At 38.7% G+C, this 72,089-nt stretch overlaps 1 protein-coding gene and 3 pseudogenes across 1 annotated transcript in view; 2 read left to right on the top strand and 2 right to left on the bottom strand.

Annotated features, from left to right (window-relative positions):
* Nucleotides 1-11,727: 11,727 nt before the first annotated feature.
* On the bottom strand, nt 11,728-21,816 carry LOC120551590 (annotated as a pseudogene).
* Nucleotides 21,817-25,874: 4,058 nt separating this feature from the next.
* On the top strand, nt 25,875-29,427 carry LOC120550565 (annotated as a pseudogene).
* Nucleotides 29,428-46,905: 17,478 nt separating this feature from the next.
* Nucleotides 46,906-53,822, top strand: LOC120550563 (annotated as a pseudogene).
* Nucleotides 53,823-59,451: 5,629 nt separating this feature from the next.
* The window catches only part of LOC120551587 (stonustoxin subunit beta-like), a 17,188-nt gene continuing 4,550 nt past the window's right edge, over nt 59,452-72,089 (bottom strand). Inside the window, exon 3 of the mRNA XM_039789071.1 lies at nt 59,452-59,723. Coding sequence (XP_039645005.1) covers nt 59,452-59,723 — 272 coding nt within the window. The remainder of the gene's footprint in view (nt 59,724-72,089) is intronic.

The raw sequence follows: 72,089 nt of genomic DNA, 5'->3' as shown, positions 1-72,089 counted from the left end.
ACCTTTGCTGAATATCGCACTATCCACAAAATGCAGTTGATGTCAGGAGAATAAAGCCATACACCGGGGACCCCGGACGCCGACACCATGACAAGATTCATACGAACCAGCATCTCCTAAGCAGCAAGTCTGAAGGTGGTCAATGTAAAGTCAGTGACCTTGTGTAAAAGCATCCACAGAGCATGTAAATCGTGGTACGCTCATATGCGGAAACCGGCATGCACGCTGTGTAAGGGTTGGGAGAAAGGACTTAGCCTCAGAGGTTGGGGGATTAGTTGCTCGGCGGTTCGAACCGTGGCCTGCTTCGCTCTGGCCCGGTGTTCAATTTCTTTTCCCAACACACCTCTTTTTCCATGCTCCAACACCTCCCTATACCTCAGTAATAGCGTTTTCATTTAGTCAAGCGCAACCAGTGAGAAATCGTAAAGACGCTGCACATCACGCAAGCTATGCCTCTGAAGGGCGTGCATCTGGGAGTGCATCTCGCAGTTGTGGTGATACGTCGGCGGCCATACTGGGCTGAGGGGTGGGGTTACCCTCCTGACGTGGATGATGTATTTACATTTGTAAAGGTGTTAAAACGCCTGATAGACCAATGGTTAGCTTGTAAATGGAGGGCCATTGTTGTGGGTGTTAAATCGCTTCGCTGCAGGGCGTGGCTTTTGTAGGATTTAAAAGTCTTGGTTTGGCTGCTGGCTGCTCACTTTTTACCTTGTAGTTTTTAACTAGCTCGTTTTTTTCTCACCCTTCAACAAAACCAGCTGGGGATTTTCTTTTTAATTCTTTTGGTGAAAACAAGAGGAATCGTTTTTCATTAGCCATGTCTATCCACACATTTCTGGAACAACAATCAGGATCATCTGATGTTGAAGAATGGGAGACAAGCGGTGAGTAGGACCCACTCACATTTATGCTCTGTACACTAACCTCCAAAAGAGTCATGGGGGAGGTGGAGAGACTGGAACACTATTTTGGCTTTGGCATGGTAGGCTCCCTCTAAAGAGGCACTCAGACCCTCATCTACGGCGTCTAATACTGGAACAACATGTGGTTTGTGCCAGGCTCCCAGAAAGAACGTTCCGGTCCGGTAGATCTTTCCTACAAGCATGACTGAATCGTAGGCCATCTGATCTTAGAATATGTCGGGTGTCAGTGGATACAGATATTCACCGGACAGTAGTGCAGGATACGCGGATATTGGCTGTGTTTACACTAGTGTTGCTGTCGAACTATTCGGCAAAGCCAAAACAGCCTCGTACAATACTCTGTGAAAGACTGGAGCCCTTTTTCGTGGGAGGTTGTCCGTCTGTAGACCTTGAAAATCCTGGCTTTACCTGAGTTTAGTGTGTATGTTTGTCTAATGGGACAGTAGCATTGGAGCCAGTGTCTATCAGTAGGAAGCAGGACCGCTTTCTACTAGACCTTCAGAGGATTTTATTTTCCTTAGCGCATGCAGCGAAGGGGGAGAAGTTTAGTTGCAGCCTCGTGGGTCCTGAAGAATGGAAGTTAAAACCATACCCCTGTTTCTTGAGGAATACAACAAATGGTTTAAAATGCTTTCTTTATACAATGGTGTGACTGGGGGAGTTTAGAAGAAACAGTTTGATACCATTGACGATGTCATCAGGAAGAGCAGATAAGGAGTTCTTATGAAAACATGAGAAAAGATTGATATTTGGGGATGCTGACCAACAGTCTCCTGCCCCTCGCCACGGACCCTCTATAGACCTAAAATCGTGAGACACAAAGAACTAGCAAAAATGGTGGCTCTAATTTTTATGTGCTAATTATTTCCACAAAATAGTTAAACTGCCTTTTTTTTTTCGACTGTGATTGTAATGTGTGATTTTTTTCTTCCCAGAGGATCTGGAGTGGTCCCCTGAACGTCCAACACCCCGTATTTATTTGCAGCACTGATGGCAAACCCGTTCCTAAATCCCTTTTCATCATCGATTCACCGACACCTCCAACGCCGAACACTTTCTTAGTATTTGGTAGGATCGGTTGCTCAATTTGGGCCAAACGTTTTGGGTATCCTTTCTCAAGCTTTCTACAATTAGTTTGCTGGAATTTTGGCCCAGTCCTCTTGACAGAACTGGTGTAACTGGGTCAGGTTTGTAGGCCTTCTTGCTTTCGCACCGCCTTTTCAGTGCCGCCTACAAATGTTCTATGGGATTGAGATCAGGGCTTGTGATGGCCAATCCAATACCTTGACTTTGTTGTCCCTAAGCCCCCACTCCTTGTTAACTAATTTGGAGGTAGTGCTTGGGGTCAGTGTCCATTTGAAGACCCATTTCGCGTAAGCTCAATTAAGCTTCCTGGCGATGTCTTCAGATGTTGCTTCAATATATCCACAACATTTTCTTTTCTCATGAGGCCATCTATTTTGGTGAAGTGCACCAGTCCCTTCTGCAGCAAAGCACCCCGCATACTCTCCAGAGTTGGGATGGTGTTCGAGGATTCAAAGCTTCGCCCTTTTCTTCCAAATATACCCTTTATCATTATGGCACGGCGAACAGTTCAATCTTTGTTTCACACGTACCCCACAGGACATGTCTCCAGAACGAGATTTTTGTCTGGCTTTTTTGTGTGGTTTTGATTTTTGTCTGGCTTTTTTATGGTGGTTTTGAAGTAATGGCTTTCTTCTCCCAGAGTAACCTTTTATCTCATGGTGGTACAGGACTTGTTTTACTGTGGACACTGTCTTACCAGTTTCAGCTAGCATCTTCACAAGGTCTTTTGCTGTTGTCCTGGGATTGATTCACAACAAAAACCTTCCTCTCTGGGATCCAGAATCCGTCCCCTTCCTGAGCGTGTATGATGGTTGTACATTCCCATGTTTTTTATACTTGTGTGTATTATTGTCTGAACAGATGAACGTGGGACCTTCAGGCATCTGGGAAAATTGTACCTAGGATGAGCCACACTTGTAGAGCTCCACAATTATTTTCCTGATGTCTTGGTTGATTTCTCTTGATTTTCCCATGATGTCAAAGAAAGAGGTGTGGCCTTTATATGCATCCACAGGTGTGCACCAATTAACTCAAATGGAGATCTAAAACAGAAAAAAGTTTACTCTGATTTCATGTATGACAGTAAAGAAATAAAAGTTTACTGATAAGTTTTCTGAAGTGTATGTATTAAATATCTGGTTTCAGCTGTATAATCATATGTTTTGCTATGTTAGGTTTGTGTGATATGCAAAAGTGATGGTTTTAATCACTCACCTTTTCAAGCTTCATGCTCCACATATACGCTATCTATAAACCATTAAGCTAAGATGAATTTACAAATTTTGTTATTAAAAGTACTGTTTATGCATATTTTCATTCTACATGGATTAAATCTGTAAATTAAACATTTATTTAATTTATTTGTTGCAAAGTCCCCACTAACTGTACATGGAATTTGAGGTCCAACCAACCATAGTTAACTCAGTTTTTTACAAGTCCCCCATATAGGATGGGGAAGTCATTACTTATCAATTCAGATGTTTGAAGGTTTAAGCTAACAAAGCTATGCTGAGTATACTTGATTTTTTCATACGTCTAGCACCTTTAGAAAGGGTGGCCCCCACAAGTGATGGTTATATAAGTTGGTCCTAAATAAAACATATAAAACGTGTGTGTGTGAGTGTGTGTGTGTGTGTGGTGAGAACAGAGTTTGACCTTAGCTGACAACTGCAAGCTAGAGGCCCTTGCTCTGTTAAAGGTAGAAACTAGTCTACCTTAAGAGAGATTCTTCCAACATTGATAGATGTTGTAGATAGAAAAAAGACAATTAAAATAATCTAGCACTCGGGTTGAAATGCAGATAACATGAGACCAGGGTAGTATTACTTATTATTAAATACTTCCACATAGTACTACTTACTTTTTAACGTTGGTGTTTTACACAAAAAACAAAACAGGGCAGGGTGTGCAAAGTTGAATCTCATTTTACATTTTTATACATATTTTGTATATGCCAAGGAGAAATACAATATCATTTTTAAAAGCTGTATTAATACAAAAATGTCACAAGCAGTTTGTTTTTTTAACACTGGTAATGTTTGTAAATAATAAGTAAAATCCATAGTACGAAGCTCTGAGCTCAGGTTGAAATGTAGATAGCATAAGACCAGAGTAAAATGCAAAAGTAGTACTACTTACTTTTAACGTTGACGTTTTACAAAGAAAGAAATTTTGGGGCAACGTTGAATCTCATCTTACATTTGTTATTAACACTGATCACATAAGGTTTAAAAATGTTTAATGTTTGTATATTTATTATAATTAGCTAAACTACTTACTACTACTACTACTACTACTCTTTTAGGTGTTTACATCTTTCACCACATTAAACACATCCAATTTTTTAAGCGAATGTTAGTTATATTAAAATTATACAAAATAATTTTTGTATTCATGAATTCATATTCATGTTGATCATACCATATCTTTGTCTGTGAGACTTACATTTTGCGCATGTGTTAATTCTGTATTGGGAAATTACGACGAACTATCGGCTAACAGTCACCCTCAATTTTGTGAGTGATATATGGAAAAACAACACCATAAACATAACATAAAAAATAAAATAAATCGTTAAAAAGGGGAGAAACAAGAGGAAAGGCGGTGTGATACAAAAATAGAAATAAAATGTATACATTTCAAGTCACTGCTTTGATCCACTAACTGAGTCCAAGCTGCAATGTCCTTATGCTTTATTTAAGTAAAATGTCCACTTCTGCAATCTTTTGGCACCTTTTCTCAGACCTAGTTCAACCTTTCCATTTCCCCTTATTTCATGTATGACCTCAAACTATTGTTGCTGTTTAGGACAATCGGGGTTTATACCTGTTTCTGTCCCTCTGTACTGTTACAAGTGAAATATGGCCCAATTACAAGACACAGTACATAAGAAAGGAATCTTTATAGCCGAGTACATTACTCAAAACTAAATGTACATCCTCCCAAAATGACCTTTATTTTCAGAACTCCAAAAAACGTGGTGTGTGTGATGATGTTTTACTGCTAATCTTAGGTGTAATAAAGAAACGCACCAAATTCTTCCAGTTAAACACACTCAATTGTTGTGAACTTGATGGAAGTATGTTGGGGTTTAACACATATTGTACCATACATCTGATGGATTTTCCATTATTAGTTCCCTTTTATCACGTTGATTTCAAATATAATGTTGAGTTGCTCCTAACATTCGATAATTCTTTCATACAACATAGAAGTTACATTTGGTCTATAAGCATTTATCATTTATCTTATAACTGGATTACATTCTTGTGAGTTCTCCATTTTCAATTCTTTGTTGTAGTAATCTCTAAATTGTATATACCTAAATAACCCCGATTGTGAAGGGAACATTTTTCTTTTAATGTTTGGAAAGTCTGTCATTCCTTGTTGTCTATTATCGGACACACTGCCTTAATACCTTTACTGACCAATCCTTGAATAACTCCTGGCTTAAACAGGGTGTCAAAAGCTATCCATCTAAGCACTCGCTGGTCTTTCCTTAGTTTTAGCTGCCTCAAAGTAAACCAGAACTTCTTTTTCTCCTAACACTGACTGTATCGGATAACCTTCAACGTAACGCGCGATTTCCTTCCATCTAGCAAAATAGTTGTCATTACACCAAAGAAATAGGGGTGAACTGAGCTGCTTTAAGATTGGGGAGCCATTCCTACTTTTATTGTTTGGCCACTGAAGTGTTGCATATTTTATTCTAAGCTTCTTTCCATCCCAGGCTAAGAACCGATGACCACTACTGGCAAGGCCTGAATAGATATAGCAATCTAGGCAAAATGTTCCTTAATTACGCTTAATCTTACTACTAAAATCCAATGGGTGTGTAGACCACTTTTCAATATCTTTTTAATATTTTGGTTAATTAAATTATAGTTTACCTCATATAATTTGTTTTAACCATGTAAAGTAACCCGTAAGTACCTTTATTGATTCCATTATCCCCATTTTACATCATATCTACATCTTATTTCCTTTGAAGGAGTATAGTTGAATGACCAAAGTTGTGTCTTTGTAATATTTATTTTATAACCAGCATAATAACTAAACTCCTCTAGGATTTCCATCAGTATTGATAAGGAGGTCCAGGGTTCAATATTAAACGCAAATAGTGTGGGACTGAGACAACAACCTTGTCTAATGCCCCTCCAATGTGAAAAATGGATACAATGATCCATTGACTTTGTTGTTGATAAAGTGTTCTAATTATAGTTATTTATAACATAACATTATTTATCTCTTCCAGTGAAAAAATCTGCTAATGATACAATCATTTTGTTTCTTGCCAATAACAGGTGTAGATCCAGATCGTTAAGAAAAATTTCCATTGCTTCTACTTTAGTACTGGAGGTTTTGGTATATATTTTTGTAGTAGTATAGGAAAATGTCTTCTATTTCTACGCATGATATTTTAGTTGATTTATTTCTGGGGCCTCGCATCTTATGTATGGTACTATCCGGCTTCTTGTTTACGTAAAGCAAGTGCAATTTAGCGGCCTGATTCGTAATATGTCTGGTTGTAAAACAAGCTTTCTTCTCAACATCTTGTTCTAATAGATCATTAATCTGATTCTGTAATTGTTGTATGCACTAAAAAGTTGTGGATCACTGTTATTTTTATGTTGCTACTCCACATTAGATAGGTCTAATACAAGGTTATTATATTCCAAGACCCCTCCGTTTTATTTGACGTTGTTAAGGCAATCAATTGTCGCAAGTCACTGCCTTCAGTGAGTCCCAGATGGATCCACCTCTCCGTTGTCATTAATCTTCAAATATTCTCTTATATCTGATTTAATTTATTATACAGGTGATTTGTTATTTAATAAGCCTATATTAACCCCGTATTCCGCATCCTACCTTCTAGTTGAACTGTTAGATATAGTGCACTATGGTCACAGACATCAGCTACCTCAATTCTATTTTTCTTTGGACCAGTTGTATCCAGGTAGCTATTCAATACTATGTTAAAATCACCTACACATAAACAGACACCCTTCCAGTGCAGTTACATCCATTAGTTATTTGAAAAATAGTTTGTTACTATTAGGAGTTGCATAAACATTTACTAAGGTTACTGTATCCTCTTCAATCGTTCCTTAACGATATTGATATTTCTACCCCTCGCTTCTTTATTTCCTTAATGACTATGAACTTAAGTGTATTTGGCAATAAGAATAGCAATTCCTCTCCGCACTTTGCACCAATTAATTATAATAGGTATTTTTAAAACCAAACCGTTTCAATTTTCATGCTCTTGCTGAGAAAGATGAGTTTCTTGCAACAACAAAAAATATATATATATGTACGTTCTCTTTTTAATTTGCGCCTTTACCTTTAGACTTTTAAATTGGGTTTCCCAACCCAATCACATTTAAGGACAGTAACTTCACTTCATTAGACTGCATCACAGCTGGGCTGAAAATATCTCTCACACCATTATGTTCCCACAGGCTAAACATTGAAACCATAAGTAAAGATAACTGGAGCACCACAATATGCTTAGAACAAGCATTATAACAAACACAAAATAAAACTATAAAAAAGTTTTTAAGTGAAGGGGGAATGATACTTTGACTAACAGTCTCTGAACTTCAGTGCGCCCCGTGACAGAGCTGACCTCTCACTGCTCTCCGTGAGTCAGCACATAAAATACAATATAGTAGCCTAGATATCTAGACGCACTCTAGCGGCAGCCAGGGTCAGTTTTTCAAAGTCAATTTTTACACTAATCTTGATCGCTATACCAATGTGAGTACTGATGATAGCAAAAAAATAAATACTGAGCCAATTCAGTGGTAGCAACAACGGAGCTGCTGCAGCTAATGCCCAGAGCTTCCACTTAGCTGAAACAGCAGTTTTGGGGCATAAGATACCTTTGTGCCTCTTAACAGACACAAAAATGCAATTAAAATGCCTGTGCAACATGAACAGGGACCTTAAATGACAACAAGATGCGTTTTGCAACTTAGCCAAAAGTTTTTTAAATCAACTACCCATTAGCTGCTACCTGTTAACTTGGAGTTAAGCACTGGAAGTCATTCTTAAAAATGAAGATGTGTTCAGAGTTTTCGCCCACCGCTATACGGCAAAAGCTTAATCTATCACCTTAGCGCGTCTCGCCGGTTGTACGCGTATCCTATTGGTGCAGAGGAAATTTGAAAGACTTCCGTTTATCCCTTCCATCGGATTGAGCCCTGCCAAGAGTGAGCTCCCAGACCCAGGATCTTGATGTGGGTCTGGCTAACAATAGAGTACGTATGGGACAAGTATTTACCGGCCTGTATTGAAACAATACTGCTCCTCCCGGTTTCTGCGCTGAAATTTCTTGAGGCGTACTCCAGCTCGCCTGGCACTGTTCTCAAGGTCTCCACCTGTGTGCAACCCCACGTTCTGCCATGGTGAAGACGCCCATCAGATGTTTCCTACCAGCTTTCTCTGACCCTCCACATCCTATTGTGATTTCTGTCTGCTTCATGCTTTCTGGATAATCATCTCCTTAGTACTGTATTGCTGGAAATTAATATATTTTACAAAACCCAGGTATCGGTGCCAGGGCTTTGTGGGTGCGCTGTATCTGCAAATCCACCTCATCACTCGTTCGGTTCATAAAAGTTTTTTAACAAACGCTATCACTGACCCATCTTTGCCCTGCTCTCGAGACCGTAGTTCAATTTGTCCTCCAGCTTCTGTTGGTCCTTCATCATTTTGTGGAGAGTGGTGTTAGCTTCAGTACTCACGTATCCGTGTCATCGATCTCGGTCTCCATCTTGGTGATTTTCTCGTTTTGCTCCTTTATAGCATGCTGTATGCGCTAGCGGTTGGTTGACATCTTGCTTGAACTCGTGGAATTCTTCTCTCGTGTCATGTTCAATTTCTTCTTTAAACATTTTTAGATCTTGCTTTAGTTCCGATTTAAACTCGTCAATTTACTTATAGCTTCAAGACCCATGCACCCCGTTCTCCTGTTGTTGAGTCGCGCCATGTTGACCTTCTTCCCGTATGTTGTCCCTTAACATGTTCTACCCGGTGTAAATCTTTACCCGACGGTTTATCTTGCTCCCCTCTAACTTTGCCTCTTTGTATTCCCCTTCATAATCTTAACAGATTCAACTTTTTTTTGTTTTCTTTGAATTCAGTTTTATGAGGGTCGTAAATACTTAAGGAAGTACTGATCTTTTTAAATTGACATCTTTCACCACATTAAAAACTTTTTTTTTTTTTGTCAAATGTGCTAGTTACATTAAAATTATACAAAATAAGTTTTGTATTCACAAATTCATGTTGAACATACCATATCTTGCCTGTAAGATTCTACATTTTGGGCGACATTGTTTTAATTCTGAATTACAACGCAACGCTCTCTAAAACATAATGCATCCGGTGAAGTCATATAACTTCAAGTTAGAACTATTTACTTTTAACGCTGGCGGTTTTACAAAGAAACATATTTTGTTCAGGTTGCATTTTGTATAAATACAAAGCATACTTTTGTTTTTATTTTTGTTTGCATCTTTCACCACATTAAACACAAACAATCTTTTAAGTCAATGTGGTTACATTTAAATGATACAAATGTATTCACAAATTAAAATTCTTATGCATATGTGTGCGAACATTAGTGGCTCACATGCAGCGGCAACATTACGACAACATGTACTGACAACATGAACTGTGTCTGTTTGTGTGGCGGGTTTCATGTGTGCAATGGCACACAAGCACAGGAAAGTTGTAGGGAGTGTGTATGGATGAATATTATACTTTTTTTTCTATGGCGGTCCTTTTGAACGTAAACAAAAAATAAGTGTGACTAAGCTTGAATAAATCACTCAAAAATTCAAAGAAAGTAGTCACAATGAATGTTATGTGTTCAAATGCCATTTGTGGTTTTGTGTGATCTGTTGAAAATGTTTTTTTTTTACTACTTCTCACTGGTTCGCTTATTTGATTTGAAAAACGCAATTTCTGGTAGAGTGTTGCTGTGGGCTGGGAAAAAAAAAGAGGCGTGGGAAAAAGGGGTATGTTGGGAAAAGGGAGTGAACACCGATCCCCGGCCAGAACGAAGAAGGCACAGCCAGATGAGCTACGGAGCTGAGGAAGACGGCAGGAGCAGCCAGACATATGGACTAGAGCAAGCATGCACAGACATAAGATCAACATGTACTGACAACATGAACTGTGGCGGTTTGTGTGTGTGTGTGTGTGTGTGTGTGTGTGTGTGTGTGTGTGTGTGTGTGCGTGGAGTGTGTGGGAGTGTGTGGGAGTGTGTGTGAGGTGCGTGAGTGTGCGTGAGTGTGGGTAGAAATGCATTGACCTTTGGGCTTAGGCCCATTCACGCTTATTACAATCACTTACTTGGTCGGTTTAAGAGGAGCCTTACACATTTCTATTTTACAACCCTGCCTTTACACACGTTCTGCTCTCTGCTCCAAAGAGTGTAAAGATACTTGATTTACTTCTTGGTCATTGGCTCATTTCAAACGCATCAGTGTTACTCAAACTTACATTCATGCTGTGTGTAGAATGAAAAACCTATCTTTCTTGTTTCAAACGGGGAAGAAACCCTTTTTATGCCTAAAATTTAACGCTACACCCTCTCTTCTCTCACTTGATCATTTCAAACACATCCGGATATTTCATCTCTAACGCTCATTGGATCATTTAAATGAAACATTTTTCTACTTCCTGTGACGCCCTCATTGCAGCACTTAACACACGTCATTTCGAGACACGCCTTCCTTCTAGAAGCTTCCAGAACAGACCAGTCACACACACACTGGAAGGCATCAATCACTTTCTGACAGGTCGTGGACCTCTTGACCCCCAGGTCAAAAGGTCATCCATCAAAATCCCACATACCAAAGTGACAGAAACCTCCTCCTTATATCTCTGACTTGCCTACGGACGACCTTAGACTGTGTTGCTCCCCTCAAAAGTTGATGATAAAGCAAAAGGAAACTAGCAGCTTGGTATAACTCCCAAACTCGCAAATTAAAACAAATCTTGTGAAACCTCGAAAGTAAGTGGTGCTCCACCAAAATGGAAGAATCCCGTTTGGATTGGCAAGAAAGTCTCAAACCCTATAGGAAGCCCTCTGAAAAGCCAGATCAGACTATTACTCTTCACTAATAAAAGAAAATAAGAACACCCAAGGTTTCTTTTTAGCACTGTAGCCAGGGTTGACAGGGAGTCACAGCTCTTACTGGAGCCATCTATTCCTCTAGCACTGAGTAGTGATGACTTCATGAGCTTCTTTAATGATAAAAATATATAACAATTAGAGATAAAATTCATCACCTTTTTCCCCTTAACTTCTAACAGTTCACCTTTTAAATGCAGGACCGATAGAAAGAATGACTAGTCCCGACATATACTTAGACTGCTTTATATCCTATAGACCTCCAACAATTAATGTTAAATATATCCTCAGCTAAGCCATCTACCTGTCTCTTAGACCCCATCCCAACGAGACTACTCAAAGAAATGTTACCCGTGGTAAACACTTCACTACTAGATATGATCAATATGTCCTTATGGTTCAGCGAGGACGCTGCCTTTCTTCGTAAAACCACATGTCTTAGCCTGCTGCGCCTTTGGATTAGTTTTTAAGTTTTATACTGCAATACTAGATATGATTCATCCAAGTTCCCGCCTGTCCAGCTTCCAGATCCTCGGCGGGCCAGCAGCCCTTCAGTTCCCCGGCCGGCTAGCTGTCCCCTGAATCCCGGCTTGTAACCATCCCTGAGACATTGCCGGTCTCCGGCACCCATGAGACCGCCCCAGGAACCTCTGCCGCCCTCCGGTTCCCTGGGACCGCCCCTGGGGCCGTCCCCTGGGACTTTACCAGTCTCTGGTACCCCTTGACCTCTGAGCCTCTGCCGTTTTCCGGCACCCCTGAAGCACCGGGAGCCCCCATCTTTGCTGGCTCTCGGCGCCTCCTGAGACCACCCCTAAGACTTTGCCGGGTCTCAGGCGCTCCCCACATCTGTCTCTGTCACTGTGCCTGTCTCCGTCCCCTGTCACTGTGCCCATCCTTGTCCCTGTCACCGTGCCTCCCCCTTTGTCTCTGTTACCGCGTTTGCCTTCCTGTCACTGTGCCCGTCTCTGTCCCTTTCACTATCTGTATCTGTGCCTATTACCTTCCCTGCCCCTAAGCCCGGAGTCTGTCCTGTCTGAGTCTGTTCTGTCTGTGTTCGTTTTGTCCCAGTCCGCCCCGTCTGAGCCTGTCCCATCAGAGTCCGTCCTGTCTCGTCCGTTTTTGTCTCGCCGTCTCTGTCTGTGTTCTGAGCCTGTCCAGTCTGAGTCGTTCTGTCTGTGTCTTGTTTGTCTCAGCCCATCCCGCGCCGTGTCTGAGCCTGTCCCATCAGAGTCCGCCCTGTCCTCATCTGTTTTGTCTAAGTCTGTCTCGTCTGTGTCTGAGTCTGTTCTGTCCTCGTCTGTGTCCGGAGCCTGCCCTGTCTGATTCGTCTGTCCGCTTTTGTCTGAGTCGGTCCCCCTAGGGTTTGTCCTGTCCAGTGTCTGTTTTCCCTCGCAGTGGCCCCCTCACGGTTATTCCCCTTGAGTGGCTCCTCTCAGTTCTTCCTCCTAGTGACCTTCTGTTTTTCCCCAGGCCCTCCTCGGTGCCTCTGGTTTCCCTGTGCCCCCAGTGTGCTCTGTGTTCCCCGTGCCCCCGGGTTCTCTCTCTGGTTCCCCGTGCCCCAGGGCCCTCTGTTCCCTGTGCCCCAGGGCCCCTCTGTTTCCCTGAGCCCCGGCTTGACTTTTTTTTTCCTTGTTGGGCCCCTCCTCCGGGCCCCCCCTGGGGGCGGGGTTGCTTTTGGACGTCTGGGATCCGTTCCTTTGGAGGGGGTACTGTCGTTTTGTGGTTTCGTTTGTGTTCTGTTTCCTGTTTTTTTGACATCTGGTTTTCTGTCTTGTCTGTTTTACTTCCCGTGTGTTTCCCTCCCTTGTGATTGCCCTGATTTCTTTCACCTGTTGTATCACCTGTCCCTTGTTAGTCCCGTTACCTCTTGTATTTAGTCTCTGTGTCTTCCTTGTCTGTTTTCGGATTATTTTATTCTGTTGCTGGGTTTGCTGATGGAAACTGCTGTCGTGGATTCTGGTTTCTTTTGTTTGTTCCTGCCTCGCTACATTTCGGAGGACTGTGTGTAGACTCTTGTTCAATAAATCTCCTATTCACTGCATTTGGGTCCAAGCTTCCTGAAACCGTGACAATAGCTAGATTTCCATCATAAGACGCTCAGATGCTCATTAAAACGCACGCTCCAAATGACCCGCTGAACAACTGAGGAACTTGTAATACATCTAACAGACATAGTTAATACGTTGCCGCAATGTATAGATTTCCATCATAAAAGTAGGGGATTTTATTGTGTAACCTCTCAGTTGAAGCTTAAGAGGAAGTTATAGTAAACCTTTTTTATTTTGACGGGAAAAGGGAAGTGGAAAAAGTGGTGTATTTTCTGACCGTTGACTGTGTTGGGGAAAAATAATGTTAGACGTGCAGTGCGCTTTTGGGTTCTGGAAGTCTGTGTCTTTATTTTAGATCCAAACAGTGAGTCTAGACAATATAAGAAACGGTGTAATACAATAGTGACGCCTAGACGGCTCATTAAACGATACTTCCAAATGATGAACTTATAATACATCTAACCAACATAGTTAATGGCGTGCGATGTATAGATTTCCATCAAAATAAGATGTCCAGATGCTCATTAAACGACGCTCCAGAATAACCGCCGATCAATTGCAGATGAAGCTTATCTTTTGCGTCGTTGTACGGACTATGTGTGCTTACTGGCAGTTGTTTTAGATCAGCTCAAACCAAAGTGTCACCTGGTTGTTGACGTAGCTGATAGATACGTGACTGGAATCGGGTTTCATATAGAGCTTTGATAGCTCACTGTGTACTGGTGTTAATTATTATATTTATGCCACAAGATTGAAACCAGCTCGACCCAACATGAATGATTATATTGTTTTAGATATTTTTTTATTTTGTAGGTGGCTGTGATGTGGTGGATTACTTTAGACAAACATTTTCGTGACAGTAGATCTGGGAAACTAGTAATATGTTGGTGATTGTGTGACGAATCTGGTGGCAGAGGCGGACCACATCGGCAGCTGTTAGGTAAACACAGCATACGGAAACCAGTTAGTGTAGAAACCAGTAGGGCTATAACACCGGCACTTCTACATTTTACTCTTAAAGCGTCACCTGCACTTTTTCTTGCGTCGCTACGCTTCGCCATGTAGCGGTACTCTCATTGACTATATATATAATGGACCAATAGACCCCGTTGCTCTGGACGGAGACAAGTAAAGGCTATTAAAAGCCCTTTTCCGGTGATCACTTGCTTTACCGGCGAGCAGCTTCCAACTGAGAGAGAACCAACGTAAATGTGACCTGAGCAACCTGTCTGAAAGTGTGAAGTCTTCTGGTATTGTAGCTGCTGAGAGAAATCTCAATCATTCCCAATCTTACAGAGACGGAGAGGCAGGGTATATGTAAGGAGATAACATGGGCACAGGCTAATTATTGCAAACTAAAATGATAGTTAACATTAGTAATTAAACTTTAACAGCTAATGTAAGTCCAAACTGCCTGCAAGCTTCTCCTGTACTATACGGTAATTCCTCTACTATGTGACGGTAAGTCTGGTGGTTCTGACACAATCGTTAGCTTATTTTTACAAAAACGTCTGCTACGGAGCCATAACGTGAGGTACAAGGTAATGGAGCCTTTTATACATTGTTGTGTTTCTTTAGAAATAAACAACGGACAAATGGAGTCTTTAAACGCTTCAGATGTAAAGTTATTCGCTGTCAAGTGACGTAAAAAAATGGCGGTCAGCCAAATGCTAACAGGAGGTGATGGCCAGGTAGCAACAAAATGGCCGCCATAGATGGCTCCCGAAGTTGGGTACTATACCACTGACAGAGAAAGAGTCAGTGTCAGAGAGATTGACCCCTAACGTTACATAAACTATACTTCCCAGATGGCACTGTGTTTTACCTCGGATCTTGACAAATCATGTAAAAGGCAAGCGTCAGCCCCATGTTCGGCCCACCTTATAAGAAGTTTGCTTAGCCATGGACATTAGTTCGGAAAAGCTGTTGATGCCTGCAGCCTGATTCTAACAGATTTTTCACTGCTGAAAATCTAGAAACTAAAAAAGTATGTCAAGTTTGTTGGCGCCACGCACACATTGTGCAACACTTCAACTTATTCCATCAACTCTGCTGCTGTGTTGCTGTCTTGCAGCTGCTTCCTCTCTGTATTTATCCTCTGCCCCCTTTCCACCATTGACATATATATAATGGACCAATAGACCCCGTTGACGTGAGCAACCTGTCTGAAAGTGTGAAGTCTTCTGGTAGCTGTGCCGAGAGAAATCTCAATCATTCCCAATCTTACAGAGACGGAGGTAGGTATATGTAAGGAGATAACATAGAGCGCAGGCTAATTATTGCTAACTAACATGCTAGTTAACATTAGTCATTAAACTAAACAGCTAATGTAAGATTCGAAACCGCCCCAAGAGCTTCTCCTGTACTATACGGTAATTCCTCTACTGTGTGACAGTAAGTCCGTGGTTATGACCAAATCGTTATATTTTGTTACAAAAGCGTCCTCGGAGCCAACGTAACGGGTACAAGGTAATGGAGCCTTTATATATACTCGTGTTTTCTTGTTAGACAACAAAAACAACGGACTAATCCAGGTGCTTTAAACGCTTCAGATGTAAAAGTTATTCACTGTCAAGTGACGTAAGTGACTGGCGGTCAGTGGGATACTAACAGGATGTATACCTTTGTAGCAACAAAATGGCCATCGGAGTTTGAGTTCTGAAGTGAAGCTTACCCGTTGCTTTCCACACACACGCATGCCAATGACACCCCGCGCTTTTATGTACTGAGCTCTCTTTAAAGGAGATGCAGCCCATTTTATTCACAGCTGTCAAGAGAATCACACACACACACACCCACACACACACACACACCTTGTTTAAATACAATACAATAATATGTTGTTAATACAATAATAAATAGTTGTTAATAAATAAATCCACAACATTTTCTCTGTAGAAACCTCAAATGTCATAAGGGATTTGCCAATGCAAGAGAGTACCGGCCTTTTCCTTCTTTGAAGCACTGGCGCTAAAGATCATTTTCCCAGCCTGGAAAATTTAGCCTTTTTGGGGTGTTCGTGCATTAAATCCAAATTCTTACATCCAATTTTTTCCCCCTTGATGTCCATAATTTATCCGTCTTCGGGTCATTTCTGCTGCTAGCTCTGGTGTACGTCTAGCAACAATCTCCCACTATAACTCCTGGCGAGATTTTGTTAATCTTTTTTAACCAATGGGAAGGCAGGTTCGTCCACAAAAAGAGTATATAGTGGGAAAGATAGATCACTCCAGTCTATTTCCAATTCTAAAGACAATAATGGCATCACTGTTTTCAGATTTGGCATATATTTTGGGCCTTTTTGAAGAAATGTAAATAATGTGTCCTTTAGTTAGCTATTGTTCATTATGTTTATTTTTGTGCTGGATGACTACATATATAGGAGAACTGTTTTTAGACAACACAAATGCTTGTGTAGCATGCTGTGTGTGAGATATCAATAAATTGAAATTAATTATTTTGATTTATTGGCATAAGTAATTTGTAATGAGGGCAAAAGTGTCTGGACTTTTTTTTTTTAAATGTATATATTTTGTCAACTTTAGCTTTATATGTTTTTTTACTTCACAGTTTACTCCCAAGACATTTGAGAACTGGGTTAGACAGGAGATTGGCTTACTTTTTATTGCTCTGTGTATGATATCAATATACATCTGTTGTGATTCATGTTCTGTTTTATTTATTTATTTGTCCTGAAAAAATTATGTTCATAGATTGACTGTTATATATAGGTATACAACAAGGGTTTTTAGAAATAAACCAGATGGACAATGAATTGTAAAAAATTACCTTAGGTTTGGTAGGGTTTAATGAGAATCAGTGCTAGCATTCGGCCAATTCCAGTTCAATAAGCTGCTTGCATAATGGCATACAACTGAAGAGATGGTTTCCCTAACTTTTGAATGACATTCAAATTATAGCAATTGATGACAACAGCCATCCTGTTAAAGTCAATGTCAAGAGCAGCTAGCAAATATTACTTTAATCCATGTTCTCATGACACTGTGAAGAGAGAATGTTATATAAAGTCCTCTGAGGATTTATGTTTATCATTGTAGGATTATTTGCATTAAATATGCCAATGTATCATGAACAATAAAGGTTATAATATTTGGTACAGTCAACTTTTTAATAAAAGAAACAAAGTAGCATACAGGTGGTGAAGTCAGTTCTCCCTTTATTGAATATTCTACTAAGAAAGAGAGTAAACATATCCAACAGATGTTACAGGAAGCTGACATTTCTTCAGCTCTGTAAACAGCAACGGGTTTACAACTAAATGGTGTTAACAGTGACTCCCCGTTACTTTTAAATTTTTTTGTGTTTGTGTTGAAAAAGCAAGTTGTACATCAATATTGGCTGTTTTGTTATTTATCAGCAAGTGGATTCAAAGTTACAATGAAAAGAATTATCTGGGATGTACCAATGAAAGTTTAAACTGCTAACCCTAACCCTTGTGGAGCACAGACTAGTTTAAGAAGAAAGCTGTGCCTCGAATCAATATCAACTGATTAACAGGGAAAATACATTTCTTTAACACAAAGTTACGGGAAGGTACAGACTTATCAAAAAATCTAAATGATTCCTCTTGTATTCTGAAAAGATACATATTAAAAAAATACAGCACTAAGAAGAAAATGATACAAAATGCTAGATTAAACAATATGCCCTTTTATATCCCACCACAAACATGTTCATCATTTTTTTTTTACATCAGTTATGAGTTATAATTCAACATACTAATGTTGACAAACACAATTATGTATCAATATAAAGCTCTTTCTTTTTAAGTGATCAGGAATTCTAATAAAAAGTTCAAATAAAAAAGATCTGTGATATGACAAGCAATAATTGTGAAGCACTAACCAGTTTGAGAAGAAGGCTGTGCATCAAATTATCATCAACTTATTAACAGGAAAATACATTTCTTCAACTCTATAAACATCAGCAAAAGTACTCAACATCTAACATAACTCTCTCTTCAATACAGTAGTCCAGTGATTGGTGCTTTTCACACCACTGTCGCGCGGCCGACTAGTGTGCCGTGAGAGATCATACTGTGTGCCGTAAGAAATTATCCAATTTTACTTAATTATTCCAACAATTGTTTGTATTGAGTAACTGCAAATAATTTGCCATTGTAGCGCATCTGTGACTGCAATATGACTGGCAGAGAAATTAAATACTATTCTGAATCAGTAGGTGGCAGTGGCGGCAATGCCTTGTTGATTTAAGCGACAAAGATTACTACCACCTTGTGGTGACAGGATGTAAAACAGTGGGGCCGGAATCATCGATGTAAGCCTGCAAAGTGATGGATACATTTTTAAAAGTGAAAAATGCAGATTCTGATCTTATTAGGTTCGGTGGTGTGCCGCAGGATTTTTAATGTAAAAATTAGCCGGTCACGGAAAAGGTTGAAAAACACCGCAGTAGTCAATAACTGAACCCAAAGTCGAGGTTGAGGTACAGACGTGTCCTTAACAGAAAGAATTTTGTATTATAAGAACAATGATTTAAAAACTACTTCTAACGAAGAAATGGAACAAAATGCTAAATAAAACAATTTTACATGAGCTACTGAGGTTTATATTTCAACACACACGCGTATTGACAAAGCATTTTCAATTTTTGATATAAGCCCTGTATCTTAAATATCAAGTAGTAAGCGCAAGAACGTTTAATGTGATTATACATGTGTTAAGTAAAAGCCAGTTTTAAATAAAGGCTGTGCATCAAATCAACATAAACTGATAAAGTTACACACACACACACACACACACACACACACACACACTCTCTCTCTCTCTCTCTCTCTCTCTCTCTCTCTCTCTCTCTCTCTCTCTAATGATTTCATTATCAATTGTGCTGGTCCCTCTGGGTTTGAATATGTTGTTTAAATTTGTAAAGCATGTTCAAGATAAAATGTGATGTCCAGTTGTTCTTTAAACTTTAAATGTAAACTTGAAATTCCTATTGACCAAGAAATTCAGAAATATTTGTCATTACTCCTATTCAAGTGGACACAGGGACGCATCAGTGTTTTTCATGTGGACATAGATACCTGGATAGACAGGCTCAGTGAATGTGGTGTGAAAGGTGTAGAGGTGCCTCAGTGTGTTAGAGGAGACTCTGTAGAAGGACAGAGTGCCAGCCAGGGCCGGATTGGGACTCGTTTTCAGCCCTGGATTTTCAAGCCTTAGACCGGCCCACTTTACTTCACGAATGACTATATTAACAAAATTTAAACAAAACCTTAGTATATAAGTCTGCAATAACGCCCTGTCCTCTACATCCTTGTAATTCGGTGTATTTTGTAAAATATCACTATTTCCAAGTGTTGTCTAACAATGTAGATTTATTAGAAAAGTTAACATCTTAACAACAACCCAATGATGTTGAACAATATCAGAATTTGTTTCTGTGCAAATAAGTAATCACAGATTAAATAAAGAACAAGATACATTGTATTGCACTTTCTAATGACACCATAATCTATTTTTTCCTTTGAATATTTCATACAACTTTCATAATGGGTCACAAGTAATATTTGGGCATAAAAGTGATTATATTGTAGCTAATCTGATCATGTTTGCTTGTTCACACACTGTGATACAACAGCTAACAGTAGATGTGCCATCCACACTGACAGCAGCTATCCCTAATGCCACTACTGCGCTATGCTTCTGACACTAAATCACATTTTATAAATTGTCATAATTCTCAGCACAAATCTCTCCTTTTTACAAAGCTTTCTGATCAAGTCAGTGTCATTATGGTAGTGCCGAATCATCTGGCATCATTAATTATCCCAGGGCATTTTTCATATAGAGCAGGTCAACGCCCACACTCTTATTAATTCTTATAATACTCAGTCAATGAGCAACCCTACCTGCCCAAACTGGACTTCTGGGCTCATATAGCTGCTGCTTGGTAACCTTACTGGCTCTTCATTGTCACTGTTAGCAGCAAACTGGACTAGTAGGCCTACTAGCTGCTGCTGCGGAGCTACAAGAACAAGTTTGATTCATAAAAATATAAACGCTGGTTTTGCAGGCACTTCTCCTAACTAACTTAGCTTACCAGTCTCAACGTCTTCATTTGGCGTTTTGCTAAAATAGAAAAAGTTAATCTGGCCGCGTCACTTTCTAGAGCTCTACTTTTTAAATTGCCGCTTTTTCAGTGCCGTTTTGCGCTTTCTATTACCCGTTTAAAACAGCTTCTTTTTGCTCGCGGTGGCATCCTCCAACAGGAACCAGTGACTTGTGTACGATGGTGGTTTGTTGTTTTGTTTTTTTAGCAAGGTGCTGCCGTCGGAGGACTCCGAACATAAATAGGTCACCAGGCACTCTGCGAGTGGGCTGCATGAATGAAGAGAACGGTGGGCTGCAAGAAAAAATAAATACTGTACATACAAAAAGTGGGCTGCGAGTGCACGCAGCATAGGGACAGCATCCATAATATTCAACTATGATTTCAACCCAGTGCCATACCTGAACACCGGCCCTCACAACCAAACAACCAGACCGGCCCACCGGGAATTCTCCCAGTGCTCCCGATTAGCCAATCCGGGCCTGGTGCCAGCTGGCTTGTCCAGATACACCCCAACTCTGCTACAGAAATCAGAGGAAGGAGGACTGCTCCACAACTGCTTACCATTTGTCATTGCATTAAATCTGCCCTCGTCGCATTGGAATTTCCACGATGCAGCATTAGTTCCTAAACAGCCAACGGAGTCTTTTTTTTCTTTCAATATGCCTGTATGCAACACCAATACCAATATAAGGTTTGCTGTCTCTCCACTTTACCTCTCAGTAATGTTGCCCAGATAAGCTCGCTTTGCACAACACCTGGTATGCGTTTATAAACCTCTCTGGGTGATTAGGATATGACTGCTGTGCTCCATGTGTTGCCTTCTTGTTTCCCTCAGACAGAGTAGGTCGTGCGGTGCAGTGTTTGGGTCCAGGTTGAGATCACAGGCATCTGATGGAGAGACCAAAAGCAAATGTGTTACCAGTTATTCTGATGGTCAAACAGGTTTCTGGAGGAGAGTTATTAGTACAGCATGTTTTTGAAATCAAAAAAGCATGGAAACAGACTTACACCAGATCTCTTCTGTCTGTGATGTTCTCCACAGGAGGGAGGACAGGCTTTGAAAAATCTTCACTGACCAGACAGCCATCCTTGTAATGGTAGATGGTTGCTCCTGTGTGTTTCTTGTTTGCAATGGCTGCTATGAGGAAACGGATTTGACTGTTGTTCTTCTGTGCGTTGGCAATGTCATGGAAAGCTTCGGCTTTTTCTTTCATTTTCTTGACAACATCAGATGTGTAGTACCATGGAACTTCATTGGTACTTCCTAATTTAGGGTAGTCCAAGTCGTCAGCCATCACATCAAGGTCGGTATCACCTCTTTCCACTGAAGTGAAAACAAAGCACAGAGCATCTTCTACACCTGGAGCAAGAACCTGTCTGTCCAGCTCTGCCTGATTTGGGACGATCTTTATTCCCTCCATGGTATCTACACAGGATCTGATGACGTTGATTTCTCTCTCTTTACGATCCAGCCACTTGGTTAGTTTTTCCTGACTGAATGGTGACTTGTCTCTGTCTTTTTTTTTTGGTCTGGGTATTATTATTATTATTATTATTATTATTATTATTATTATTATCATCATTATTATTATTTTAAATGAAAATTAAAAGCCAATGTTAAATTGTTAAATTGTTAATTGTTAAATACTGTTGAAGGGAGTAAGAAGTGAGGAGAGGAATGGAGGCACGGGCAAATCTAGGATCCAACCTTTAGGGGGGCTCAGCCCCCAAGGACAATGTGACACGGATATAGTGTATGCAAAAGTGTTAACCCCCCCCAGCTAAATAAGTAATTTCATTAGCCAATAATATCTGACCTCAACCAACTCCGATTGGCCTAAACTATGTTTCTGTTAACCCTTTCCTTGACTGGGTTACAGTTGCCTAGCATTGGCTAAAGCGACAAAGGATATTAAACCTGTTACTAGCCTTTTAAACCTGTAAGTGTTTGTCCTCTGTCACTAACAAACAACTTTGCAACTCTAACTTTAACCCCTAAAATTGACTTGAGCCCCCCCCTAAAAAGAGTCTAAAATCACCCATGAATGGAGGAGAGGAATCAAGTCTGTGTCTTTCTCTTAGTCCTCTTTGTCATCCTGTCTGTCGACATCAGGAAGGAAAGTTAACTCCCGTTTGTTATAACGCCTCAGGAAACAATCATAAAGTAACAACAACAGAAAAACTCAGAAACAAATAAAAATAAAAGTAAAATATATATATATATATATATATATATATATATATATATATAAAAAAAATTTTTTAAAAAAAACCACCCAAAATAATTAGCTTATTTGTTCCTGCCCCTATTTGCAAAATCATCTAATACAATATAAATAGATATGCACACACAGCATACACTTGTTCAGGTCTTACATACTCTGTTTGATGTCACTTTTCAGTCCATTCCATAGTAGGGTCACCCCACAAACTGAACCACATGCATTTAACAGTAGTTCGCACAAGAGGTTGTTTGAACATACAGTGTCCTCTTAGATGATATCCCCCATCTCTTTCATTAAACATTGTGCGTATGTTACAAGGTAAAGTATTTTCTTTAACTTTAAACATAAATTGTGCAGTTTTGAATGTAACAATGTCCATAAATTTCAGCAAATGCGAATTAAAAACAGATGATCAGTGTGCTCATAATACCGGTGTGATTTATTATCCTAATTGCACTTTTTTGTAATGCGCAAATATTAAGTAGGTTGCTTTTGTAGGGTAATTCCCCAAACTTCCACACAGTAAAACATATACGGTAAAATAAGTGTGCAGTAAAGAGTATGTACTTATTTTTATTCAATATCTAGTTAGGTTTGCTCAATAAAGTGTGCAAAAAAGTGTGTGCTGTCTTCCAACTCTTTGCATTAGAGCGGGCTGAGCTTTGACACCTGACCACACACACACACACACACACACACACACACACACACACACACACACACACACAGAACTATTGTAAAACGTTTTAAAATTCTCCTCTTTATCTCTGAAATCTAAAAGGCCAATACAGGAAGTTTGATTGTTGTGTTGTTATGCAATGCATTCATATTGTTGTATAATATTACCATACCTTTTCAATCCAGTAGTTCCTTTATTACAGTTTTTTCCAACTGCTTACACACGTTTTCAAAACTATGTCTCCTTTTTTCAAAACTCAATACACACAATTCCCAAAACTGCACACACAAAATGCAAAATGCCTCACATCTCCTTCAAAATGAAACGCTGCATTCAAAATACCATAAACACATCTCAAAATTAAGCATTTGCATCAAATGGCAAACACTTTTTTCATAATAGTAAATATATGGATATACCATGTACACACTGTTGTTCTAAATCTAAAGCTCTTTTGTCTTTCATAGGTTTATAGCTACATTTACAATGTTCTAGAGAGAAAGTAATCTGCTGAAAGTGGTTGAAAAGTGCTCTGTAAAAAACAATGTAATGTTACAGTAGAACAGAAAATATGTATTGGGCACAACATTAAGTTTGTAAGAGTAGCCCAGTGTTGTATACAGTAGCATGAAACAAGAAAAAAAAGTATAAACATATGTAAACCAAAGGTATCATTTTTAGAATAAAGAATATGTGTGTGTGTGTGTGTGTGTGTGTGTGTGTGTGTGTGTGTGTGTGTGTGTGTGTGTGTGTGTGTGTGTGTGTGTGTGGTCTTTGTCCATGCCTGTGTGTCGGGCGGAGGGGTGTGTGTGTGTGTGGGGGGGACAGAATTGTATGCACTTTGTGCAAAACAAAGTGATTTGTAATGCTGAAATAGTAATTAGATAGTTGCATACAGTATGGGCGCACGCCTTACAGTTTTTCCAACTGCTTACACACAAAATCTTTTCATGTCAACACGATTTTTGAAACCTCTCACTCAAGGTGCAAAACTACACAGCAAATCTCCAAAACCATAAGCTATTTCTCAGCCTTTCACTCAGTTTTCAATTGCATAAAACACTTTTTTCAAAACATTAAACACAATTCTCTACATAAGACACAAAAATCTAACAAGAAGTGACTTGCTATCCATTTCTAAACACAACCAATCAAAATGCTACACTTATTTACCAGGGCACACACACACACTCCTCACATGTGCAAACACATTATGTCATAACTGAACACTAACCAATCATTGCTTTAGTATAGGCCTATACATAGGTCAAAGGTCAGATTACCTGTTTGGAACAATGGATGCCAACAATAGACAGAGAGCAAGAGGAGGAGGAGGGAGAGACAGGGGATAACAACGAGGAGGAGGAAGATGGAAGAAGAGTAAGAAGGAGAGCCATCTCTGATGAGATCAGGGAGAGAAGCCCATCTTGAGTAGCTTTACGTAAGGTGGCGTCCATACTGCATGCAACTATCTAATGACTATTTCAGCATTACAAATCAATCAAAGTGCATACAATTCTGCCCCCGCACACACAAGCACGCACAAACACTTCCAACACACACACACACACACAAACACACACACACACATATTCTTTATTCTAAAAATGATACCTTTGGTTTACATATGTTTATACTTTTTTTTTCTTGTTTCATGCTACTGTATACAACACTGGGCTACTCTTACAGACGTAATGTTGTGCCCAATACATATTTTCTGTTTTACTGTAACATTACATTGTTTTTTACAGTGGACTTTTCAACCACTTTCAGCAGATTACTTTCTCTCTAGAACATTGTAGATATAAGCCTATGAAAGACAAAAGAGCTTTAGATTTAGAACAATGTGTGTTCATGGTATTTTGAATGCAGCGTTTCATTTTGAAGGAGATGTGAGGCATTTTGCATTTTGTGTGTGCAGTTTTGGGAATTGTGTGTAGAGTTTTGAGAAAAGGAGACATAGTTTTGAAAACGTGTGTAAGCAGTTGGAAAAAACTGTAAAGCTACTCAAGATGGGCTTCTCTCCCTGATCTCATCAGAGATGGCTCTCCTTCTTCCTCTTCTTCCCTCCTCCTCCTCCTCCTCATTGTCCCCTTTCTCTCCCTCCTCCTCCTCTTGCTCTCTGTCTATTGTTGGCATCCATTGTTCAAAACTGGTAATCTGACCTTTGACCTATGTATAGGCCTATACTAAAGCAATGATTGGTTAGTGTTAAGTTATGACATAATGTGTTTGCAAATGTGAGAAGTGTGTGTGTGCCCTGGTAAATAAGTGTAGCATTTTGATTGGTTGTGTTTTGAAATGGATAGCAAGTCACTTCCTGTTAGATTTTTGTGTCTTAGGTAGAGAATTGTGTGTAATGTTTTGATAAAAGTGTTTTATGCAATTGAAAGCTGAGTGAAAGGCTGAGAAATAGCTTATGGTTTTGGAGATTTGCTGAGTAGTTTTGCACTTTGAGTGAGGTTTCAAAAATCTTGTGACACGAAAAGATTTTGTGTGTAAGCAATTGAAAAAAAATGTAAGTAGATTCATGTCAAAGAATGAATCAAGCAATGAATAGAGACGCTGTTTAGAGAACTGCTGACAGAAGAATAAGCTGCAACATGTAGAAATCTAAATGATTATTATTATTTTTCTGTGACTTTACATTAAAACGATTTTCCTGCTCTATCAGATGACGGATGGTTTATAATTTCTATAGGTTTGACATTGTGGGATGATGAAACTCTACAAGGGAAGATAAAACAAAGCTCTCAGCGCTCCAGTGACTTTGACATGACTGCATCTGACTCCACTGAATCCAAGTGCAATATGCTGGATGTTGATGCTTCTCTGAAGGCCAGTTTCCTGGGTGGACTGATTGAAGTTGGAGGATCTGCCAACTATCTGAAAGATCAGAAGCAATTCCACAATCAGAGCAGAGTGACGCAAGCTCAGCAACACATGTAGTCACAGGCATCCTTTATGGGGCAAATGCTTTCTTTGTTTGACAGTGAGAAGTTAGATACTGACAGTGTTCAGGAAATGAAGGGCAGCATGCACGCTGTGATAAAGTTGATCCCCTCATTTAATATTGATGGGGAAGTTAAGATTTCGCTGAGTGAAAAAGAAAAAGACCTGATAAAGAAATTATCCTGCAAATTTCACGGAGACTTAATTCTTAAAAGCAACCCTGCAACATTTGAAGATGCAGTGAAGACCTACGTAGAACTCCCGAAGCTACTGGGAGACGAAGGAGAGAATGCTGTTCCAGTGACGGTCTGGCTGATGCCGCTGAAGAATTTCAACATTGAAGCTGCTGAGCTGAAGACAGACATCAGCCATGATCTAGTTAGGAAGATCGAGGATAATCTAGAAGAATTAAGGGAAATAGTACAGAGATGCAACGATTCTCTAGAAGATGAAGTGGTGGAGCAGTTTCCTGTGATTCATAAAGAGTTGACCACTTTCCAAACATTGTGTGGTAATTATGCAACTAAATACCAACAGGCCTTGGCAAAGTATCTTCCCTCCATCCGTGAAGGTGAAGAAGATGAGAGCTCACTGAACCAACACTTTGAAGACAGAGACACATCATCATTCAATCAGAAAAAACTAACCAAGTGGCTGGATCGTAAAGAGAGAGAAATCAACGTCATCAGATCCTTAGTACTTACCATGGAGGCAGCAAAGATCGTCCCAACTCAGTCAAAGCTTGACAGACAGGTTCTTGCTCCAGGTGTAGAAGATGCTCTGTGCTTTGTTTTCACTTCAGTAAAAAGGGGTGATACCGACCTTGATGTGATGGCCGATTACTTGGACTTCCCAGGAAGTACCAAGGAAGATCCATGGTACTACTCACCTGAAGTTTTCACCAAAATGAGAGAAAAAGCCAAAGCTTTCCAGAACATTGCCAACGCACAGAAGAAAAACAGTCGATTCTGTTTCTTCATAGCAGTCATTGCTAACAAGAACTACACAGGAGCAACCATCTACCATTACAAGAACGGCATTCTAGTCAGTGAAGATTTGTCAAACGAACTGCCTCCTGTGGAGAACATCACAGACAGAAGACAACTGATCTGGTGTAAGTCTGTTTATGTGCTTTTTTGATTTAAAAAACATGCTGTACTAATAACTCTCCTCCAGAAACCTGTTTGACCATCAGAATAACTGGTAACACATTTTGTTTTGGTCTCTCCATCAGATGCCTGTGATCTCAACCTGGACCCAAACACTGTAAACAACAACCTCATTCTGTCTGAGGGAAACAAGAAGGCAACACATGGAGCACAGCAGTCATATCCTGATCACCCAGAGAGGTTTGAAACACAGCCTCAGGTGTTGTGCAAAGAGAGCTTATCTGGGCAACATTACTGGGAGTTTGAATGGAGTCAGAGTTCTGACGACGCTATTTTTGTTGCCGTTGCGTACAATGAAATTGAGAGAAAATCAGGCAGTCTAGATGCTGACTTTAGAGGAAATACCATATCGTGGGCTTATGGCAGATCTGCTGATCCTGCAAAATCGGATCCCAGACTTTGTGCATGGCATAATGATGAGGAGGTGGACGTTCCTTTCCCCTCTGATGGCTGTAGCAGAGTTGGGGTGTATCTGGACTGGCCTGCTGGCACTCTGTCCTTCTACAGAGTCTCCTCTAACACACTGAGGCACCTCTACACCTTTCGCACCACATTCACTGAGCCTGTTTACCCAGGATTTGGGGTTTATAATACATCCAACTATGTGCAACTGCATCCAGTTAAATAAGAGCAATGACAAAGACCTGTTAGATTATTGGTCTGTAAATATGGATATGGGTTTACATTTTATCTTGAACATGCTTCACAAATTTAAACAATGCATTCAAACCCAGAGGGACCAGGAACATTGATGATGTAATCAATAGGTGGCTGTATGTGTGATTTTCTGTCAATATCTTCATGTTGATTTGATGCGCAGCCTTTTAATTCTACTTTTTAATACTACATTTCTATTGTAATTCTTGATACTTAAAGATAAAGAGCTTATATTGATACACAATTGCTTCGTCAACACTTGTATGTTGAAATATAACTGGGATGGGTGATGGGATATAAATTAGCTTAAGTGCCTTTTTGTTTTACTTAGCATTTTCTTTTCTTCTTTGTGTATTATTATTCTTAAATAGTTGTCTTTTCAGAATCCAAGAGGAATCATGAAGTTTGTCTTTAAAGTCTGTACCTTAAGATTGAGTTTGGGTTCAGTTAACGACTACTGTTTTGAGGAGAGAGTCACTGTTAACACATTTTTATGTTAGATGTTAATTACATTGCTGATGTTTATAGAGTTGAAGAAATGTATTTTCCTGTTAATCATTTGATGTTGATGTGATGCACAGCCTTCTTCTCAAACTGGTTAGTGCTTCACAGTCATTTAAACTCATCATTAGTTGGTACATACACAGATAATTCTTTTTATTTTAACATTTTATTCTACTTCCTGATACTTAAAGAGAAAGAGCTTATATTGATACACAATTGCTTTTGTCAACACAAGTATGTTGAAATATAACTCATAACTCATAGCTGATGAAAAAGATAAATGATTAACTTGTTTTGTTGAAATTATCATGTTGATGATGGGATATAAATTAGCGAATGTGCATAATGTTTAATTTAGCATTTTGTTCATTTCTTCTTCGTGCAGTTTTTTTTAAAAAACATTTTCAGAATAAAAGAGGAATCATTTAGTTGTGCTGATAAGTCTGTACCTTAGCCTTAACTTTGGGTTTAATTAATGCCTACTGTTTCAAAGGAGAGAATAAATGTTAACACAATTTTTTAATGTTGTAAGTTAAGCACGTTGTTGTTGATTATAGAGTTGATGAAATGTATTTTTCTGTTTATCAGTTGATATTGATTTGATGCACAGCCTTCTTCTTAAACTAGTCTGAGCTCCACAAGGGTTAGGGTAAGCAGTTTAAACTTTCATTGGTACATCCCAGATCATTCTATTTATTTTAACTTTGTATTCTACTTGCTGATACATAAAGAAACAGCTAATGTTGATACACAATTGCTTTTTCAACCCAATGCAAAAAAAATAATAAAAGAAGCAGGAGAGTCACTGTTTTGTTGCAAACCCTGCTGCTGTTTACAGAGCTGAAGAAATGTCAGATTCCTGTGACACTGTAACACCTGTTGGATATGTTTACTCTCTTCTTGAGCAGAATATTCAATAAAGTGGAGACCTGACGTCACCACTGTGTGCTACTTTATTTCTTATAGATTAAAAAGTTGACTGTACCAAAGATTATAACTTTTATTATTCATGAATCGATACATTACCATATTTTAATACAAAGAATCCTACAATGATAGAACATAAATCCTCAGAGGACTTTATACCTTCCTTCTTCACAGTATCATAAGAACACATGTAGCACTTCCTACGAGTAGTAGATAAGTTAGGACCAGGCTCTTGGTTCATAGGAGCAGTTTGTTGCTAAATAATAATAATAATAATAATAATAATAATACCCAGACCAAAAAAAGTGATTTTGAATGTCGGCTTGTTTATATAAAAAGGAGTAGAAATAGTAAATGGTATCAAATAACACAGTTTACATACACAATTCACAATACATAGACAATATTTGCATTTAAATGCGATCTATTCAAGTTTTACCCTTTTCTTGGGATGAAAAATAAATGAAATACTATTCTTCTTATTTTCAGTTTAACTCAGCCTATTTGGTTTGCAGAATAACTTTCAACTTCAATTAAAGTTTCCATTAAATTTGCTATTTAGTTTTTATAATCTTGAGTTAACTCTTTAAATTCTATTTCAATTTAGCTAGCGCTATTTTAGAATCTTTTGTTATTTTCCTATTAACATGCTACAGCAATGAGCTGCTGAAGCTAGGCTTTTGAAATATCAAACCCATTTGCCAGTTCAGCGCAACATAGGTAGGCTACATGGAAGCTAACACAAGGAATTTAAAATCAAATATAACATTCACAGTTTAACAGAATGAAAGGCTATGGTGGATTATATTCAACACACAGTTAAACCTTAATCAGTCTCTTTTCAACAAGAGCTAAATCTTGCTAGCGACCACGTCGTGCAGTCCATACAAATTCCGAATGATGTGACGTAGAAGGAAAAGCGCTGTCGGTTTACAGCGAGTCCGCTCTTACCCAGATCCCAAGTCCATCTAACTCATTTTTATGTTGTGGTGATAGTTTTACCTTTTTCTTGGACTTCTATAAAGCCTTTGACACAGTAGAACTTAACTTTATATTTCCGATTTTTTTCTGTAAAGCTTTTAAAACAATGTACTGCAAAGGCAATAGCTCTATCAGAGTAACAAATGAGACATCGCCGAGATTTGAGCTGCAAAGAGGCATCCGGCAGTGGTGCCCTGCCTCTCCCTACCTATTCATTTTATGTACACAACTCCTTTCCACCCATATTAAAAATAGTGCTTTAAAAGGAATTTCGATTGCAGAAAGAGAAGTTATCCTCACCCAACTAGCAGATGATACTACATTATTTTAGAAAAATGCCAGCCAAGTGTCAATCGCTATCAAAACAATAGAATTATTTTCCGCATCTTCTGGACTCTGCTTAAATCTGAAGAAGTGTGAACTTTTTCCCTTAAAGAAAGCGACACCTCCCAGGTCTGTAACATACCAATCAACAATAAGATCACTTATCTTGGGATTACTATAATGAAAAATGAGGAGGAGAGATGCTCTGTAAACTTTAATTTGATTAGTGATAAGACAAAGAAAAAGCTTAATCAATGGCTGCAGAGAGATTTATCCTTGAAAGGACGAGTATTGTTGACAAATCAGAATCAGAATCAGAAAAGCTTTATTGCCAAGTATGTTTACACACACGAGGGATGTGTTGTGGTATCGTAGGTGCAAGTCACATTAAAGCATTAAAGCAACATGCACAAACACACTGAGTCGCCATATGCGGCGCCATCACAACTCTCTCCTAACTCTCGCAGATACAGCATGACATGAGGAGAGGAGAGGGAAACAAAAAAACGGCTCTCAGACTATCCTCATAAAGATAAGAACAGTTTGGGAACAGGAAAAAACACCTCAGCACATAAGCAAACAACAGTACATTTGCACTGCTGCACCTAACATAACACAACATAACACAATACAACATAACAGAAATGTACAGTTGCACATTTCGCCGTGAAGGCGTGGGACTCGGGGTAGGGCGTGGGTAAGGGGAGGGGGGGGTTTGGCCTGCTGAGAAACGCACAGCCCGGCGCCCACTAGTGTCTCAGTCCCAGAATGTCATAGCGATAACACAGCCGTTGCCATGGTGACACCCTTGAACAGTCCAGAACCGTCGACAATCAGCAAGCACTGGGGAGAGGGAAAAGACGTCTCGCAGAGCCCCAGCAGAAGGTTTATCCCGTCTTACATATGCAGCTCTCCCTTGTTTGTACAAAAGCCTGTAATTCATTGATAATTTATTTTCAATTTTATTTGAAGTGTCTAATTTTTTTATTTTAAATAAATTAGCTTTTCTAGGCATACATTTTTATAATAGTTTTTCTAGGTGGGTGTTTTGTGATTATAAAATAGAACAAATTCCCTTAATTTTATCTAAATTCCATAAACAAATGCTCTTAGCATGGTCATTAATCTACAAAATAACTCCGACCTAGGTGCTTCATCTGGAATTATCGGTTTATTAAATTCAAGAATAAATCTTTATTTTATAAAACTTGGTTCAATAATAACATAATTCTAGTTTCCCAACTACTAAATGATAATGGATCATTGCTGAATTATTCTGAATTCCTTCACACTTTTGGCATTCCAATCACCACAAGAGAGTTTGCAATTGTTATGGATGCCATCCATTCTGGTATTTTAACTCTCTTAAAAGGGACTGGAAGACCAGATTGCTTACCAGCTTTGGACCCTAAATTGACCTCAGTTGGTAATATGTGTTTCGCTACCACAACAAGGAATAATAATCCTAACATTCGCTCTTTATTCCAGAGAGATGTCCCCCCCCCCCTAATGTTGTTCCCTAATGGTCTAACTTTGTGGACAACCTGAATTGGGGGAATATATGGAACCTTCCTTACAAATACCTCCTTATGAATAAAGTCTCTTTCAAAATCATACATAGGTATTATCCTGCTAAGCAATATCTCCTTAGGTTTAAGCTTGACCTATATGTTAACTGTTCTTTATGTGGAATATGTCCAGAAACAATGGTGTACCTGTTCTGGCAATGTCCCTACACCATCACTTTCTGGAAAGATCTATCCCGATACATTACTGATAAATCTATCTCTGATTTTTCTTTGTTGTGGAAAGATGCACTGTTTGGTTTCCAAGACAACAAAAGTAAAAAACAGAAAGAAATATACCTAATTAATCTATTGATAGTTTTAGGGAAATATCATATTCACAAAGCCAAATTTAATAACTCTAAACCTTCTTTTATTGCTTTTGGTAAGGAAACGTTACAGTACATCAAAACCATCTATGATTCAAAAAATAAGAAAGCTGCTAAAACCATTCAGTTATGCTCTATTTATTTGACACTCCCCCTGGCTCTGCTCTTGACTAATGTTTTTTTTCTGTATTAATGACTGTTTGTTTGTTCTTACTGTTTGTATCGTAAAGATTTAATAAAGATTTAATAAAAAAAAAACTTCTAACTTTCGGTCAAACTTATTAAATAACAGCAAAATAAACCACAGTCTACCTGTGTAGACAGAATGTAACATAAAACCCTTCAGAAAATAAAATATGGGAGCTTAAAACACTATTTGTTTGCTACTCTTGTTTCACTCCCTGGCTCAAGCTAGTTCACGTCTTTCTCCTACCGTTTATCTCTTGTACTGCCGTTCTTCTTGCAACAGGAAGAGCTACAGCCATTCTGATTGGCTGATACAACGGCAGTATGTGAAAGTACCAGGATGCCTTTTAACATGACAAACTAATAGGATGCAATACTACTAAGACTTAGATATTCATTCATTATTTAACCTGGTTGAATCATAAACTTTATGCCTAATATTATGAAATTTGTCTGCACATATTTTATTGTTATTTATTTAAATTAACATTAATCTGAGCTATTTTAATCAGGATTACACACAGATGAAAGTAATATTTGCTAAGATCCCACATTGACTTTAACAGGATGGCTGCTGTCATCAACTGCTAAATTTGGATGTCATTCAACAGTTTGGGAAACATCTTCTGTTTGTATTCCATTATGAAAGTGGAAGCTTGTTAGCCTAACTTGCTAATGCTAGCACTGATTCTCATTACATGTTACTTTTTGTTCATGTTATGTCAGCACCTGCATACTGTATTCTATTATATCTATAATATGAGTTGCTCCTAAAAAACAGCTGTTGGCCGTTATGAGTTGCTTGCACAATCGACTCATTTGGTCGTTTCCTGGGCGAGGACGGGCTGACTTTTCTCCACCTTTACTTTTTTCAGTATCCACTTTATGGTGACTTTATGCCGCTGTTACAGCATATGTATTGTCTGCTTTGTGATGCTTTATTGGACTGTTTTTGTATAACGTGTCAGATTATGTAATTAATGTAGCCTATTAATGCATGTTACACTGTAAACTACACATCTCTGTCCTGCATATCTCTGAAGGAAGTCAAACATTTCAGTCCCAGATCTGCTGGTTAAGTGTGACGCCCCCTGCTGTGTCTCCTTTGCAGTCTGTGCTGACTGCAGGTGAATCGGTAGTGGAACCTGGAACAGCTGGGCACCAGTTTTCTTCGGTTTGCTGGTTGAACAACAATGTTTCCTCGGAGCGGTGTGCAACGTGCTTTGAGAAATGTTTTCTCTCGTTTATTGGCTGTGTCTCTCGTTGATACCCAATCAGCAGAGACGTGTCTGTTAACTTTGTTGTAGCCAAAGAGCCAGGTCATAACAAATTGGGGTGTTTTGTCATGGAAAGAATGCTGCACTCCAGCTGATGAGAGAGGAAGGAGATCTGTGATTTTAACATGATTTGTATTGACTTAAATTACTTCACTTGATTTGTTATGTTATTTCCTTTTTAAGTCTGAATATATGGAATGAAAAGTCTAAAAGTATATGGAATGAAACTTATTAAATTAAATCTGACATCATCAAAGTTCTGGCGCCATCCTGTGTTTTCGATGAGATTAATCTATACAGATGTTGCTTCAACAAGTGTGACAGTGAGTGAGTCAGCACTAAACCTAGTATCAGCAATTCTAAGTAATGAAGAGATCATTCCCACCCTGGCACACACCAGCCCATACTACAGTCTTCGTCCTTTTGAGTGAACCTGGATTTGTGACTCGCTCAGTGTCAAACTTTTGCAGCATGCACAGATTATTCACATCACAAACACAAGATGGTACCAGAGCTTTGATGACTTAAGATTTCATTTAATATTCACAAGTTTCATTCCATATATTCAGATGTTCATTTCATATATTCAGACTTAAAGTCCATATATTCAGACTTTCATTCCATATATTCAGACTTTTATTCAATATATTCTAACTTTCATTCTTAGTCTTAATCTCTGTTTGCTGTAGATAACTACAGTATTTGTATTGTGAAGCCCTTGAGGTCATGTTTGTGATTATTGTAGCAGTTTCAGACTGCAGGTCGTCTAGTTCCTCGCGCCTCGGTGGTCGACTGCCTTCACTGTGTCCAGAAGTTGTGATTGACAGCTGTGCTTCTGCCTTGGCTGGTTCCACGTCTGTCAGGGTGACGATGAAGGAAACGGAGCCAGTGTTTCTTCCCGCAGCCGAAATCAAAATGACATGTTTTGACATCCTGTCAAAACGGTTCTCCAAAGGGCCTACATTATTCATAGACTGAGGAATTCTTCTTCCAAAGTCGTTCAGTCCAGAGAGATGATGCACATTTCGGTTGGTCAAGCTTAAAACTCTTACACAATGTTGTTGTTTTGGTTCTTCAGATAATGTTAACATGTAAAAGCATTTAATGCAGTATTTCTATTTTGTTACTTTATACTTTTACCCCCCATTACATTTAAGAAAATACTCACTCTTTTACTTCACCATATTTGTTAGGGTGGTACGGTTCATGAAAAACACCGAACCGCCGGTTCGCTAGTCTCGGTTCGCTAGTCTCGGTTCGCTAGTCTCGGTTCGAGCATGTGTGTACCACACGGTTCGTCAGTCCGCTGCTAACGGTCACTAACCACTTACTGCCGTGTGCCCACTTTATACACCTATGTTAAAACACTTACTGGAAATGACGAGTCGGATGGGCGTGACAAACGCAACCCATGGCAGCTGATTGGGGCGCGTCACATGGGTCTGGCTGGTCCCTAATTTCAAAAGAGACTGTCATGGCGGCGCGTTCCGGAATATGACCTCATATTGTACTAAAATAGTTTGCGAAACGTGTTTCTAAAACATTTTAAGCGAGAAATAGCCTGTGCAAGTTGCTGAATCTGTCTTCATTTCAGATCGACAAAGGTCAGTTTAAAAGATTTTCGTCAGATTTTGAGAGAGACCCACCGCCTCCATCAACTTGAGTGGAGGCTCTGCTGCGTGCTGCAGGTCACGCCCACGTCACCTGCAGAAATGTCAAGTGGGGAGAGGCTGGCCAGAGCTGGAGGATGAGCCAGCGTCGTTTATAGTCTGGTGTGTGGGAACATTTTGGATTTCATGGTACCTATGATGAAATAAAACAATATAGAACTGCCACTGTGTGCATGTTTTCTGCAACATGCATTCAATATGCTAATTTTAGCTATATGCTGAAGTATATTCTGGAGTGTTAAAGATTAAAAGAAAAAATAACAAGAACCTTACAGAACCGAAAACCGACAGAAACCAGAGTCAGCACCATGGACAGCGTTCTTGGCACGAGGCTGAACAGCTTCACATTTCAGATAAACAAGTCAAATCCATAAGAAAGTGAGTGTGTAAGTAAATACATATTTAATTAATACAGGGCTGTGGATTTTCAGACTGTAGAAAGACTCCAGCAGCATTGCATAATTATATTCATATGCCCACATTTTATATAATTAACTGCTTCATGGAAATATATAAACCTATTTTACTTTACAGTTTAGTCATCCACTGCGGCCTGACTTCATATAGTCGGGATCAGGAAAGTTATCACTGCATATAAGAAAAACAAACTGTATTTCTGTTCTTTATGCAGTTAATGGTATGAATTATTGTAAATGATGGGGCGACTTCATGGAGACTGATGTTACTTTCTTTTGGCCCCTACAGCAATTCCTGGGTCGACATGCAGACAAAGAAAAAATATTTATTATTATAACAAAAATTGGTCTTTTTGAAATTTGTGAAACTGTCTTTAATTGAATAAAGTGCATGTTTACAAAGCTCCTATTACCCTGGAACTGGGCTGAATCAAAGGAAGTACATATCCAGGATAAAGCCTGACGAGCTTGTTTTTCCCTCACCTTCTGCTCTGTATGTTGCTGTTCTCAAAATCCCTTTGTTACAGGAAAAAAACTACAAACTTCACGCTAGCAAGCTACACGTTGAAAATGACAAGTTTTGAAGACAATTTGGTTGGATTGCTATGGACAAAATACATACGGCGATACATGATTACAGCAAATGATGCTTATCTGTCTTTTTAATAGATTTACTCACGTCACTGTATTGTGTGAACTGTTAACTTCATTTAATATTGTGTGTGGTGTTTTCTTTTGCGGGATCCAAAAGTTCCTTCCTGATGCTGTTTCGCAGAGCCACCATCGCTGTATCTGGAGTTTAGTGCTACCCAAGACCATTGAGATTGGTTTAAAGAAATCTAAACAACCCAGAAGTTATGTCTGAAGTTAATATAAACATCATTTTTAGGACTGCTGAAGACCCTGTGGTATGATTTAAATGCCAGATAAAGCTAGTGAGGGGACTCTGAGTTGGGAATGTTTTGTCAAACCATGTCAGAGTTCAACCTTAACCTACCACAGCCTCAAAAACATCTCCATAACTATATATCAACTGATATACCTGAGTAAACTCTATACCCAGACGAAGACTGAAAACTCTGTAAAAAGCTAGTAAGAGGAGCTTGATTTGAGATTGTTCTGTTAAACATCAGCATGTTAGTTCTATCACTTTATAATGAGGTGTAATGGACCTTTACAGCCTGCAGATGTCACTGTTGGGACTTTAGATGGTGTGTGTGTGTGTGTGTGTGTGTGTGTGTGTGTGTGTGTGTGTGTGTGTGTGTGTGTGTGTGTGTGTGTGTGTGTGTGTCGGCCCGCCCCCACAAGCTTGCCAATATTAAATAACATGCATGTTGAATGGTCCCCAATCCTGGTCCAAATCCCCCAAAGGTTTATTATTATTTAGAATGAACTTTTGAAAACCGACGAACACGTTGACATAGAAGGAATACATGTGTACACATGGGCGCATGCTCCACCTGGGGGCTGTTCCACAAAAGCAGGATAACTGATAAAGTGAGACTTGACCTAGTCTAATCTGTGGTTTGTAAAGCATAGAAAGTGCTCACTTTAGATGGGCTCACACAATATACTTAACTAACCAGTAGTAACTCATGAGTTAATCATGGATTACATTATTGGTAAGTATTTGTAACAGATGTGTTAACACCCCAGCTATTAGTTTAGGCCTTTTTCTAAATCATAACATTTTATTTAAGACATGAACAAATGTAGGTCTAGATAGTCCGTTAATCATTAACTTCCTAGTTATAAACAACTGTTTACGTTCCTGAGTACCTAATTGATAATGGTAAAATTACTTCATTTACAAATGGTTAATGCATCATGTAGGAATTATTAAAAAATATACTGATAAACATTTTACATGGGCTTACTTACTATGGACCAACCATTTACTAACTGCATTTACAAATGCTTTACTGATTAGAATGAATGTAGGAACTATGCTTTACAAATGATAAACAAATAAATTACTACTAAACTTCTATTTATAAACATAACTTCCGAGAGCCTTATTTACTATGAACAAACCATTTATGAGTGTGTATACAAATGCTTAATTCATGAGAATTAACATAGGAGCAGTGCTTTACAAATGATGAACAAAGCATTTAGCCATAGTTAGTAACTGCTTTATAATGGGAAAATTATTTCATTTCCAAATGGTTGTTTCATTATTTGTTAAGTATAAATCATGTACTTACAAACATATTTTTCAAGATAGGCTTATTTACTATGAACAAACCATTTATAACTATGTGAATAAATGCTTTACTGATGATGAATTATATGTAAGAACAATTAATTAATAATGATGAACAAACCATTAACTAATAGGCTTGTTTACTATGAACAAACCATTTATAATTGTGTGAACAAATACTTTACTCATGATGAACTATGTATGAACAATTAATAAGTAATAATGAACAAACCATTAACTAATAGTTAACTAATGCTTAATAAATGATGAATTATGGATAGTTATTATAAAGTGCTACCGAACTTTGAAAACTGAACATGACCAACTTGATCCGGACTTGCTCTCACGTCATGCACACTTGGGCAACGATAATCTCCCGAGATCAAAGCGGCCGCAGGTTTGAGACGCAGGCAGCGCAGTTGATCTTCACTGACTGCAAGACCCAGGCCAACCCAGAGCATGATGGGAAACACTAGCCTCTCAGCTGATCTAACAGCTAATTGGTTCAGAATTGACTCAAAATGATGACATATTATATAAAGTTTTTATCGTTTTTGAATCTGAGGGATTTTCATTGCAATTCATTTGTAATTTGTCTGATTTAACCCTTGTGTTGACTTCAGGTCAAATTGACCCATTTTCAATTTTTGTCAGAAAATATGGGATGTAGAAATAAGAGCTGAAAATGTGTAGAAGAAAAATTTAACAATTTAAAACTTTGGAAAAAGCAAAAACAAACTTTAAAAAAAAGGCGTAAATTTTTTTTTTTTTTTTTTTTTTTTTCAAGGTTGACGGGAAGACAACACAAGGGTTAAAGGCTTATTCTGTACAGAACAGATGTGTGCCTGATAGTGATGTTAAGAAATCATAAGCTATGTTTCCATCCACACGTTTTTATCCGAATTAAGTGATATCGAATGAAAAATACCGTATGGCGTTCTGATTGAATCTCATGAATATCGACTCAAAGAAAATGCGTTCGGTCTCGGATTTTCTCTTGATCGATATACGGCTTATGCGATAAACGCTGATGGAAATGTTATTTGCCAAATAAATAATGAATTGCGATTAAGTTTTAGGTCATTTTTATGGTTGCAACCCACAATAAAACGAAGAAGTTGTAGTCCATTTCCGCCCAGTATTTCCGCTCTGTTTGCACACATGACAGGTGTCAACACAGACAGATGGAAGTTGACGAACGAGGAGATACCGATACTTTTGAATTTAATTTACCAGAAAAATATAAAGGCTATTTTAGATAGCAAAAATCGAATTAATGCCATAATTCTCTCCTCAATGGCCTTCTAGAAAAGGTGGGTCCCTCAACATAACATCAAATCTTTTATATAAACACACATATAATTCAACCAAACAAATTTTTTTTTGAAAACCACTCACTTGTTACTTGAATGAAGATTCTTCCTTGTCAATTTCATGTATACCCTATGGGAGGGGTTTTTCCTTCACCAACTGGCAGGTGCTGTAGGCGAAGAAATGTTGCAGTTCAAGTTCACAAATACCATGAACTTGAACTGCAGCATTTCTTCGCCTACAGCACCTGCCAGTTGTGAAAAAGTGAATGTCATCACCCTGTCAAGTCCTTTCTGATAATTAGATTCCCATCTACTAAATCTCTTCTGTCATTTAGCTGTCATTAGTGTTTTGAAGTCTTTATCTGAGCTGCATCTCTACGTCTGTAAGTTACGCTCACACTCATAACGTCAGACATACCTCTAGCTTAGTGACAGGATCCCACAGTCTCTTTGTTGATCACGTCTGTATCCACTCTTGCAGACTGTAGGCCTTTTTATGTTGATTGCTAGCAGATGAAATTGACAAGGAAGAATCTTCATTCAATACAAGTCAGTGAGCTCTAAAATACACACTGCTGTGTTCACTTTGTTTGGTGTTGGTGTTATATGTGAGTTTATTAACATAAAAGAATGTTCATGTTGAGTGATTTCCCCACTTTCTAGAAGGCCATTGAGGAGAAAACCTTTGAAAACCGACAAACACTAAGAAATCTTTCAGTGGTTGTGGGACAAAATGACAATCCTTTATTTAAAGCAGAGATACAAGTACTAGAAATAGGCTCTTGTTGGAAGGAAGGGAGGGGTCCCAACCAGAGCCCGCCGAGGAGGAAGAAATGCAGCAGTACACGTTCCCAAATACCGTACAACACCTGCCAGTTGAAGAATTGAATTCCATGAACCTGTCTAGGTCTTTCTGTTAGAGGCCTATCTGCAAAGTCTCTTGTATCACAGGTCTAAAACCTGTTTGTGGTTTCAGCAGAAACTAAATCACTGGAAACTAATCAAGTATTTGACCCAGTTTCTGTTCCTTTTGAAACCGTAACCACTGCTGCTTTAAGGTCATAAGAAGCTAACACTGGATAGTTTTTACATGTACGTATGTCAAGTAATAAATCACAAATCCTCCACTTAAAACAGTGCATAGTGTCACACAACTTAATGATTCATTGTTGAATTCATTCTTAATTTCAAGCAACTATTTCCCAGCTATATTTCTTACTTTGCATTGATTATTAAACATATTAGCTGATCAGATGGTCTGTCCCTTCTAAGTACTGTATGCTACTTCAGTCTTTGTGGATTTTTTCTCTGTTAAAATGTTTGGCTTTTTGAGCTCACGTTTGTTTTCCCCGTCTTGGTTTACATCAGAAAATACTGTGCCAGAGATATTTACATCTGTTACTTGACGTAACAGTTAACCGTAATTGAACACAAAAACATTATGTGCACAGCTCCAACAGAGTTTGTGTGTGTCAGAGATGTAAGATAATCATCATTTTAGTCCTGTGATGTACAGGCACTCTGAATTTGGTTTGAAACATGATCGAAAGCTGGAGTCGCCCTCTCTCTTCTGCAACCTCTTTGGATAAATCTGTCTGTGGAACCAGGCAATTACAAAGGTTGTAACTGTCAACAGTATCATTTCATTTGCAGACCAATACATTCTATCACCCACATGGGGAAAGTAGTTGCCTTTTTAAAAGCTAAAACAGTGGGCACATCACTTTACATGTAAGAATTGTTTATATAATCTGGGATTTTCAGACTAGGACGTGACACAAAGCTGGAGGAAATTATCTGTCTTCTGTTGAAGAACCTTTTTGCAGCTACAGCAGGTCTGCCAGGGGGATATCACATTGTATTTATGTATTGTAGGTAAAGTGTGAAACAATATTATATGTGAGTTTACTAACATAAAATAAATGTCCATGTTGAGCGATTTCCCGACTTTCTAGAAGGTCATTGAGAAAGAATTTTTGTAATCTGAGAAACACGTTAGTTGCTATGCAGTTGGTTGTGGGACAAATTGACAGTCCTTTTATTTAAAGCAGAGATTAATTTACTGGAAATAGGCTCTCGTTGGAAGGGAGGGAGGGGTCCTTTTGTTGAAAACAAAAAGTGTAAGTACGCATCTCAACAAAATGTATAACCGGTTTAGTCGTGTAGACATTTTAATGCATAAATAGTACATATTGTACATTTTTTACAGGTTGCAGACTGATCAGGAAGATAATTAAATTTGTGGAGTGTCCTATGTTACCCTGCAAAGTACATTCAAACATTTTCTGTACAGGTGATCATGTGATCAGGTACCAGTGCACATTTCCACAACCTGTAAAACTATCTGTGAAGATGCTTTGCTACATAATGTCTTATTGTCGGCATGATTGACTCGCTGTAATAACTGCTATTATTCTCTTCCAGTTTCCTCTCTGAGATCTTTAACATCTGATCTAGTGGAATCATACTGTTGAAAACGCTGATCAACACCTGCACCAACAAGCCTGTGTCCTCAATTCTCACCATTCATCAAATGAACAATTCAGCAAATGAATGGAACAGTTCCTTCATCAGTTTGACACAGCCCTGCGGTTCGATCAGTCCCTGCGCTGTGAAAATACTTTTATACAAAAGTTTTTATGTGTATACATCCTTCCAAGACTTTTTTGAAATATGTATCTGAGCAGCATATGCCCCCCTTGTAAATGAACGTTGGCGTATAAAGACTCAGTATGAACAGCAGATGCTTGTTGTTCCTGAGTTGTACAGCGTGTATGGTAAGTAAGAAAACACTAATTTTACACCTTAAACAGTGCATAATGTCACACTACTTGCACCCCTTAGGTGCTGAAAGAGTTAATTTAAATTCATTAATTTTTGTGTACTACTATTTGACAGCTGTATTTCAAATTTATCATCCATTTTCAGACATGACTAGTCCGGTGTGTCCCTTCTATATTTGACTTCATGACTTCAAGCATTTTTTCCCTGTTAAAACTCTTTAACAGTTTGTTTGTCTGAGATGTAAGAATCATTTATTAATTCCTGTGGTGTTAAAGCGCTCTGGTTGTATTAGGTTGGAAAAAAGTGTGTGTCCGTGTGCTTACTTGACATACATGTAAAAACTATCCAGTGTTATCTTCTTATGACCTTAAAGCAGCAGTGGTTACGGTTTCAAAAGGAACAGAAACTGGGGCAAATACTTGATTAGTTTCCAGTGATTTAGTTTCTGCTGAAACCACAAACAGGTTTTAGACCTGTGACACTAGAGACTTTGAAGATTTAAGTAACAGAAAGATTTTTATGCCATTACTTCCTCCACAATCTGGTTGGAGGCCTCCCTTCCTTCCTTCCAACAAGAGCCTGTTGTACTTCTATCTCTGCTTTAAATAAAAGACTGTCATTTTCAATAAACCTTCCAGAAAGAGGGGAAACCACTCAACATGGATGATATTTTATGTTGGTAAGCTTATAACCAGTGTTTCACACCTACTGGAGCTGCAATAGGTAGACAATCCGCCCTGACCAAAAGGTTTCTGAGGTTTGGGAGCATTTTGAGAACAAACCGTGGTGGGTTCCTCCCCATATCTCTCTCTGGACCCCACAGCGCTGAAGACAGAAAGTGATGCTCTAAAACAGGGTGTAATATACAGTATGGGTTAAGGATGAGTTTGTTGTTACTTTTCCACACCTAGGTCCTTAAAGGCGAAGGAACAGATTCCTCCAAGGAGGTTTTGATGAATAAATTACGGTTTGGCACTTTAATGTATAACAACTGACCCAACCAATGGATAAGTGCAATATAATAATTAATTCCCTGATTTACACTGAAGAAAGCCCTGTGTCACCTCCTTGCCCTCATACGTTAAAGATTTTATTAAAACCATTTATTATAACCCAGCAGCAACAATCATCTGCTGGTCACTATAAATATGTCAACTTGTTGGTCGGTTTTCAAAAGTTCTTTCTCAATAAACCATCCGGAAAGTGGGGAAACCACTCAACATTGTTACGTTATTTTATGTTGGTAAACTTATAAACAGTGTTTCACACTTTATCTACGATAAATAAAGACTATAGTGGTACCCCACCAGGCAGACCTACTGGAGCTGCAATAGGCTTAGAGCTTTGTTTGGTGTTGGGTGTTATATGTGAGATTACTAACATAAAAGAATGTTCATGTTGCGTGATATCCCCTTTTACTTTGAGAAAAATAACCTTTGGAAACCAACTAACACGTTGAAATCTTTCAGTGGGTTGTAGAACAAGATGACAGTCCTTTATTTAAAGCAGAGATACAAATACAACAGGCTCTTGTTGGAAGGGAGGGAGGCCTCCAACCAGATTGTGGAGGAAGTAATGTCATAAAAATCTTTCTGTTAATTAAATCTGCAAAGTATCTTGTGTCACAGGTGTAAAACCTGCTTGTGGTTTCAGCAGAAACTAAAACACTGGAAACTATTTCCTTTTGAAACCATAACCGCTGCTGCTTCAAGGTCATAAGAAGCTAACACTGTTTTCAACACGATTTTTTCCCTGTTAAAATGTTGGGCTGTTTGAGCTCACTTTTGTTTCCCCACCTTGGTTTACATCAGGAAATACTGTGCCAGAGATATTTACATCTGTCTTGACATTAAATTACTTGACGTAACAGTTATTAAACACAAAAACATTATCTGCACAGCTCCAACAGAGTTTGTGTGATAATGTAAGATAATCATCATTTTAGGTTGAATTGTACACACACTCTAAATTTGGTTGGAAACATGATCGAAGGCTTGAGTCGCCCACTCTTTGTTTGAATCTGTGTTCCAAGTCTGTCATGTTTTTCAAATCTGTGTGTGAGCTGCATATGTGTACTGTATACCATCAAGCTGAGAATAGGGAGGCTTTTCTCTTAAAGGTGTGTAGGGCTGGGCTAGCTCAGTTGGAAGAGCAAGCGCACATATATAGAGATTTACTCCTCGACGTAGCGATCGCAGGTTCGACTCTGACCTGCGGTCCTTTGCTGCATGACATCCCCCCTCTCTCTCTCTCCTTTCATGTCTTCATCTGTCCTATGGAAATAAAGGCCTAAAAATGCCCCAAAAAATAACCTTTAAAGGTCCTATGGCAAGAAAATTCCACTTTTTTTAACATTAATATGCGTTCCCCCAGCCTGCCTATGGTCCCCCAGTGGCTAGAAATGGTGATAGGTGTAAACTGAGCCCTGGGTATCCTGCTCTGCCTTTGAGAAAATGAAAGCTCAGATGGACCAATCAGGAATCTTCTCCTTATGAGGTCATAAGGAGAAAGGTTACCTCCCCTTTCTCTGCTTTGCCCGCCCAGAGAATTTGGCCCCCCCATGAGAGAGAGACATCATGGCTTTCAAACGAGCAAAGTGGCAGTTGGTCAAGGCCACACCCCCACCCTCCACCTTGCCCCCCCCTTTCTCCTCCTCAATAGCTACAGACACAGAAATGGCACATCCTAAGGAAAGCTCATTGTGGGACTGGCTCTAGTGGCTGTAATTCTGCACCAAGGCTGAATTTCGGGAAAGAGACTTCAGATACAGTATTAGGGGACCAGTAAGGCCTATATAAAAGAGACTTCAGATACAGTATTAGGGGACCACTAAGGTCTATATAAAAGAGACTTCAGATACAGTATTAGGGGACCACTAAGGTCTATATAAAAGAGACTTCAGATACAGTATTAGGGGACCACTAAGGTCTATATAAAAGCATCCAAAGAGCAGCATGTCATGGGACCTTTAAAAAAAAAAGTGTAGGGTGTTAGGACTGTTCATGTTGGTCTTTAGACTGGCTTCCTGTCCGTCAAAGAATTGATTTCAAAATACTACTGTTGGTTTATTGCAAAAATACATTTCTGATCTGCTGCTACATTATGAGCTTCTAGACCTCTCAGGTCGTCTGGGAAACGTCTGCTTTCTGTCCCCAGAGTCAGAACTAAACCGGGAGAAGCAGCGTTCAGTTGTTATGCTCCACATATCTGGAAAAAACTCCCAGAAAACTGCAGGTCCGCTGCAACTCAGTTCTTTTAGATCAAGGCGGAAGACTTTTCTGTTTTATGCTGCCTTTCTTTAAATAATTGTTTATTTCTACCACTGCACTGTAACTTTTAACTTTTTATTCCTGTGAAGTAACAAAATGATTTCTGGCTGGTAGACAGCGTTACAGAGCATTTCGGCGTAACACCAGAGAAGCCTCTGTAATTGTATCGAGCCAGAGAAAGGGTAGCAGGAGATTTCTTTACATAGGCCTAATTGTATTTTTATTTTATTTTATAAAATGATCTGTTGTAGCTATGGATGATACTGGGACAGAGCCATCACAGAAGTTCCATTTACTGTGTCAGAAATCACAAATTCTCCACTTTTAAAAGACAAGGCAAGGCAGCTTTATTAGTATAGCACATTTCAGCAACAGGGCAATTCAAAGTGCTTTACATAAAACATTAAGGAGCAGTAAAAACAATTAAAACACAAATTAAAACAATATGCAAGTAAAAATGATCAAAAAAAAAAGTGACTTGGTGTTTTCATTACCCATTACAAGATTGCAGTACTACTTTTCACTAAGTTGTAGCCGTCGCTACAAAGCTTAGTTTAATCTCGGTAAACCTTGCTAAATCCAGGATAGTTCACAGTCTGTCTCTTGATAAGTTCACAGAAATATCTGACAAGTTCACAGATGTTGTCTTTCTTATTGACCTAGTTCACAGACTAAATCTGACCAGTTCACATAATGTCACACCACTTACACCCCTCAAGTGTTCTAATGGTTCATTGAGTCATCCTTTAATCATTTCTCGTTGTATTTCCTAGCTGCATTTCATACTTTGCATCCACGCTGAGACAAATTAGCTGTCCTAAAATTGAATTAAATATTTATACTGTATATATTACAAGTAATGATGTGTTAGGGTCAGGATCTCCTGGTAATTAAACCTGTTACTAGCCTTTTAAACCTGTAAGTGTTTGTCCTCTGTCACTAACAAACAACTTTGCAACTCTAACTTTAAGTACTAAAATTAACTTGAGCCCCCCCCTAAAAAGGGTCTAAAATCGCCCATGAATGGAGGAGAGGAATCAAGTCTGTGTCTTTCTCTTAGTCCTCTTTGTCATCCTGTCTGTCGACATCAGGAAGGAAAACCCAGTTTGTTATAGCGGATTTTTAGAATTGAAGTCTAGCAAAGTGTGCCAGTGAAAGATTCCAGGTGTGCAGCAGGCATGTCAGAGGGAGGGGTCCCAGGTTTTCTGACAGGATATAAGGACTCTCACAGCATCAGATCATCACACTGGAAGCTCCTGTTCGACTCTTCGACAACCAGTGTTGGGAGTAACGCAATTACAGTAATGTATTCCTTTTTGCTGTAACGCAGTAATAAAACGCATTACTAATTAAATTTCAGTAATATTATACCCGTTACAATCTCAGTAACGCGAGTTACAACACATTTTAACATTTAGTGGTGTTTTTTTCTTCACAGGAAAAAAAGGCTGTGAGTGTTATTTCCTGTTGCTGTATTTGACGGTTGAGAGGACTACAGAGACAGATACATTTGCGAGATGGACAATTTCAGGAGTTATTACGCTGCGTTGAAGCAAGGTGTCACATCACAGTTCCCGCGGTCAGAGCCAGAACCAGAGACGGTACAGACAACCTCTGTGTCCCAACAGGTGAAGGTAGGTCAGCGCGGCCAGCAGTGTGTCTGAGCTGCTGACAGATAGAAACATGTCGGGAATTAATGTTTAGGCTTGCTACACATAAATACCATTGCATACAACTGTAAGGTACTTTTTATTTAGTATTTTCATTTTCTCCTTTTTCCCTATTGTACGTTTTACTTCTCTATTTTTATAGCTTTAGTTACTTTGCATATTCATATTAATTATAGAAAATATTTTGAATAATCTATGATCCGGTGGTGAAATTCACAATAACTACCTGCCAAGTCAAACTTCTGCTGTTATTTTGGTGAAAGTAACTCAAAAGTAATGCAAAAGTAGTGTATAGCATTACAATTCAGAGACATTAAGATTGTAATATAACTATTTACTCTCAAATGACAGTAACTAGTAATCTATAATGTATTACATTTTGGAAGTAACTTGCCCAACACCGTACACAACTCATCTGATCTACACAACTTCACCAGGTGAGAACAACCTGGGTGGACAGAGACAGAGGGTGACATGAAGAGAAATATATTTAGACTTTTACTAAACTGTGTAAAACTGTCAGTGTCAGACTAGATTCTACAGGGAATGACTTTTCTGAGCATCATAGAGCGTCAGTCTGTCTGTTGCTTTAAGTACTGAATGTTGCGTTCACTTTTCTAAACAGGTTGAAGAAACGTTCTCAGATAATAAGAGAGTTGCTGGCCTGGGTCGACCTTTCACCCTGGGAATGCTCTATGATGCTCGGAGAGATGAACTGATCCCAGGTAAGTGTTGACTACATTCAACATATTTCTAAATCTGTCTGTCACAGTTATACTTAAAGCAACTCTGAAGTAATTTCATAAAACAGTTAAACTATTTTAACAATAAACATAGAAGACAACCCACTCCCCAAAATAGATAAAAATAACCATTCAGCCCTAATCCTAACACCGACCCTATGAAAATAATTAGCCAATGCTTTGTAATTCAATGTAGTTGTGACCATTCATTAGTTGACTATATTATGGATGCATGATACATTGTTGGTATATTATCCTGCACAGAATATGAAAAATTGAATTGTAAATACTCTTGTATAATTTCAGCTGATTATTACGTCCGTTGAGCCATTTTTACAACATCCCTGGACTAGTGTTGCCCTTATAGTGTTCTTATACTGCACTATAACTATTATTCTTGTATTTTATGTAAAGCATTTTGAGTTGCCTTGTTGCTGAAATATTCAATTAAAGCTGCCTTGCCTATGAAACATGACTCTGATTGGGGATTGGTTCCAAATTAGTGAAAAGATTTTTTTATATGGTTAATTCCTTTGGTACTGTAGAAATCACAGAGTGAGATTATTAGAGCAGAAAAGAGCAGAAAACATAGTTTTGGTATCAATCTTCATTTCATTCTATTAATTTTCTTGAACAATCCACATTAATATACGACAAAACAAAATATAAAAATTCAAAGATATAACACAAACAATCATAAAGTAACAACAACAGAAAAACTCAGAAACAAATACAAATAAAAATAAAATATATATATATAAAAGGATTCATTTGAAAGGAGCAGGCAAAAATAATTAGCTTATTTGTTCCTGCCCTTATTTGCAAAATCATCTAATACAATATAAATAGATATGAACACACGGCATACACTTGTTCAGGTCTTACATACTCTGTTTGATGTCATTTTTCAGTCCATTCCATAGTAGGGTCACCCCACAAACTGAACCACATGCATTTAACAGTAGTTCGCACAAGAGGTTGTTTGAACATACAGTGTCCTCTTAGATGATATCCCCCATCTCTTTCATTAAAGCGATTGTGGTATATACAAGGTAAAGTATTTTCTTTAACTTTAAACATAAATTGTGCAGTTTTGAATGTAACAATGTCCATAAATTTCAGCAAATGCGAATTAAAAAACAGATGATCAGTGTGCTCATAATACCCGGTGATTTATTATCCTAATTGCACTTTTTTGTAATGTGCAAATATTAAGTAGGTTGCTTTTGTAGGTAATTCCCCAAACTTCCACACAGTAAAACATATACGGTAAAATAAGTGTGCAGTAAAGAGTATGTACTTATTTTTATTCAATATCTAGCTAGTTTTGCTCAATAAAGTCTTCCAACTCTTTGCATTAGAGCGGGCTGAGCTTTGACACCTGACCACACACACACACACACACACACACACACACACACACACACACACACACACACACACACACACAAACGCTAACTATTGTAAAACGTTTTAAAATTCTCCTCTTTATCTCTGAAGTCTAAAAGGCCAATACAGGAAGTTTGATTGTTGTGTTGTTATGCAATGCATTCATATTGTTGTATAATATTACCATACCTTTTCAATCCAGTAGTTCCTTTATTACAGTTTTTTCCAACTGCTTACACACGTTTTCAAAACTATGTCTCCTTTTTTCAAAACTCAATACACACAATTCCCAAAACTGTACACACAAAATGCAAAATGCCTCACATCTCCTTCAAAATGAAACGCTGCATTCAAAATACCATAAACTCATCTCAAAATGAAGCATTTGCATCAAATGGCAAACACTTTTTTCATAATAGTAAATATATGGATATACCATGTACACACTGTTGTTCTAAATCTAAAGCTCTTTTGTCTTTTATAGGCTTATAGCTACATTTACAATGTTCTAGAGAGACAGTAGTCTGCTGAAAGTGGTTGAAAAGTCCACTGTAAAAAACAATGTAATGTTACAGTAGAACAGAAAATATGTATTGGGCACAACATTAAGTTTGTAAGAGTAGCCCAGTGTTGTATACAGTAGCATGAAACAAGAAAATACAAGTACTAACATATGTAAACCAAAGGTATCATTTTTAGAATAAAGAATATGTGTGTGTGTGTGTGTGTGTGTGTGTGTGTGTGTGTGTGTGTGTGTGTGCGTGTGTTGTGAGTGTTTGTCCATGCCTGTGTGTCGGGGCGGGGTGTGTGTGTGGGGGGGGGACGGACAGAACTGTAAAACAAAGTGATTGATTTGTAATGCTGAAATAGTCATTAGATAGTTGCATGCAGTATGGACGCCACCTTAAAGCTACTCAAGATGGGCTTCTCTCCCTGATCTCATCAGAGATGGCTCTCCTTCTTCCTCTTCTTCCCTCCTCCTCCTCCTTGTTGTCCCCTTTCTCTCCCTCCTCCTCCTCTTGCTCTCTGTCTATTGTTGGCATCCATTGTTCAAAACAGGTTATCTGACCTTTGACCTATGTATAGGCCTATACTAAAGCAATGATTGGTTAGTGTTCAGTTATGACATAATGTGTTTGCAAATGTGAGAAGTGTGTGTGTGTGCCCTGGTAAATAAGTGTAGCATTTTGATTGGTTGTGTTTAGAAATGGATAGCAAGTCACTTCCTGTTAGATTTTTGTGTCTTAGGTAGAGAATTGTGTGTAATGTTTTGAAAAAAGTGTTTTATGCAATTGAAAGCTGAGTGAAAGGCTGAGAAATAGCTTATGGTTTTGGAGATTTGCTGGGTAGTTTTGCACTTTGAGTGAGAGGTTTCAAAAATCTTGTGACATGAAAAGATTTTGTGTGTAAGCAGTTGAAAAAAATTTTAAGTAGATTCATGTCAAAGAATGAATCAAGCAATGAATAGAGAAGCTGTTTAGAGAACTGCTGACAGAAGAATAAGCTGCAACATGTAGAAATCTAAATGATTATTATTATTTTTCTGTGACTTTACATTAAAACGATTTTCCTGCTTTATCAGATGACTGATGGTTTATAATTTCTATAGGTTTGACATTGTGGGATGATGAAACTCTACAAGGGAAGATAAAACAAAGCTCTCAGCGCTCCAGTGACTTTGACATGACTGCATCTGACTCCACTGAATCCAAGTGCAATCTGCTGGATGTTGATGCTTCTCTGAAGGCCAGTTTCCTAGGTGGACTGATTGAAGTCGGAGGATCTGCCAACTATCTGAATGATCAGAAGCAATTCCACAATCAGAGCAGAGTGACGTTTCAGTACAAAGCTACCACCAACTTCAAGCAGTTAAAGATTGAAAATCTAACCCTGCACACCCAACAGATAGATGTCATGAAGAAGAGCTCAGCAACACATGTAGTCACAGGCATCCTTTATGGGGCAAATGCTTTCTTTGTGTTTGACAGTGAGAAGTTAGATACCGACAGTGTTCAGGAAATGAAGGGCAGCATGCACGCTGTGATAAAGTTGATCCCCTCATTTAATATTGATGGGGAAGTTAAGATTTCGCTGAGTGAAAAAGAAAAAGACCTGATAAATAATTTATCCTGCAAATTTCACGGAGACTTAATTCTTAAAAGCAACCCTGCAACATTTGAAGATGCAGTGAAGACCTACGTAGAACTCCCGAAGCTACTGGGAGACGAAGGAGAGAATGCTGTTCCAGTGACGGTCTGGCTGATGCCGCTGAAGAATTTCAACATTGAAGCTGCTGAGCTGAAGACAGACATCAGCCATGATCTAGTTAGGAAGATCGAGGATAATCTAGAAGAATTAAGGGAAATAGTACAGAGATGCAACGATTCTCTAGAAGATGAAGTGGTGGAGCAGTTTCCTGTGATTCATAAAGAGTTGAGCACTTTCCAAACATTGTGTGGTAATTATGCAACTAAATACCAGCAGGCCTTGGCAAAGTATCTTCCCTCCATCCGTGAAGGTGAAGAAGATGAGAGCTCACTGAACCAACACTTTGAAGACAGAGACACATCATCATTCAATCAGAAAAAACTAACCAAGTGGCTGGATCGTAAAGAGAGAGAAATCAACGTCATCAGATCCTTAGTACTTACCATGGAGGGAATAAAGATCGTCCCAACTCAGTCAAAGCTTGACAGACAGGTTCTTGCTCCAGGTGTAGAAGATGCTCTGTGCTTTGTTTTCACTTCAGTAAAAAGGGGTGATACGCACGGAATTGATGTGATGGCCGATACTTGGACTTCCCAGGAAGTACCAAGGAAGATCCATGGTACTACTCACCTGAAGTTTTCACCAAAATGAGAGAAAAGCCAAAGCTTCCAGAACATTGCCAACGCACAGAAGAAAAACAGTCGATTCTGTTTCTTCATAGCAGTCATTGCTAACAAGAACTACACAGGAGCAACCATCTACCATTACAAGAACGGCATTCTAGTCAGTGAAGATTTGTCAAACGAACTGCCTCCTGTGGAGAACATCACAGACAGAAGACAACTGATCTGGTGTAAGTCTGTTTATGTGCTTTTTTGATTTAAAAAACATGCTGTACTAATAACTCTCCTCCAGAAACCTGTTTGACCATCAGAATAACTGGTAACACATTTTGTTTTGGTCTCTCCATCAGATGCCTGTGATCTCAACCTGGACCCAAACACTGTAAACAACAACCTCATTCTGTCTGAGGGAAACAAGAAGGCAACATCTGGAGCATGGCAGTCATATCCTGATCACCCAGAGAGGTTTGATACACAGCCTCAGGTGTTGTGCAAAGAGAGCTTATCTGAGCAACATTACTGGGAGTTTGAATGGAGTCAGAGTTCTGACGGAGCTATTTTTGTTGCCGTTGCGTACAATGAAATTGAGAGAAAATCAGACAGTCTAGATGCTGACTTTAGAGGAAATACCATATCGTGGGCTTATGGCAGATCTGCTGAACCTACAAAATCGGATCCCAGACTTTGTGCATGGCATAAGGATGAGGAGGTGGACGTTCCTTTCCCCTCTGATGGCTGTAACAGAGTTGGGGTGTATCTGGACTGGCCTGCTGGCACTCTGTCCTTCTACAGAGTCTCCTCTAACACACTGAGGCACCTCTACACCTTTCGCACCACATTCACTGAACCTGTTTACCCAGGATTTGGGGTTTATAATACATCCAACTATGTGCACCTGCATCCAGTTAAATAAGAGCAATGACAAAGACCTGTTAGATTATTGGTCTGTAAATATGGATATGGGTTTACATTTTATCTTGAACATGCTTCACAAATTTAAACAATGCATTCAAACCCAGAGGGACCAGGAACATTGATGATGTAATCAATAGGTGGCTGTATGTGTGATTTTCTGTCAATATCTTCATGTTGATTTGATGCGCAGCCTTTTAATTCTACTTTGTAATACTACATTTCTATTGTAATTCTTGATACTTAAAGATAAAGAGCTTATATTGATACACAATTGCTTCGTCAACACTTGTATGTTGAAATATAACTGGGATGGGTGATGGGATATAAATTAGCTTAAGTGCCTTTTTGTTTTACTTAGCATTTTCTTTTCTTCTTTGTGTATTATTATTCTTAAATAGTTGTCTTTTCAGAATCCAAGAGGAATCATGAAGTTTGTCTTTAAAGTCTGTACCTTAAGATTGAGTTTGGGTTCAGTTAACGACTACTGTTTTGAGGAGAGAGTCACTGTTAACACATTTTTATGTTAGATGTTAAGAACATTGCTGATGTTTATAGAGTTGAAGAAATGTATTTTCCTGTTAATCATTTGATGTTGATGTGATGCACAGCCTTCTTCTCAAACTGGTTAGTGCTTCACAGTCATTTAAACTCTTCATTAGTTGGTACATACACAGATAATTCTTTTTATTTTAACATTTTATTCTACTTCCTGATACTTAAAGAGAAAGAGCTTATATTGATACACAATTGCTTTTGTCAACACAAGTATGTTGAAATATAACTCATAACTCATAGCTGATGAAAAAGATAAATGATTAACTTGTTTTGTTGAAATTATCATGTTGATGATGGGATATAAATTAGCGAATGTGCATAATGTTTAATTTAGCATTTTGTTCATTTCTTCGCGGCGCGTTTTTTTAAAAACATTTTCAGAATAAAAGAGGAATCATTTAGTTGTGCTGATAAGTCTGTACCTTAGACTTAACTTTGGGTTTAATTAATGCCTACTGTTTCAAAGGAGAGAATAAATGTTAACACAATTTTTTAATGTTGGAAGTTAAAGCACGTTGTTGTTGATTATAGAGTTGATGAAATGTATTTTTCTGTTTATCAGTTGATATTGATTTGATGCACAGCCTTCTTCTTAAACTAGTCTGAGCTCCACAAGGGTTAGGGTAAGCAGTTTAAACTTTCATTGGTACATCCCAGATCATTCTATTTATTTTAACTTTGTATTCTACTTGCTGATACATAAAGAAACAGCTAATGTTGATACACAATTGCTTTTTCAACCCAATGCAAAAAAAATAATAAAAGAAGCAGGAGAGTCACTGTTTTGTTGCAAACCCTGCTGCTGTTTACAGAGCTGAAGAAATGTCAGATTACTGTGACACTGTAACACCTGTTGGATATGTTTACTCTCTTCTTGAGCAGAATATTCAATAAAGTGGAGACCTGACGTCACCACTGTGTGCTACTTTATTTCTTATAGATTAAAAAGTTGACTGTACCGAAGATTATAACTTTTATTATTCATGAATCGATACATTACCATATTTTAATACAAAGAATCCTACAATGATAGAACATAAATCCTCAGAGGACTTTATACCTTCCTTCTTCACAGTATCATAAGAACACATGTAGCACTTCCTACGCAGTAGTAGATAAGTTAGGACCAGGCTCGTTGGTTCATAGGAGCAGTTTGTGGCTACAATAATAATAATAATAATAATAATAATAATAATACCCAGACCAAAAAAGTGATTTTGAATGTCGGCTTGTTTATATAAAAGGAGTAGAAATAGTAAATGGTATCAAATAACACAGTTTACATACAAAATTCACAATACATAGACAATATTTGCATTTAAATGCGATCTATTCAAGTTTTACCCTTTTCTTGGGATGAAAAAATAAATGAAATACTATTCTTCTTATTTTCAGTTTAACTCCAGCCTATTTGGTTTGGAGAATAACTTTCAACTTCAATTAAAGTTTCCATTAAATTTGCTATTTAGTTTTTATAATCTTGAGTTAACTCTTTAAATTCTATTTCAATTTAGCTAGCGCTATTTTAGAATCTTTTGTTATTTTCCTATTAACATGCTACACCAATGAGCTGCTGAAGCTAGGCTTTTGAAATATCAAACCCATTTATGCCAGTTCAGCGCAACATAGGCTACGTATGGAAGCTAACACAAGGAATGTAAAATCAAATATAACATTCACAGTTTAACAGAATGAAAGGCTATGGTGGATTATATTTAACACACAGTTAAACCTTAATCAGTCTCTTTCAACAAGAGCTAAATCTTGCTAGCGTAATTACACGCCGCAGTCCATACAAATTCCAAATGATGTGACGAGAAGGAAAAGCTTGTCGGGTTTACAGCGAGTCCGCTTACCCAGATCCCAAGTCCATCAAACTCATTTTTATGTTGTGGTGATAGTTTTACCTTTTCTTGGACTTCTATAAAGCCTTTGACACAGTAGAACTTAACTTTATATTTCCGATTTTTCTCTAAAAAGCTTTTAAAACAATGTACTGCAAAGGCAATAGCTCTATCAGAGTAACAAATGAGACATCGCGAAGATTTGCGCTGCAAAGAGGCATCCGGCAGTGGTGCCCTGCCTCTCCCTACCTATTCATTTTATGTACACAACTCCTTTCCACCCATATTAAAAATAGTGCTTTAAAAGGAATTTTGATTGCAGAAAGAGAAGTTATCCTCACCCAACTAGCAGATGATACTACATTATTTTAGAAAAATGCCAGCCAAGTGTCAACCGCTATCAAAACAATAGAATTATTTTCCGCCATCTTCTGGACTCTGCTTAAATCTGAAGAAGTGTGAACGCTTTCCCCTTAAAGAAAGCGCGACACCTCCCAGGTCTGTAACATACCAATCAACAATAAGATCACTTATCTTGGGATTACTCTAATGAAAAATGAGGAGGAGAGATGCTCTGTAAACTTTAATTTGATTAGTGATAAGACAAAGAAAAATGCTTAAACAATGGCTGCAGAGAGATTTATCCTTGAAAGGACGAGTATTGTTGACAAATCAGAATCAGAATCAGAAAAGCTTTATTGCCAAGTATGTTTACACACCGAGGGATGTGTGGTATACGTAGGTGCAAGTCACATTAAAGCATTAAAGCAACATGCACAAACACACCGAGTCGCCATATGCGCCATTACAACTCTCTCCTAACTCTCGCGCAGATACAGCATGACATGAGGAGAGGAGAGGGAAACAAAAAACGTCTCTCAGACTATCCTCATAAAGATAAGAACAGTTTGGGAACAGGAAAAACACCTCAGCACATAAGCAAACAACAGTACATTTGCACTGCTGCACCTAACATAACACAACATAACACAATACAACATAACAGAAATGTACAGTTGCACATTTCAAGCGGAAAGCGTGGACCTCGGGTAGGGCGTGGGTATAGGTGTGGCCTGCTGAGAAACGGCATTAGCCTGGCAGCACACTAGTGTCTCAGTCCGCAGAATGTCATAGCGATAACACAGCACGTTGCCATGGTGACACCCTTGAACAGTCCAGAACCGGATACTGGACAATCAGCAAGCACTGGGGAGACGGGAGGAACAAGAGCGCTCGCTTGCGAGCCCCAGCAGAAGGTTTATCCCGTCTTACATATGCAGCTATCCCTTTGTTTATGAACAAAAGTTTTGAATTCATTGATAATTTTTTTCAATTTTATATGGAAAAAGGAGTCGAAACTTTCATGGATTTAAAAATTAGGCTAAGCATATTTCTATGAAGATCCCACATCATACATGGAATTTTATACATAGCTATATTCTCTAAGGTGGTGGTCTAGAATATTTACTTTGTGTGATTATAAAATAGAAAAAAATTTCCTTAATTTGATCTAAATTCCATAAACAAAATGCTCTTAGCATGGTCATTAATCTATACCAATTCTCCTACCTAGGTGCTTCATCTGAATTATCGGTTTATTAAATTCAAGAATAAATCTTTATTTTATAAAAACTTGGTTCAATAATAACATAATTCTAGTTTCCCAACTACTAAAATGATAATGGATCATTGCTGAATTATTCTGAATTCCCTTCACACTTTTGGGATTTCAATCACCACAAGAGAGAGTTTGCAATTGTTATGGATGCCATCCATTCTGGTATTTTAACTCTCTTAAAAGGGACTGAAGACCAGATTGCTTACCAGCTTTGGACCCTAAATTGACCTCAGTTGGTAATATGTGTTTCGCACCACAACAAGGAATAATAATCCTAACATTCGCTTCTTATTCCAGAGAGATGTCACCAGCACCTAATGTTGTTCCCTAAATGGTCTAACTTTGTGACAACCTGAATTGGGGAATATGTGGAACCTTCCTTTACAAATACCTCCTTATGAATAAAGTCTCTTTCAAAACATACATAGGTATTATCCTGCTAAGCAATATCTCCTTAGGTTTAGCTTGACCTATATGTTAATCTGTCTTAGTGGAATATGTCCAGAAACAATGGTGTACTCTGTTCTGAATGTCCCTACACCATCACTTCTTCTGGAAAAGACTATCCCGATACATTACTGTAATCCTATCCTTTTCTGTGTGGAAAGATGACGTTTGAAGCTCTCAAGACAAAAAAGAAATAACAAAACAAATTACCCACCTCCATTATAGCTTAGGGAAATATCATCTACAAAGCCAAATTTAATAACTCCTAAACCTTCTTATTGTTTGGTAAGAAACGCTAATATCAAACCATCTATGTCCAAAAAATAAGAAAGCTAGCTAAACCTTCCAGTTATGCCTCTCTATTGACACTCCCCTGGCTCCTGCCTTGACTAATGTTTTTTCTGTATTAATGACTGTTTGTTTGTTCTTACTGTTTGTATAAAAGATTAATAAAAAGATTTAATAAAAAAAAACTTCTAACTTCTGGTCAAACTTTATTAAATAACAGCAACAATAAACCACAGTCTACCTGTGTAGACAGAATGTAACATAAAACCCTTCAGAAAATAAAAAATGGGTGCTTAAAACACCATTTGTTTCCTACCTTGTTTCACTTCTGGCCTGTTGCCCACGCTTCTCCTACCGCTTATCTCTTTGTACTGTCAAGTGTTCTCTTGCAAATAGAGAAGAGCTTACAGCCATTCTGATTGCATGGATACAACGGCAGTAGTGTGAAAGTACCAGGATGCCTTTTAACATGACAAACTAATAGGATGCAATACTACTAAGACTTAGAAGGTATACATATTCACTTATTTAACCTGGTTGAATCATAAACTCTTTATGCCTAATATTATGAAATTTGTCTGCACATATTTTATTGTTATTTATTTAAATTAACATTAATCTGAGCTTTCATTTTAATCAGGGATTACAATACCAGATGAAAGTATTTGCTAAGATCCTACATTGATCTTTAACAGATGGTTGCTGTCATCAATCAGTTAAATTTGATGTGTCATTCAACAGTTTAAACATCTTCGTTTGTATTCCATTATGAAAGTGGAAGCTTGTTAGCCTTAACTTCATAATGCTAGCACTGGATTCTCATTACATGTTACTTTTGTTCATGTTATGTCAGCACTCTGCATACTGTATTCCCATTATATCTATAATATGAGTTGCTCCTAAAAACAGCCGTTGGCCGCTGAGTTGCTTCGTACAATCTAATTCATTTGGTCGCTTCCCGGGCTTGCGACTGGCTGACTTTTCTCCACCTTTACTTTTTCAGTATCCACTTTATGGTGACTTTGGCGTCAGCTGTTACAGATATGTATTATTCGTTTCTTGTGTCTCTCCTTTTTCTCCCAGTAGATGTGGGAGTTGTTCGTGAGGCCTTCACTGCATCTTCAAATGTTGCAGGGGTTTCTATCAAGAATATAGTCTCCATAGAATGTGCAGGATAAATTCTTAGTCAGGGTTTTTGTTCTTCAGTCAGCTGTACCTTAGTTTCGCCTCAGCTTTAACGAGTAACAAATTTACCCGCCTTCCATGCTGACCTGGATGTCCTGAACGCTGCTGGACTCGACCTTCTCACTGTCAAACACAAAGACAGCATTTGCCCCATAAAGGATGCCTGTGACTATATGTGTTGCTGAGCTCTTCTTAATGACATCCATTTTTGGGGTTCCATGGTTAGTTGTTCAATCATTAACTGCTTGAAGTTGGTGGTAGTTTTGTACTGACACGTCACTCTGCTCTGATTGGAGGAATTTCTTCTGATCATTCAGATACTTGGCAGATCCTCCAAATTCAATCAGTCCACCCAGGACACTGGCCTTCAGAGAAACTTCAACATCCAGCAGCTTGCACTTGGATTCAGTGGAGTCAGATGTCGAAATATGAGACTTACTGGTTCGCTGAGAGCTTTCACTTATCTTGCCTTGTAGAGTTTTATCATCCCACAGTGTCAAACCTATAGAAATTAGAAAACATCAGTCATCTGATAAAGTAGCAAAATTATTTTGATGATGGCCGGAGACCTATCAGAGGACAACATGTGCAATTACACTCTGCGCACTGAACAGAGAACAATACTACCCTTTGTATGTTGGTTGAGGTGCTGATGTTTACGGTAAGCGTATTGTCTCCAACCTGGTCTCACAGAATTCCGTGAAATGAACACGCCCCTTAACTCAAAATCTGCGAGCAGTTTCACGGAATCACCCGAAAAATTCCGTGACGAGGCCCACCGGATGCGATGCCTACACACAGATTCCCCTGATCACAGCACGTTTCTCTCTGCCAGTCGGGCTGCAGCAGAGGAGCTGTATAGCTTTGCTTTTAAGACAGAACACGATATGAGCCAAGCTCGGGCGATGCAAAGCTGATTTCCCACAATGCAATGAAGGCATTCATATCAGAGAATCAGACAGCGAATCAGCTGATCTTTAACTCAGTATCACTTCAATGTACATAAATTTAATCAGTGGTTTTGTCGACAACAACAGCGTTGCTCTGTTTTGTTCTAGTAAGTTATACACCGTAATAACGTTTAAAAAATCTGCTGAAGACTCGGACGCTTGCTTGCTGCACGCTGCATGCTATAGCCGACATGATAATTTGTACAATAAATATACCAATAATGAAAACATTGTGTTTTATGCTTACGTTTGACTTATTTGCATTTGTTTTGACTTGATTTGTTGTGAAAACAAAAAATAATCTACTTACTTATCTTGTTTTCCATGCATCTTTATTTTAAAAACACAATTTTCTAATTTTATAGTTGATGAATGTTAATAGCAAAGACTAAAGGGGAAAAAAATGAGCATATGTATGTGTGGGACTTAGTTTGATTTAACATCACAATGAATTATTAGTGGTTTTAAATTATGGTGACCGGCCCCCGGTTTGACCGGGACAGTCCCAATTTTCAATTGTTTGTTCCGAGTCCCGACAAAAGCCTGTCGGGACGCTAAAATGTCCCGGTTTAGCTACACCAGGAGCGGAGTCAGCCGATTTCGCCAGGTCTTCAGCCCCTAATGTAACTTTGTCCAGTTTTATTTTCCGAGGCGATAGAACGGGTAGCTACGTAGCGGGGTCCGACCATGCTGTATTTGTTGCTATCCATCACCCTCACCTAGCAAACCGTCTCTATGTGAGGAAAGCATACTGTCTATGGAGCAAATCCGGTGAAGTTTCGGAGGAATCGTAGCCAAATCAGTGTAATACATTGATGCCATCAACACGTTGTTTAGAGCCGCAATACTACTGATTTAGTTTGGGGTTCCTGTGACGTGATTTTTCCAGTCTAGGGTTCAGACTCAGACACACGGAGCTCTGAAGCAAAACCCGTTTGTGTCCACTTTTCTGTAAAATGCAGCGCAGCTTCAGGTTTATGGACGGCTCAGCTGTGATGATGCTGCGGTAGATGTGTTGGCGTTTGTGCTCCGTGCATTTCTGTAGTTTCCGTTTTCCAGCGTTCAGTTTCCTCTCCAGCTAAACTATTTGCCTCATTCAGAGACCAGAGACCCAAACGGGGCTCTGTGTCTGTCAGAAGGTCTGAGATATAATAATAATATAATAAGTGACTTTATTCTTGTAATAGCCTACTAACCTAACTTTATTTTTCTCAAAATGTCACGACTCATCGTAGACATTAATGAAGTTGGAAGTTAGCCTTATGCTAGCGTTAGCTTTTTCGTTAGCACTCCATGTACCTAAATGCTAGTGATCTTGCCATAGTCATATGGTCCAGGTGTTTTTTATTATTTTCACAATAATATTGGAGAGAAAGTGATAGTGCTCCTTTTGTACTATAATTTTATTGAATGAAATATTAGGCTTCGCTCCTCTGAGATGGGGGGGGTTTGTGTTACGTTATACACAAAGCTAGTTTATAGTTAGCCTGTATGCTAGTGGACATTAGAAAGGTGAACACTGCTCAGAGACTTATTAGGCAACATGGACACTCACTACATGGGCATTTTTTAGAGGCCCATTAACGATATAGAAGGTAAATATAAACTGGAATATTTCCGTAAGGGCTTTTACATATTGACAAACATTGATAATAACATGGGCCTGTTAAAGGTGAAAATAAGACAAGATATGACCTGTTAGTTTAGTGTGAAACCGCCCAGTGAACTACATCTCCCGTCTCACACAATCTACCTCACCTAGCTTGATGCTCGGTTGCCGCTATCTAGCTAGCTTAGCTCTATTCCACAACAGTTGGTCGTTATCTTAAGCTGCTGTGTTTTATCCAGTCAAGTGTTTTCAGCAGAGAAGCAAAATAACAAGCAAGATCCTCTGCTCATTAGAGTAACGTTCAGGGCCGGATTGGGACTCGTTTTCAGCCCTGGATTTTCAAGCCTTAGACCGGCCCACTTTACTTCACGAATGACTATATTAAAAAAATGTAATCAAAACCTTAGTATATAAGTCTGCAATAGCGCCCTGTTCGCTACATCCTTGTAGTTCGGTGTATTTTGTAAAATATCACTATTTCCAAGTGTTGCTTCACAATGTAGATTTATTAGAAAAGTTTACATCTTAACAACAACCCAATGATGTTGAACAATATCAGAATCTGTTTCTGTGCAAATAAGTAATCACAGATTAAATAAAGAACAAGATACATTGTATTGCACTTTCTAATGACATCTATTTTTTCCTTTGAATATTTCATACAACTTTCATAATGGGTCACAAGTAATATTTGGGCATAAAAAGTGATTATATTGTAGCTAATCTGATCATGTTTGCTTGTTCACACAATATGATACAGTGTGTGAAACAGCTAACAGTAGATGTGCCATCCACACTGACAGCAGCTATCCCTAATGCACACTACTGGCTCTGCTTCTGACACTAAATCACATTTTATAAATTGTCATAATTCTCAGCACAAATCTCTCCTTTTACAAAGCTTTCTGATCAAGTCAAGTCAGTGTCATTATGGTAGGCGTCGAATCATCTGGCATCATTAATTATCCCAGGGCATTTTCATATAGAGCAGGTCAACGCCACACTCTTATTAATTCTTATAATACTCCAGTCAATGAGCAACCCTACCTGCCCAAACTGGACTTCTGGGCTCATATAGCTGCTGCTTGGTAACCTTACTGGCAGTAAACTGGACTAGTAGCTGCTGCGGAGCTACAAGAACCAGTTTGATTCATAAACATAAACGCTGGTTTGCAGGCACTTCTCCTAACTAACTTAGCTTACCCATCTCAGCATCTTCATTTGGCGTTTTGCTAAAAATAGAAAAAGTTCATTTGGCCGCGTCACTTTCTAGAGCTCTACTTTTTTAAATTGATGCTTTTTCAGTGCCGTTTTGCGCTTTCTACTACCCGTTTAAAACAGCTTCTTTTTGCTCGCGGTGGCATCCTCCAACAAGCACCAGTGACTTGTGTACGCTGACGTATTTATTTGGGGCAGCGCCCCAAATTTCTCTGGCCAAGCCGCTATCACTATAGAGAGCCGAAGTCCCGCCCCTTCTGGTGGACCTCATGGGACCTTAAGGTAGTGAACGGGGAGAGGCAAATTATTTTTTGATCCCGTTTGAATTGAGCCATGGATTACAAATATGATGGTCGTCAATTTAAAAGATAATTTTTCAACCGAAGAAAGTCTCAGTTAGCCGTAGGTTTGTCGTAGTACCACTTAGTTTTGTGTAAAACAGCTCAGTGAACTACATCTCCCGTTTCACACAATCTACATCACCTAGCTTGATGCTTGGTTTGCTTGCTAGCTAGCTAGCTTAGCTCTGTTAAACAACACATGTAACGTTATCTTAACTGCTGTGTTTTATCCAGTCAAGTGTTTTCAGCAGATAAGCAAAAGAACAAGCGAGATCCTCTGCTCATTAGAGTAACGTTACATCCCCGGTACCATACACACAGACATCGTAGCTTCAGAGAGACGCCATCCATGAAGTTTGTAGTCTTTCTAATTACGTATTTTCACAGTATTATACTTCAACAGTTTAACAATAAACGGAGACTTTCTTCGGTTGAAAAATAATGTTTTAAATTGACGAACATCATATTTGTAATCCATGGCTCAATTCAAACTGGATCAAAAAATAATTATTATCTCTCCATTGACCCTCGTTCATATTTTTTCGAAAGATAGGTCCCATGGACCGGAAGTAGAAGGGCGTGACTTCGGCTCTCTATGGAACCGGCAGGAATCAAGCGCGTCTACCCTGGAGTTCTTGTTCTGCGTTCATGCCACCTCGGAATAACAGCACCGCCCCCGTGGTTACGTTGTTTTTCCGACTGGTAGCGTTCACATGGTCGGGATGCGTGTTCTTCTTCTGTTATATTGGCGTTTTGCATAACAACTTTTTGCATTACTGCCACCAACGGTTGGCCGTAGCCGAGAGCATCAGGTGTGTGAAAACATGGAGGCCACAATAACAAAAGATTTTCTGCTGTTTTCTTATGCGAGCATCCAAACAGCACATCGCCAGGTGTTTGTTTGTGTTATCTGCAGGACAACCACCGGGAAAGGACACGGAAAATGTGTTTTCTTTTTTTATACGTGGGCCTATTTATGAATAATTTGAAACATATTATGTCTGTGTATGTTTCTTGGAAGAGGCATTTGTCCACAATAAACAGTTTATTGTCATTAAAATATGTTCAGTGAACCAATTACGCCTCCATCAAACATCAGTTGTCAACAATGCGTCACAACTGGGAAACTCGGGTATCAAAATCCAGCCCGAGTTTCCGACCTCTGATTCCCACAGGACGGTATGCGCGAATGGTGACGTTTTCACTCGGAAAAACGTTTTTCCGAGGTCCACGAACGCAGGGTTAGTCGAGCCTGCCACTTATCAGCCAATCAAAAAAAAGGAAAGGGGCTACACAATAGCCAATCAGAAAATAGCTCTATTGTATCTGGGTGAGATTTATAGCATAGAGGAGCGTACAAACACTTCCCTTAACGTTCGCTCATTCAGAGACCAGGGGCCTGTTTCACAAAACCAAGATAAGGGATTAAGCCGGGATTTCCCAGTTATCCTGGATGAATTAAGCCTTGATTCGGTTTCACGAAAGCGGAGGCACATAAATCACCATGGAGATTTATTTTGTACAGCTAGCCTGCTCCCGACCAGGCTAGCAGCCAGGATTTATTTAATCCTGGAGCCTTTTCTGATCACCCAGCAGTGGTTTTACCCTATTGTCATTATCAGCCTGGATTAAAATACAACAGGTGCATTTTGCTGTTTATTTTAAGTACTGTTATTATTTCAAGTTGTGACCATTATTTTTTTATTAATAATTATGTGACAGTCATTGTTACTGTTATATTGCTGTATGAAGACTGCTGTTCATATTGTTGTTAGAAGTTTGATGAATATATTATGGCAGCTGTTGAGATAATTAGAAAAGGCTGATAACATTTCAAATGTGTTTTAAATGAAGTCTGTTACTAAGGGCAACACATACAATGCTGTACATTTCTATAGTTGACCAATGCACCTTGAAATATTTTAGTTGATTAATTTTTTTTAATTCTTTAATAATAAGGATCATGTTTGTTCCACTTCCATGTACATTGTATTTTGCATTTTTAGCACACAATTTATGTTGTCCAGTAAACTGGGAATATAATTTGGGAGGATTGTACAATTTTAAGAACATATCCTAATTGTACAATCCTCCCAAATGATAGTCTTAGTTCACTGGACCAGTAACTATCTAGTGATGTAGGCTACTGTACATTCATGTAACAACAGGGAGAGGACACCTCAATGGTTTTTGACCTTATATTTGGGGGGAAATAACTGATGAATATCACTCTGTTCCATTAATGTAAGTGTGCATGGAATTTATCACTTAATTATCTTCATAGTTTCTAGATTTTAGAGTCCAATTTCTTCAGTGTCTTTATTTTCTATGTCCATATATACAGGGAGCAAGGCATATAATATTTAGAGAAGGAAACTCTGCCTCTATAAAAAATAAAAGAAATGAAACGTGAGAAAAAGCGTGGCAGATAATAGTGGACCAACTGAATGATAGTCTAAAAATATACATTTATGAAATACTGCTTTTAACTGAAACCATTCAATGAGTCACTGTCATTTGCAAAAACGAACAGTTGTACACTTTGCATTAAAAGCGAGCAGTGGAAGTTAATATGACTTAGGAAACTTATATTTTAGCCCATGAGAGAGAGAGGGAGGAACAGAGTGAAAGAGATATTTACGCATCATATTCTAGCGTTGTAGAAAATTGATCTTCATTGTAAATTTCCTGAGTAACATTATCTTCTGCTTACTTTTAAGGCAAAGAGTACAACTGTTAATTTGTGAAAATGATTAGTAGCCTAAACCTTGAATGGAATGATTATGACGGCTTCCATTCAGAGCCGTGGTCAGTTAATGTATATGTTTAGGCTACAATTACGCATTCAGTCGGTCCGTGATCATCTGCCTCTCTTTCTCTCGCTGTTTCATTACAGCGGCCGTGTTTCTTTTCTTTTTAAACAAATAATGTGTTTCCTGTCGTCATACTTCCACAAGAAGCTTCTGCTCACTCTGTATAAAGTATGCACAATGCGTATTCTCCATTTTGGCATCAGTAAATCTGTGATCGACCTTGCGGTCTTTTGAGGAAAGCCGTGGACGCGCATCTATCTGAATTACTTCAGCCTGGCTCGACCTAGTCGCTCCTCCTCAGCCTGGTTTGGCCTTCGTGAAACGCACCAAGCCAGGATGCACAGATTAGACTAGGTCAAGCCTCGCTTTATCAGTTATCCTGGATTTATATATTCTGCTTTTGTGAAACAGACCCCAGAGACCCAAACGGGGCTCTGTGTCCGTCAGAAGGTCTGAGATCTACCGTCTCAGCAGAGCAATCACGTAATGCACAGCAGACTATGGTGCAGGTAGATTATTTTCTGAAATATATTGATTATTATAACTTTATCTTTCTCAAAATATCACGACTCCTCCAAAACACATATATTCTATTTTATAGTTTAATGCTCAAAATTTGAAGATAGTTGTGGAAACTTTCCCGGCTGGTCAACATTACAGAAGTTAGCTAGCCATGGCACAAAAGCGCATTTTGGATTTCTTTATAGATCAACCACAAGCTAAAAGAGTAAAGACCGGAGGCAGAAAAAGTGAATGAAGTAGCGACCCTGCTAGCAACAGACGACGAGGGAGCTAACCTTGTAAACCAAGCTAGCAGCACCCATAGACAGAGGGAACATCAACATCAACTCAGTGCTGCCAGCCTCGGGCTCACACTTTTCCTGCTAGACGTTTTGGAGATGAGGATTTCTTTTTGGTGTTATGACTGTTATAATAATGCTGGTTTATTATTATTCTGCTGCCGCCGTGCAGTAAATTGGCATGATTTATCAAATGTTCAGTAATAGTTCAACTGGAAGTTTATAAAAATTATTGAAGATAATTGTGTGTTTTTACACCTGTGTAAAGCCTACTTAGCCTAGGTATTTTTAATGATCCTACCGTAATGTTATAAAATTATTAGGCCCACACGCATTAAGAATTTCTGATACAACAGGCCCAATATCTTTATGCCTTCAATTTGCTATTGCTGTTCCTACAAAAACTTAAGGCTGCATTTCTCTATTTCAGTGTTTGTGTCAGGACTGACATGCTTCACTTTGATTTGATTTAATATGATTCAGTGATGTGTTACACAAAACACAAGGGTAACCCTTGTGTTTTTGTGGCTCAATGTTGAGCTTGTAGTATATGGAGCTAAATCAGGGCCAAATGTTTTGTTCATTTGAAAAATATATATATATATAGTTGAAAAAATAAAGCTTGAAATTGAAAATTTAAGTTTTGGTCAAAACTTGGTAAAATAAAACCATGTATTCAAACTTAAAATAAGTGTACCAATTTTTTTTCAGTTTGAATAAAATATAGATTCAATTCTGGATTTATTTTGAATAAATTATAAATTTTAATTTTTCACTTTTATATTTGTTTTGAGTTCCACATTTCATGTTTTCAGATTCAAAACTTATTTTTTGGGGCGCCTTCAAATCTTTTTTTTCGGTTTCAAATCTTTTTTTTCCGGTTTCAGACTTTAGGCCCTGATTTTTGCGTGAGGGGCGTGGCTTCAACTCAGAGGGGTGTGGCATTATGAGTGACAGCCTTACAAAGAAGGCAGAAGACTGTCATGTTGCCTTCAGGAAATGGTGTTACTGTGAGAACTATGACTGAATGCTTTCTATCCACTATATACATGTGATTTTTACTTAACAAACTGATGCCAGTGACAAAGATCCATTTAAGAAATTGTTTTGGACAACACATGGTATCAATTACACTATAAGAGCAATAAACTGTGCCAGATTGTGCAGTTCGGCAGGAACAATGACTTCTCCCCTTCCATGTATGACTTTGAATGTAGCACCACAGTATTCACTCTGCAGTCACCATAGCGTCCCGCCCCGAAGGCAACATGCTGGCGCCTGCCCACAGGTAAGACATGTGAAAGATATTAGCCTTTTTGAATAGATACTTTGGGACATTATCCCCGCAGTGGCATTTTTTTGTCATTAACACATAAAGAGATGCTGATGCATGCTTTTATCACCAGTCGCATTGATTATTGTAATGCCCTGCTTTCTGGTCTCCCCAAAAAGAGTATCTCTCCACTTCAACTGTTACAGAACTCAGCCGCTCGTGTGCTGACGAGGACCAGAAGGAGGGCACATATTACACCGGTTTTAAGATCACTGCATTGGCTCCCTGTGTGTTTCAGGATCGATTTTAAGGTGCTTTTGTTAGTTTTTCAATGTCTTAAGGGTGTTGGGCCTTCTTATCTAGTTGAACTGCTTTTACCATATGAGCCTTCACGAACCCTGAGGTCCTCTGGTACTGGCCTTTTGACTATTCCCAAGGTCAGGACACACTCACAGAGAAGCGTCGTTTCAGTACTACGGCCCTCGTCTGTGGAACAGTCTGCAGTCTGCAGATTTTTAAGAGCAGGCTCAAGACCCACCTGTTTAATTCAGCTTTTCTGTGCCCAGCGACATGTTAGCTTTATTGTGTGTATGAGACAGTGTCTGTGGATGTTGTCGGTGTGTGTGTGTCTGTAGGTGTCTGGGGATGTATTTTATGTGATGGGGGGACTATTGTTTTTTTATTGTAAAGCACTTTGTGCTACATGTTATGTATGAAAAGTGCTCTATAAATAAAGTTTTGATTGATTGATTGATTAAAGGGAAAATACGTGGACAGCTGGACATGAAGCATCGCTAGCACAAAGGTTAGCATTAACTAACGTTAGCTTCACACTAGCTGTTGTTTTTACACTAATTTTAGTGTCCAGCTCAAGTTTTTTTACTTTAACGTGTAGTGGTCTTTGTTAACCTCTGTTTGTCAGAATGACCATAACTTCGTCAGTGGCTGCCTGCAGCCGTACAATATATACATGTAAAACATTATAGATAACTAACATTGCTAGTGTAACCTTTTGATGGTTAGTTTAAACAACATAACTTGTCCTGGTCCGCTTTGTTAATCAATCAATCAAAGCTTTTATTACAGACACACACGGTCCAGAAACAGACAGTAAGACATACAAATACAAAAAGACGAGTTAGTGTATTCTGATACTTAAGTTAGGCTGTGGTAGAAGCCTTCAAAGTTTGCCCACTTGGCATATTTTGTAAGGCATAACTGTCATGCTGTTACATGTAACGTTATAGTGTAAAATGTAATTTATCAGGCCAGAGCATTAATGTAAAGTTTTATTTGTCTACTCTATAAAAAGAGACTGCAGCCACTGTTGAGTTATGGTCATTCTGACAAACAGAGGTTAACAAAGACCACTACCCGTTAAAGTAAAAAGACCTGCGGTGCGCGGTCTCCTCCTCATTATTACCATGTAACAACATTCACATCTAACATTTAACTTAACATTACTACCAAGATAACATTACGTGTATTTGTATGTGATATAGTACTTTCCCCTTGGTAATGTAGCCTATGATATTCCATGAACACAATTCTAAAATGCACGAGACATAAAGGCTGCTAAGTCAAACTTGCCGAGAACCTAGACACACGTTTGATTACAGACTCATGCATTAGGCACGGTTACGGTCTCGTTCAGTAGCCTGGTGCGCGGTCTCCTCATGATGGCCTACCTACCATGTAACACACATTTAACTTTAACATAACTACCAAGATAAAATGAGGTGTATTTAAATGTGATATCTATTGATAATGTGGCCTATGAATTTCTATGTACACAATCATCTAAGATGCACGATTAAAAAAAAAAGGCTTCTGGGATAGGTAGATAACTCAAGCTTGCCGAGAACCTAGACACCTGTTTGAATATAGACTCATGCAGTACCCTTGGTTACGGTCCTTACGGTCTTGTTCAGTAGCCTGGTGCGCGGTGTCCTCGTGACAGCCTACCTATCATGTATCAACATCAAACTTAACATAACTACCAAGATAACATGTATTTGTATGTGATGTACTTCCCCATCGATAATGTGTGAATTGCCATGAACACAATCATCTAAGATGCATCAAAAATAAGATTTGGTAATAACTCAAACTTGCTGAGAACCAAGACACCGCTGGATTACATTAGACTCGAGCTGCCGGTTGCACGGTCACATTCAGCCTCGGTCTTGTTTAGTAGCCTGCTGCGTTGTCTAGGTAGCCCATTTCATGATTGATTCTACCACCACTCCAGTGGAGGCGCAAATTAGCTAGATTACTACACACACAGTAGCAGAAGAATACCAGCTACACACAACGGCACGAATGAGATAAAAAACAATAACAGGAGTGAGTCGGTTCATTGACGTATGGCACTCGATTCTCCCGGTTCAGTCGGGTTAATTAACCGGCTCTTCGGTCAGTTCGTCAACACTAGCTCTGAGTAGTGACTACTTCATGAGCTTCTTTAATGATAATATTATAACCATTAGAGATAAAATTCATCACCTTTTGCCCTCAACTCCTAACGGTTCACCTTTAAACGCAGGACTGCTAGAAAGATGAGAAGACCTGACATATACTTAGACTGCTTTTATCCTATAGACCTTCAAAAATTAATGTTAAAGATCTCTTCGGATAAGCCATCTACCGGTCTGTTAGACCCCATCCCAACGAGGCTACTCAAAGAAGCGTTACCCATGGTTTACACTTCATTACTAGATATGATCAATATGTCTTTATTAACAGGTTATGTACCACAGTCATTTAAAGTAGCTGTGATAAAAACCTCTTCTAAAAAAAACACCCTCGATCCTGATGTCTTACCAAACTATAGACCTATATCTAATCTCCCCTTTCTCTCCAAGATCCTTGAGAAGGTTGTTGCTAATCACTTATGTGACTTTCTACATAGCAACAGTTTATTTGAGGACTTTCAGTCAGGATTTAGAAAGCATCATAGCACAGAGACAGCACTGGTGAAAATGACTAATGACCTTTTAACTGCTGCAGACAAAGGACTTGTCTCCGTACTTGTCTTACTAGATCTTAGTGCTGCATTCAACACTATTGACCATACCATCCGGATACAGAGACTGGAACACTTAGTTGGCATTAAGCTGGTTTAAGCCCTATTTATCTGATTAATCTCAATGTGTTAATGTTAACGAAGATTCCTCCAGACACGCTAAAGTTAGCCATGGCGTTCCACAAGGCTCAGTGCTTCGACCAATTCTATTCACCTTATTTATGCTTCCTCTAGTCAATATTATTAGGAAACACTCAATTAACTCCTATGTGTGTATGTGTGTGTGTGTGTTTTAAATTCAAATCACAGTGAGAGAAGACAAGATAATTAATGTTAGCGAGTAGGCTAGCCTTTAAGTGCCTGTTTCTTTGTTCTTCGAGCCCATGTTAGCTTATCTACTTTAACAGAGAGAGAGTTTGTGCATGCATGCATGCAGCCGGCGACAGAGCTCTGTCCCGCTCTCATGACAACAATCACCTTAAACAGCACGGGAGCAGGAGGAGAAAAAGAGTTTGAAGACTGCACACACAATCAAGACACCAAAACTATGTTTTCTGCTCTGCTAATCTCACTAAAAACTAATTTGGACCAGAGTCGGGTTTCATAGGCAAGGCAGCATTATTTGTACAGAACATTTTAGCACCACGGCAACTGAATGTGCTTTATACTAAACATCAAGGAGCAGTTAAAACAGCAAATATAGAATAAGAGATGTATAAAATACAAGAATAACAGTTACAGTGCAGTATAAGAAAATGGGGCAACCCTAGTCCAGGATATTGTAAAAACGCCTCCACAGATAATTTTGGGTTAAAATTCTGCAACAGTAATTAAAATTA

This window comes from Perca fluviatilis, chromosome 21 (assembly GCF_010015445.1).
Source record: "Perca fluviatilis chromosome 21, GENO_Pfluv_1.0, whole genome shotgun sequence".
Taxonomy (NCBI): Eukaryota; Metazoa; Chordata; class Actinopteri; order Perciformes; family Percidae; genus Perca; species Perca fluviatilis.
The sequence above is the reverse complement of the archived record's forward strand: the minus strand, read 5'-3'. Positions and strand labels throughout refer to the sequence as shown.